At 39.7% G+C, this 60,948-nt stretch overlaps 2 protein-coding genes across 2 annotated transcripts; both read right to left on the bottom strand.

The window, feature by feature from the left end:
- Nucleotides 1-12,966: 12,966 nt before the first annotated feature.
- Nucleotides 12,967-25,777, bottom strand: alkbh3 (alkB homolog 3, alpha-ketoglutarate dependent dioxygenase). The gene is made up of 11 exons (XM_069163145.1): nucleotides 25,687-25,777; nucleotides 25,247-25,285; nucleotides 24,778-24,863; nucleotides 24,470-24,579; nucleotides 24,312-24,346; nucleotides 24,114-24,161; nucleotides 22,992-23,095; nucleotides 20,876-20,964; nucleotides 20,376-20,585; nucleotides 19,459-19,557; nucleotides 12,967-14,770 (listed from the first exon to the last, which is right to left on the bottom strand). Exons 2-11 carry the CDS (start codon nucleotides 25,249-25,251, stop codon nucleotides 14,645-14,647), a joined length of 912 nt encoding a protein of 303 aa, XP_069019246.1. The 5' UTR covers nucleotides 25,252-25,285; nucleotides 25,687-25,777; the 3' UTR covers nucleotides 12,967-14,644.
- Nucleotides 25,778-26,897: 1,120 nt separating this feature from the next.
- On the bottom strand, nucleotides 26,898-47,069 carry hsd17b12a (hydroxysteroid (17-beta) dehydrogenase 12a). Its single transcript, XM_069163258.1, has 11 exons — nucleotides 46,760-47,069; nucleotides 36,085-36,131; nucleotides 34,668-34,743; nucleotides 32,791-32,898; nucleotides 31,743-31,807; nucleotides 31,475-31,519; nucleotides 30,987-31,021; nucleotides 30,074-30,155; nucleotides 29,827-29,892; nucleotides 28,638-28,787; nucleotides 26,898-28,341 (listed from the first exon to the last, which is right to left on the bottom strand). The coding sequence occupies exons 1-11, from the start codon at nucleotides 46,935-46,937 to the stop codon at nucleotides 28,201-28,203; spliced, it is 993 nt and encodes a 330-aa protein (XP_069019359.1). The 5' UTR covers nucleotides 46,938-47,069; the 3' UTR covers nucleotides 26,898-28,200.
- Nucleotides 47,070-60,948: the final 13,879 nt, after the last annotated feature.

Genomic DNA, 60,948 nt, shown 5'->3' with positions numbered 1-60,948 from the left:
CCGATAGACTGCAGCCTGCACAGTACCAAACCAAGCCAGCTCAACTAGCACTATCAGAAAGATTTATCCTAGTTTTGACACCCACAAAACTATGCCACCATGTCACTGACGGGAGTAAAGTGATTGGAAATATGCTCATATTTAAATAGAATATACAAATTTACTGAATGTGATTCAAATGTATCTTCTTTAAGAGGTGCTTATTAAGCGCAAATTCAAAGGGAGATCTTATCGGTGACACAAAGTGTATGAATATCACAGTAGTGGTTATGAAACATGGCTCAACTTTAATTATAGTACACTTCATTGATGTGTAACTATGTGTGTGTGTGTGTGTGTGTGTGTGTGTGTGTGTGTGTGTGTGTGTGTGTGTGTGTGTGTGTGTGTGTGTGCGTGCAGGGGGTAGAATTTCAAGGCTAAATGTAAGGCGTTGGTTTAGACATGAGTAGTTCATTTCACATAGACAGTACACAAATAGAGATGGTGGAGATGCCATGGCAAGAATTTGCAACATACTTTTTGTCAGTACAAAACTGATTTTAAAGGTTGTAACTCAAAGTGCAATTGCATGGATTAAACTCTTAGTGCAATTTACTCATGAATCACTGATTGTATGTGTGAAACTACATACATAATAAAACATGAGAAACATAAGACTATGGAATAAGCATCAAACATTAAAGATATGTCTGATTAAGCAGCAAGTTTGAGGGAGTTGTTGCTAGAAAAATGCAAGTATGAAGAATGTTTGAAAAAGTGCTCTGGCCCTGACATAAGCAGTAGTTGTTGGACCAAAAAAACTGATATAAAAAGGCACTGGCTGGTATTTTAAATGTTGTCTAAGGCCGTGCTATAGGCAAGGTGGATGGCATTGTTGGTCTGTCTTTCTACCACTTTGGTCTTGACTGAAATATAGGGGAGCTAATGGATAGATTGCCATGACATTTTGTAAAGGTATTGATATTCCCTGGAGGATTAATGCATTTGACTTTTTAGGCCCATGATCAGGTGTAATTAGTAATTTATTCAATAGACTTAATGACATTCACATCAGTTCAGTTGTACTGTAGTTAAGTGCTAATCAGCTAGTTAGCATGTTAACATGGTAAACTATGTGTGTGATGACTGTAAATATTTAAACCAGCTTAATACCATCATTAGCATTATTATTGTATTAACAGTGTCATTGTTACTGAACGGCAGCTTGGTACCAGGTGAGACGATCGGACGGACTGACACAGGTGGAGAGCAGGACCAGGGTTCATATACTGTCAGGTGGTGATTACTGAAATGAGAACCAGCTGTGCCAGCTGAATGAGGTGTGGTAGTGGTAATTCCACACCCTCCAGACACACACCAAAGCATAGAACATATGACAGACAAAAACAAACAGGGGAAAAGACATGAAGAAAAGGGTGATCTGGGGAAACAGAGGGAACGACAAACAGGGACAGGCGGAGATCCTGACAGTTATCCTGCTGATGAACTACGCATTAGGCTCAATACACCACTGTGTGTAAGATCAGCCTCTCAGCATGGCATGTCTTGTTTATTTTTGTCTGCACTCTCTTCTTCTCAACCTGTATAAACAATTTTAAATATGTTGTAATATATTTTAGGTACTGACCCGTATCACTGAGTTATGTCACTGACTGACAAAACGTGTGTTTATTTGTGTACATTGCTAACAAATAGAGTGTGTTGTCATAGCAGGGACAGACTAAAAGAGATCATGAAAGAGGCAGAAAGCTAGGGAACCAGTCAAAAGCACAGAAAAGAGAACAACAATCAAAACTATGATTACCAGATCATTTTGGTTAAATGTGGAATAATCAGTGTTTGGAGAACATTTGAAGAGGTTTAGTGAATTTGACCTCCGATGTATTTTAAGTCTTGATACAGTCACACTTGATTTCAATCAATCAGGCCGGTGCAATGTCAGTTCGAGTGTCAACGTGGTCATTGTGGCGATGGAGACCCACAACAGACAACAGCTCTGTCTGTCTAAACATGATGTTTATAGAGAAGACGGGGGAACCAAGAATCCAGACGCCAAGACTCGGCATGATACCTCTCCACAGAAGGACCTGCACCAGCCAAACCATGGAACGCTTTGGTAACTCAGTTAACACGTCAAATTAGGGCATACAAATGCATAAAAACACCACAAAACCTGGTGTACACACCAATTCAACTAGTTAGTAATATCATGTTGATTTAGCGTTAGAAATATTCGGTCTTTGCTGTGATTATAGTCTGAAAACACTGTTGCGTTAAGGTTTGCATTGCCACTCTGAAGGGCAGATAAATCAGCGACCAGTGCGTGTGGCTAAATACGATGATGTTGAAGTGAAATATTTGCTCCCGAAATGTTATTGGTCATTTCACTCTGCTAACACCGGAGGAGGGTCTCTGTTCTTTACAGCTTGGAGAGTTTCAGCGCACAACACCCATCATATGATGGTAAATGCTGATTGGTTAAATGCTTAAATAGAGTGTTGTCAGACCCATATATTCAGGTAGTGAATTGGGAAACAGGGTATGGTTTAGTTTCTGGCATGTATCTGAAACACGCTAACAAAAATCATAAAAAATGTAATAGAAAATTCAAATGAACAGTATTTACTATTCGCATCCTATACAAATATTTAAACAAATTCATTCATGTGTATGCTGACATAAAATGTAGGCTCATCTAAAACAACTTACTTGCACTGAGTTTGCGCAGAAGAAAAGAATGAGAGAAGATGAGAAAGCGAGAGGGAGACAAGTAGGGAAAACCCATTATCCAGGTCTGCAGGGTCAAAAGGTGAGGAACACGCCACAGGCCACATTCCTGGACTGGCAAATCACCCTGCACTCACTGATGGGACGCCCCTGTTACCATAGCAACCTAAATGTCACGGGACTGCAGACAGAAGGGGAACCAAAGTTAAGTCACACAGGTACTGTACGTCTTCTCTCCCTCACAAAGAGAGCCATGAGTGCACACATTTACAATACTATACGAGGAAACATTATGTGCTGCAACTATTTTGTGAAACAAAAGATGGGCTGATCCAAAAGTCTTGTTGTCACCATAAAGTTATCAGATTTGGTACCATTATGCCTGCTCAGAGACCAGCATGATAAATGGTGTACGCTACTCTATCAGGCAAACTGTGCTATAGACACTGAACAGAAGTACAGGGAGGACAATAATATATTTGTAAAGAAATATAGTTGATTATTTTCTGGAAGGCACATTTTTGAACTTTGGACAAAGTTAGGCTCGCCATTTCCCCCTTCTTGCAGTCTTTATTCTAAGCTTGGCTAACCATCATCTCCTTTCAAACTTTATAAACTTGTGAATATTGAATGAATAAGTGTGTTTCCAAAGATGTATTGCCTTTCGCAACACCACAGCTACTATTTACCCAGCAGGGTTGTAATGTGTAGTTTATTTTGCGTTTTTTGCTTTCGTCCACGCCACTAAAAGTGTTCGAGATATCATATTTAATGCTTCTAAAAGGTTATGTTTGTTGCTAAGCTATTATTTGGATTTCTTTACATAGAAGATGCCTCTCTCAGTTTGCGCTGGATACGTCTGAAGCTGTATTCAAAAGACTAGAAGTCAAAAAAAGTATTGCAATTGCCGCATTGCTCAGTCACACTGAGAAGTTACCACGCAAAATACTCAATGCGGTCTTAGTGTAACTGTGGAGCAGTTTCATAATCTTGGCTTTAATACTGACTTGAAGAATTTCTGCAAGAATGGCTTATGTACAACAATTAACTTTTTCAGCAAATGCAGGTACCATTAAGCAAAATGAACAAATAATTGACAGTAGTATAATGTGGCTGTGAATGGCTACTTACTGTTAATTTTCTATCTTTATTAGTATCAGCTTACTGATTAAAAATCCAAAGGAACACATATTCCATTCCCATTAAATACAGTAGCTATGGTTAAAATAGTTTACATTTATACAACAACAGAAGTGCAATATATGGTAAGTATGACTGCACAGCTTTTGTGGGTTTATTTTTATGGAGAGAATGAAAAAGCTTTAGTTCTGCTTAGGAATATAAGGCGGACACAGAGGTAATGCCAGAATAAATACATAAACAAACATGTTTTGGGGGTTGCCCTGGCTCCCCTACCCACCCTCTCTTGAGAAGGAGTCAATAAGACACCATGGGGACAGTTATTTATAGACTGAGACTGGGAAGTATTCCCTTCCAGGAACAGTCTGTTTATGCTGCATGGCCACGTGAACCCACAGATAAATTAAACTCTCAAATAGAGAAAGTAATAACTTATTGTTGTTTCCTTTTGTTTCTCATTTTAAGTCAATGCACCTTCAACTTCGCAACATCAATAATTGAAATGCAATGCGTCTCAAACATGGAGTTTTATTGATTACTGATTTGAATTTGAATTGTTGGAACTTGCGGTCATACTATCTATCTTATTTCAGTCACACATAAATGGACAGACAGTGTACTCTACCGTCCAGATCAGAATAGATCAGGTCAAAGCAGCTGTCTGGGCATTTGGGGGGTGAAAGTTCCCACACAACACTGCAAAGTTCTTGGGCTTGATTCTTCGTAGCTGTACTTCACGACAAAATCAATCTGCCTTGTTCTCAAGCTCTTCAGAGGTCCTGTCTTTGTCTCTGCACTGCCGATTCGTCGGGTGAAGAGGGCTCTACATGCCTTCAAATAACAGACATATTTCTAGTGTACTGTGGCTAATGATCTGTTGATAAGAAGCTGCTTTCAATGGGGCTCATTCAGTAATATGCACGTAGAAATATTCTTACTTTGCGCACGCAAAATTACCAGGGGAACGTGCGTACCGGTCAATTTTGTTCTCACCACCTTGAGTATGTTAGTGAAACAGAATGAAAGAAGAATGACTTGAGCTGCGTAACGAAACGTTGTGGAGATATTCAAAGTTGAAGTTATGTTGTCGTGACACTCTGCATGAAGCGCTGCATCCATCTCCCAACTTTTAATTGATTGATTTCCAAAGTCCCGATCGCCTCATAACATACTGTAAGATCTAAATAAACAGCAGAACTTACCCTTTCTGATTATACCCGTCATTTCTCTTGACGTCAAAGTGTTTTCAGCCAGTCCAGTTTTAAAATCACACCTGACATCTGTATTGTCTCCAGCATAAGGCTGACATTACATCCCACTTTGTATGAAAAAAATTAAATAATAACATCGTATTTAAGTGCCTACACTACAACTGAGGTATTAGCCAATATCACTGAGGCCTATGCTGAATGATTAGCCCCAACAATGACCAATATATGATCTTAAAAGTGCAAAGTAGTGAAATTACCCTGAAAAAAGCCTATAGGGCCATAGGGTTAAAAATATGGTTCAATATTAAAGTTGACGCAAAGAAACGCACCACAGACTAAAATAAAAAGAAGGAAACAGTTTGAGGAGCGCCTGATCTGATGGGAAGGATGAGACACTGGCAGCAATTATTAACATTAGATTTACATCCAACATGAGCGGAATATGTCCTAGAAATGAGGGTGAAAGTGATGACATCCAAACAAGAGTAGCCATCTGTAATTTATTTCAAAACTAACATGGTATTTGCAGTTACAGTATATGTGAATATCTTAATCAAAACAATAATTAATATGGATTAAAGGGCATCAATTTAATGGTTAACCTATTTAATACATTTGGTCAATGCATTAGTAAATTAACAGTTTTCAATATTGTCGTTTATTAAATCTTTTTTTAAATGAATATAGTTTGTTTTAATATGCTATATGTGTTTATACTTCCAAAGACAGCCAGGCAGTCACCATTTGTTGGTACGCATGGTCTAAAGTCATCCTAAATTTGTTCGCAGAGTACGAATCCCAGATTTGTGCGTCAAATGTTCACACCCATGGTTTAAGCATAGAATTGTGCGTACGCACTGTTAGTGAATGACGCCCAATGATTCCACATTTGGGACCCTCTGGTTACAGGATTATCTCTGAAATACAAACCCTGTACACAACACAATTAAACAAATCATTCAGGATCAGACCGTGTGGGGTTATCACATCGGTGATGCATTACAATCAGTATTGATGCTCTCAAGATGCTCTAATGACGTGTCTGTTAACATGAGATTAGTGCCAGCCGCTAAAACTCACACAGGAAAGACGCAGTGTTACAGGGGAAGGGGGCGATACTGAGAACAGTGGGAGAGACATATTGAGACCGGCTCAGGTCATGTTTTCCATTATTCCAAATTCAGAAAAATGAAAAGTATGAAGGATTGACGCATGAAATATTATGCTGCCTTGAACCAAAAAGAAAGGCTGTTTATTTCTAATAATTATCATGAAACTCATGAGTTTTGTGTCTTTCTAAACAGTCTCTCAAGTATGTTTCATGTGAGAGAAGCAGGTCAAGTGCAAGTTTAGGTTCACCCGCCTCGTGTATTCCCAGAAATTTAACTTAAAGATGCTGTAAAGCAAATTCCAATATTTGCTTCTCAATACATTATATACGTGTGAAATGAGTTGGATGTCAGATGGACCGCTCAGTGGGGAAAAGAACTGCAGCCACAGGACTGTCATACAGAACACTGAACACCTTCCAGCGAGGGGGCGGAGCTTCAGCTCCTTCAAGCGAGGTCTCAGAGCAGAGAAGATTGATGGGTAGTTAACAACCCATACTTCTGTGGTGTGATGAACTTAAAACTCATTGTCATTTCTACTTTACAGCATCTTTATTACCCCGATTTACTACACCAGGATGGTCACAGGAGAGCATTTTAACCAAAGGAAAACAACAACAACAACAACAACAACAAAAATCAGACACCTTTTCACAGGTGCAACTATTTGGTGCAATATGAACCAAAATGATGAGTCACTGACACAATTCAAAGAAGGTCACCCCGCCGGCCTGTGGTGTCCCTGTTCCTCACCCTGATGTTCACACACCGCGTCATGTTAAATAGTCACATATATGGGAAAGCACAGACACACGCATTCGTTGTTGCATATTAGAAATACATACATACAATATTCATCTCCTCACCTTCACATTGCAAGAATGCCATTGTATTATTCAATTAAAAGGCACACATAATGTACAAAATAGACCCTTAATGTGGGTGATAAGACTGTAAGGGGAAAGGACACAATAATGGAAGACTGGAGGACGGCCTACTTGTCCTCATATAATCCACTACATATAGTAAAAAAAGATCCTTATATTTGTTTCAAGCGACTTTATGTAGGTCCTAACAAGCCATTTAATATCAGGACAGAGACTGATGTAATTTAAGTCTGGCAAAACAACCTCAGTGTTGGAGACACAAAACTATTTATCTCTCTTAGCGGTTGACCTTCAGCTGCAGTATGATGGGACCAACAAGACAAGCTGAACAAGCTGGATTAAAGAGAGACAAGAGAAGGTGAAGGAAGACAGGAGTGAAGGAGAGGTGCAGGATGAACAGGGTCATGGGTGAAGGGAGGGGACGCAGTAAAGAACAGCTAGCTGAAGCCATGGAGCCTCGGGGAGGGGAGGAGGGAGTGGAGGAGAAAAGGAGGCGGGAGGGAGAAGTGAATCGGTCAACGTGTTCCCAGAGCAGCTTCCCAGAAAATCACAGCAGGACTTAAGACTGCACTTGTGACTGCTGAAGACACACACACACACAGACGCACATACACACAACATGAGAAAACAAATACATGTGTTCTGGATGCAGGTCTGTTAAAGTTCCCCAGAAAACAGCAATAATGACTCCAGTGCTAAGTGGTTACTGACCTGCAAACATCCTGCATACGCTGCAGATCCTGGCCTGTTCTCTACTAAAGTGTCATTCTGCTTGATGGCAGTGTGTTTAACTTGGGGTTAGCGATACCAAAAATGGGTTTCCTGCACCGTGCAACCAGAATGCACTACTGTTTAAACACTTACAGTTTTCCCATAATAAAAACATGACAGCTTGGTCAAGGCTGGCGCTCACTGTACACTTATAGACTTCAGGGAAAAGCACCTTCCTGTAATCACCACTGTGGCATCACCACCATTTTAAGATCTAAACAAAGAATGAAAACTTGGAAATTTTGTTTTATTAGGGCAGCTGTGACAGTGAGACTTCACATCTAGGTTGTGACCTTTGACATCTGTAATTTATGTTCTTTCCTGCAGTATTTCCTGTTGTTGTCACTATAACAGAGTATAACAGAGAAAATCAGAAATGAAATTAAAGATGTCTCGACATCTAAGGTCAAGAAATGCATGCTGAATCGCAAGACTATTGACTCGACCCCTGGTGTTCATCATCTACAGCTATGAGCAGCTCTGTCTTCACAGGTTTTACTTTGGCACAGTGATTCAGGTTTACCTAAGATTTATGGTGCAAGTCTGTTTGTTAATTAATTATAACTTTATATAACAGTATTGCGTATGTACTTAGTACACATGGTTATATATTACCTACTGGATTTATTTCAGAGAGCTGATGGATCAGGACTTTCTATTCAAAGCTTTGTAATCAAACAAGATTCAACCCGTCTGCTCGTGTGAGACTGGCAGCTGGACTTTAAGTGGCCACAGTAAACAGTGGACAGGAACGTCTCTGGACCGAGGCCCAGTTGAGTGAGATCCACACAGTGGCTCCAGAGGCTAAAGAGAGCGATAAAAGGGGTTAGCGGAAACCGCAGCTCTGATACAGCTCCGGTAAACCCGAACGTTTCCAGCTCTGCACAACAGGTGTCGAGACCTGGAACAGGCAAACAGCGGCTCAAGCAGGAATGCCAAGCCGCTAGTTCGTTAGCTATTGTTTCACGTTCCAAGTTTCTTTCCGGGCAGCCTGAAAAACGGCAGCAGTAACAAGACAGCTGGAAAAGTACTGCAGATACAGGAAGAACCCAAGATGTCTGGTATGTCTAATAGTGGGAATTCATTCAATTAGATACAGCACAAAATTCTGTAATTTAGGTCATACTAAATGAGACATTCTGCAACTGCAACTAAATTAAACTAAAAAAAAAATTGTAATTCTCAACAACTTTCAAAGTAAAAATATTGATTAGTTCAGCTTTAAAGATATTTTAATTCAAATGCAAATTACAATAAAGAATGTCCATTAAATCATCTGGATTAAATTGATAGACAATGAAAAGAACAGTTATACAGTGGAAAATTGAACAACCTGATTTTTATAAAAGGTCTTTTTCTCTCTGTTTTAGCGATCATTATTATGATGGTGAATTTTAATTGCCACCAGAGCCAAAAGTAATCAGGGGGCAGGTGCAAGATTTGCCACAGGAAATGTAGTGGTCCCGTTGTCTGGAACATTAAGACGCTGTCCCTAAACTGAATTAAATGTTCGGCTCAAACCCATTTCATGTTCAGCGGAGTGATGTTCCCTTCTTGTGCAAAATGTGTCACTCTGTGCCTCTGGAGTGGCGCATTTCTCACCTGTGCTGCCGCAACAAAAGGTCGAGGACCTATTACATATACACTCTCTCACACACACACACACACACACACACACACACACACACACACACACACACACACACACACAGACTGAGCCTGTTACATGAGTGTATGGGTAGGCACAACAAATAATTCAGGGTTAGGGTTTGGGTCAAGACATGGAAAATGGAGTTAGGCAAGTGCTGCTGGGAATTTTGCGCCATATTACAGAGTAATTAACGCAAATGCTGTGTTGCAAATGACATACTTCCCTTAGCACACTAACAAACAGTGCTCTTACATGCTAGTGCTCTAACTTGTGTATTACTTGAATGTTGACCGGGTAGTGTTGTCTCAAACCGCACATTGCCCACATTTTGCACTGACCGAAAATAACTGTAGCATGTGAATGGATCTCCCGCCAGCAAATGTGCAGCTTTAATTATTTTACCCAGAAATGAACGTCTTTTGGTGAAAATTGTTTAACGCATACTATCAACATAGCCAACAGCAGCATAGCGGCACTTAGTGAAAAATAAATACACGGCAACAGCTGCAGCTTTAACATAATGAATAATTCGAAAATTCTTTATGTTGGTGGTGCCGCCCCTTCCTCTTCCTCGCCAAGATGGCGGACGTTTTGTTGTATGTAGTCTGCATATAATTAGGAGGTACTACTTTGTCATACACACACATCTTGAACTTTGACCCCCTCGGTCATATCCGTCACAATCTGTACCGCCACATTTAAAGGAAAAGGAAAAAGGAATGCGATTTGGAACGAGTGCTACACTTAACGTTACGCTTCCCTTTAATGCATCTTTTTCTTCTTCTTCTTTATTTTGCGAAGTCCAACCAGGAGGAGCATCAACTCTATTTGTGGCTCAGTCGATGTGACAAATCTTCTGCTGCGCAAAGGACCGTTGGAAAGAACAGCCAGAGAAGCATTCTGACCTGCATTCTGCAAAACATGACTGGATGCAGTAGGACAACATGGGATTTGTGGCATACTGCATTTCACATATTATGTATTGGGACATACTAAATATTTTTCTAACATACTAAATAATTTGGTTTTATGGTCATTTGAACGCACAGTAAATCATTTTTTGGAGTGAGTAAATGCTGTATGTTCCTGATCCTGGTCCCGGTCTAACGTGTTCAATGCAACTGTAATTATTTGCCTTCTTGTACGGTAATGCTGCCCTGCAGATAAAAAGACTTAGTAGTAGTACTATTGCTTGCCAATTACTAGTTTACAATGTTGATCAGTGTACGCTGGGGCATACATACTCCCCACCACTCATTCATTTCTCCCGTACATCACTATATCACCATCTTGGCCATCAGTAAAGATGAGCAATGACATCTGATTTTTTTCACAATAAAAGTTAGGATGTAACTATGACCTGCAATAATTCAGATCACTGCCAATTGTTCTGCAAATTCCAGAAAAAACGTTTTTGACATTTTTTGGTCCACAGCGATAAATCCAAATCTTTCTGTACACTAAATTCTACTTGAAGAGATGAAGACATCTTATCAGTCATGTAAGGCTTTATCAGTCCTGCTGACTGGTATGGACTTACACTCCACTTTCTGTGTGGCATGATTACATAACCATGGAGCAATGTTCAGTCTTTCATCCATTTGACTTTATCCACCTTTCTCAGTTCTTGTAAAGCAGCTCCTGGCTGTTCCAGCTCCATTTATACAAAAACCTTATTGGAGCAACAGGACAATTTGTTCCAGCCAGCTTTTCCTCTCTGAGAGATATCACTATTAAAACTGGTCCATGAAACTTCAGTATCTGAACATCCCTCCTGTTTTCAGGCAGTGGGTTACAGTTAATTCCCGCCTCTCATTTACCAGGGAGTCATTTTACTATGACCAACACTTAGACTGAAGCAATCCACCACACAAACAACTATTAATAAACTAGATGGAGAGGTTACATGTCCTGTGACCTAATATACTAACCTAAATATACTAACATATAATGTAACACTTGGAATTACCAAGAGTTGTGGGATCAGTGTCATAAATGTGTGTGACATAAATATTCAGAGAGACTGCACTCCTGAGTTAGTTCTTAACACCCTCAAATAACCTTCGAGATGACGGTCATAATTTTAAGCCAATTGTTTCATTATACAACCTATACATTGAATTTGAGCCAAAATGAAAAGAAATAAAATGCCCCTAATATATATTTTTTTAATACAACCAGACTATAAACTGTTTAAGAACGTTTCATCAAACAACACTATCACATCTTTTGGGTGTAATTACAACACAGGTTACGTAATTTTTTTTGACTCTCAGAGAGCCTGGAGCCAACTTTTTCCTGTTCGCAGTATTTTGCAAACAGTATGCTCAGATTTCTGTATATTTACATGACAAACATCTCATTACATCTAGGTTTATGTTTGAACCTGTATGTCCCAAATACAGTTTTGACCCTTGATGCACAACATGGCCAGAAATTTATCATTTAAATTCCACATTTTGTATCAGATAAGATATATAATGCTTATTGAGAAAATACCATTTTTGGAACATACATTCAGTATAATAATTTCAGAACCACAGCATCAAAAACATGTCTTCTGCATCTTTAGTGTTAGAAAATAATCAGAATAGTCCATCATGTGGGTGGTTAAAATAGTCTGTATGACATGATCATCTCACAATTTTAGACATCAATGTCATTTTTGAAAAGAATTCTGAGTCGTTTCCTGATCAAACTTGCTCTAGTAATCTGCTCACGTGTTTAAAGCAATGCATTTCTCAACAAAACCATTGTGGAACTTTTCCCGACGTTTCCCTACCTAAGCATGTGTAGATTTATTGCTTTAAATCTACAGCAGGAAACTCAGTATCTTTGATTTATGATTACATAACAGGTTCATTAGCTTGATAGCTTTGCTAATGGCTCCTAGAAGTGACATCAGCAGCAGCTTACCATTTCCCTGCCGAGTAGTAAGTTTAACCATCTTTATTTAAGGTTATTAAAGCTTCTCTGTCTCAAGCTTCTTAATCAAATTGTTTATGTCCGTAGGATCTTTCTATTATCTTCACTGCAGTTTACCATGGTTAACGTGTTGCTATGGCGACCTTGCCTGGCTACTTTTTTTTAAGATGTCTGCATTACTTGCATGACCTTCTTTGCATTGTTTGCATTGATCTCATGGCCAAAATTGAATATTTTTAGATATAATCCACTAGTTGCATCAAAAAGGGTTTTGTGATATTAAAAAAAACATTAGGTGAATTTTCTGATTGATAATGTGGACATGTTCCAGAGATATAAATAGGAAACCAAATGAATCAGACCGAATGTGGTAGGTTGAACTGTTTCAAAAATATTCTTACCATTTATCTATTCACCAAACAAAGGTACGGATGCAAGTTTTTGAACGAGTGTTCACTGAAACACCCGCTGCTTCTGATATCAGTGTCTTCAAGTAACAGCTTGTACACACAAACAACTGTGATGCTGAACAACAACACACAACGTATAATTAAATAGCTCAGGTTTCCAACAACAATATCTTATTTAATATTTATGAACTGAACATTCATTCTTTTCAAATAAAACAAAAGCAATATGTTCGGAACTGCTACAGAATCAGAAAGTTTTCCATCAACAAAGTATTCACAAATTATGAGTATTCCATCTAATTCAATTTGGATAGTTGCTGGTGACACTGTACTGTTTTACTGTCTAAGAACTATATCTGTCACAGTTTATAGCAACTATGTTCTCTCCAAAAAGGTCCCCGAGGTGGATATTTCCATTTTACCAAAAGACATTAAATCCAGCCCGATATCACACCAAAGAGTGCAATACACCCATTAGTCCACTAAAGGATTCCATGTCAGCATTGCGTTTTGCCCCATCCATGTGTGACGAGTACACATGTATGACCAGGGCGGAAGAAGGAGCGCATGTGACGGAGGTCATGTGACAAAGAGTGATTAGTTCCGTGTACAGAGGAGTTGAGAGTGGTTGGATAAAACAAATACAGAACTTCTCCCCGGGAGATCGATATATGAGTCCGTGGGAAAACAAAAGTCAACGTGGATTTTCTTTTAAGTAACGTAACTCGGGTAACCTAAAATATTTACCTTTTGTAACATACGTTTGGTAACTAATGTGATGTACATAATGTTACTTACAGCAAATGAAAACCATGATCTTTTCCTAACCTCAACCAGGTGGTTAAGGTGCCTAAACAGAACACACTGTCACACCTTGACGAGGCAATACATGACACTAACAAGGTATCCTCTAGTGGACTGACGGGTGTACTACACATTTTGGCGTGATATCAGGCTGTTCTGTACACAAAGTACTCAGATGATCGTCCTTCTTTCTCTTTCATAAGGAAATCTTCCAATGACGTAATTATTAATATGCACGCATACAGACAAAATGGTTAATTGCCAACCTAAAACAATTCTAGTTTAAATGAAAGGTTGCCAATTAAACCAAATAAATCGAATCCGAGACAATGTTCAAAATAAAGACGCGCATGTTGTTTCTTATATCATAACTGACATTATCACCTGGGAGCTTCGCAATACAAATCGGACGACAACTAAAGCAAGTGCCTTGGCTGTACCTCAGTGCAGATAGGCAAGGAGAGGAGGGGCATTTCTTACAAACATCCCCCAACCAGGATTCTGTTCCAGGCTTAATATCATAAACGACTGTCAGCGCTGAACAAATAAATAAAATCAATGTAACCATTATGATGTACCGCCCCTTACAGCCCACAACATGACTCATTCTTCTGCTCAGCTTCTCTGACAACACTGATATCTGATCATCATGACTGCTCGCAACTGCATTATTATCATGGTTCACTTATGAAGTCAGTGAATATGAGCAGAGTAGCAAATCTCCCTGTTTAAGTTGGAAACCGCTGTTAGTCACACTGTAGTCTGTGACTCACTGATATGTTTGTTAGGCTCATTTCAAACAGTTGAAATTGTTTACAACCTCAATGAGAACGATAAAGATGTTCACACCACTGTGCCTTTTTTTTTTTTTTTTTTTTTTTTGGGGTGGGGGGTGGGGGATTAGCTTGTCTTTTTCCCACCTCAACCTCTTCAGCTGTAGCATTGCGAGTTTAAAAAGTAAAACAAGCGGACAGAGTTTCCTCAATCTTAAATACTGGGCTCTAAGATTTTACGGTTGCTTGGCCACGAATCGCATCTTGGTGCCCGGTCTGTGCCTGTCCGGCTCGGGGAAGGTAGTTCTGAAGGTCAGGTTGATGCGTGGGCCCTTGTCATGGTATTCTTTAGCCACTTGATGCTGGGGGAGACAGAGAGACTGATAAGCAATGTATTTTACATTTACATGTCAAATATTTACACTTTGATCTTTGATTCAAGAAGATTTTCATAAAGTTAGAAGGTAGAGGCTTTGAGTCGAGGTCAAATATTGTTCTCATGGAAAAGTGGTTAATAATGGGCAACATTAACGACGACAAATTTTCAACTCAGGATAAGAAATTAAATAATGATAAAAAAAATAATAATCTAAGAGCACCAAAAAGATCTGTGGTATATTGTCATGAGTTTCCCAACCACGGGTATTTTTGCTTTGCAGCTGACCTCTGCTCTACATACAAAAGTCAGACAGAAGCTGGGACAACAGAAAACAAACACCATTTTCTTACCATTTAACATTTGGGGTAAAAGTCAAATTTATTGACATATGCTAAAGCAGTGAAAAATTACAAACACAGAGGTTTTTCGCAATCATTTTCAGCTTCACTTATGTTTGACCTTTTGCACTGAAAATTATTGCTTTGATATATTTGTGAATCTTGCATCATCAAAACACACAAACCAACATGTACATACTCCTCCTTCACCTACATCTGAATAAGAGGTGAGAGGTTTCCGTATCTATAACAGTGTCAAAATAAAGGGCCTGAAAAAAGCTGAAAAAAAATATTTTCAAACAAATGTAGTAATTTAGCTGGACTGTCAGGTTTAGTAAATATTTAGTGCTCAGTTCCAAACCTCTCCATCTGAGCCAGATGGTTTTGTTAGGCTGACTCTGACTGCAATAACAGAGAGAGGATTAATGACTGGAATGATCTTCTTTCTCTAGAAAAGTCTTTAAAGGAGCAGTGAAACCTTTGTTGAGAGACCGAGGGAGATGTCGCCATAAAACACCTGTGACCTTCTCCTTTTTTTTTTTTAAAGCTCAAACCTCTTTTACTACCTCTGCAGTTCTCCCAGACTTTATTCCTCACTTCTCTCACTTTACTAAATTTTTTTGTGAGTGAGTGAAAATTGCGGAGTGGAGGGTCGCTCTGACAAATCATATGGAGGCACTTCTTGCAACAGTAGCAACATTGTTATGGATTTTGTGATATCGACTAGTGGACATAAAATTTATATATCCATGTTAAATGTTATTCATTGATGTTTATTGCTTTGAGAACAACACATGGAGTTACACAAGAGTCCATTTGTGGATCATTATTATGACACTGAAAGGCACAGACATTCACTGCCCACTGGCCTTTATGAAGTAGTGCAGCTTGTCCACATAAGAGTGTCTTCAGGGTGGAGGTGGCCCATTTGCCGTTCTATACCAATGATAATGTTTTTTTTTTTTTTAACTCTTTTCAATGCAAACTTTAATATGGTACAGAGACATTAGCAACGATTATAACTAAGGATAAAAGCCTGTTACATCACTGACTTCATGCTTCTATACTTGATGGAACATACTGTACATATTTACATTGATATTTCTTAAGTAGTTTTTATTCTTCATGACTTTTGTTTTTTATTTTGACTTTAAGTGTTTACCGTACTCGGGTCCTCTCCTCCACAGCTGTTTTGTTATGCAGCCTTGACCCTTCTTTGGTCTGTACAAACTTGGTTAAGGTAGACGTGTATAGTATGATCTGCAGTGCATCCGGAAAGTATTCACAGCGCTTCACTTTTTCCACATTTTGTTATGTTACAGCCTTATTCCAAAATGGATTAAATTCATTTTTTTCCTCAAAGTTCTACACACAATATCCCATAATGACAAAGTGAAAAAAGTTTGTTTCAAATTTTTGCAAATCTATTAAAAATAAAGAACGAAAATATAACACGTACATAAGTATTCACAGCCTTTGCTCAATACTTTGTTGAAGCACTTTTGGCAGCAATTACAGCCTCAAGTCTTTTTGAGTATGATGCTACAAGCTTAGCACACCTATTTTTGGGCAGTTTCTCCCATTCTTCTTTGCAGGACCTCTCAAGCTCCATCAGGTTGGATGGGGAGCGTCGGTGCACAGCCATTTTCAGATCTCTCCAGAGATGTTTAATCGGGTTCAAGTCTGGGCTCTGGCTGGGCCTCTCAAAGACATTCACCGAGTTGTCCCGAAGTCACTCCTTTGTTATCTTGGCTGTGTGCTTCGGGTCGTTGTCCTGTTGGAAGATGAACCTTCGCCCCAGTCTGAGATCCAGAGCGCTCTGGAGCAGGTTTTTTTTTTTATCAAGGATGTCTCTGTACATTGCTGCATTCATCTTTCCCTCCATCCTGACTAGTCTCCCAGTTCCTGCCGCTGAAAATCATCCCCACAGCATGATGCTGCCACCACCATGCTTCACCGTAGAGATGGTATTGGCCAGGTGATGAGCGGTGCCTGGTTTCCTCCAAACATGACGCTTGGCATTCAGACCAAAGAGTTCAATCTTTGTTTCATCAGACCAGAGAATTTTGTTTGTCATGGTCTGAGTCCTTCAGGTGCCTTTTGGTAAACTCCAGCTGGGCTGTCATGAGCCTTTTACTGAGGAGTGTCTTCCGTCTGGTCACTCTACCATACAGGCCTGCTTGGTGGAGTGCTGCAGAGATGGTTGTCCTTCTGGAAGGTTCTCCTCTCTTCACAGAGCAACGTTGGATCTCTGTCAGAGTGACCATCGGGTTCTTGGTCACCTCCCTGACTAAGGCCCTTCTCCCCCGATCGCTCAGTTTGGCCGGGCGGCCGACTCTAGGAAGAGTCCTGATGGTTCCAAACTTCTTCCATTTACAGATGATGGAGGCCACTGTGCTCATTGGGACCTTCAATGGTGCAGAAATCTTTCTGTACTCTTCCCCAGATCTGTGCCTTGATACAATCCTGTCTCAGAGGTCTACAGACAATTCCTTGGACTTCATGGCTTGGTTTGTGCTCTGACAACTGTGGGACCTTATATAGGCAGATGTGTGTCTTTCCAAATCATGTCCAATCAACTGAATTTACCACAGGTGGACTCCAATCAAGTTGTAGAAACATCTCAAGGATGATCAGTGGAAACAGGATGGAGGAAAAACTTTTTTCATGTTATCGTTATGAGGTCTTGTGTGTTGAATTTTGAGGAATAAAATGAATTTAATCCATTTTGGAATAAGACTAACATAACAAATTTGGAAAAAGTGAAGCGTTGTGAATACTTTCCGGAAAACCGTACTGTAGTTTAGACACAAGTGAAGCTTTGATCTGCTCTTCCAACAACGGAGATTTAGTCATAATGAAATTCAAAGAATTGTGATAAACATATTCTCAATGTAGAGTGTGACCCAATTATCTTCAACAGAAACCCACAAAACACAGTCACACTCTCTATTTCCTCCACTAAGACCCTCCACTCATATAAACCCGCTTCCTGTCCCTGACTCTGAAATAAATGCATCTTCTTCTCTCAGTGCTACTACGTCTGTCCTCACTGCTGACGTGTGTTCAGTCACAAGTACGAACACCCCCATATATGGTACCAACAGGTAAGGGCAGGCGAGGTTTTTCAGTGGAGGAGTCCTTAGTAGTAATGGTAACAAAAACCCAAGTAACAAGACATAAAGTATTGCTCAAGCTGTTTTAATGACAAGTAAATGTAATGATGGAGGAAGGGTTCAAATCACTTCACTTACAGTAAAAAAAAATTACCAGTAAAGCCATGTCAAAATACTCCATTACAATTAAAAGTCCTGCATGAAAAATCCTAGTTAAAGGTCCCATATTGTAAAAGTTTAGACTTCTATTTCTGTTTTGATTATTAGCAGGTTGAGGTGCCATATAAACACTGTGTGTCAAAACACTCAGTCTATGGAGAAATGCACAAAGTCCGTATCCAACTGTATCGTTTGGACTTGTGCAATTTTGTGATGTCACAAACTCAAATTGACACCCATGGCAACTGGCTAAAGGGAATGACACTCTGATTAGTGTATTTCATGTTAAACCCAAAACCACGCGTATGATTAAATAAGAGACTACGTACAACCCCTTAGAACCATGCGCCCTTTTGTGCGCTCAGTTTGTCTGCCTTTAAACAAAAGTGGACATGGATATGCCCTAAATGCACTTGTTTCAGGTATTTTAGACTAAAATTAACAAAAATATAGCCTGAAGATTGGAGATGTAAAGCTAAATTATGTTATTTCGTACAAAATATCTTCTTATTGACGATAAAAACTGTAAATAAAACACCAGAAAAGCTTCAAATATGGGAAGTAAAAGTACTAAATGTTAAAAGCAAAACGGAGGGGTTGTTTTTTTGTTTTGTTTTTTAAGTAAAAATACTGGTTTGGTCCCTCTGACTGACATATTATTATATATACATATATATATATGACATCATTAGGTTATTAATACTGAAGCATCAGTGTGTAAGCAGCATGTTGTAGCTGCTTTAGGTGGCGCTAGCTTGAACTACTTTATATACGGTTTTTTAGCAAGTTTCGTAGCCACCACAGATTATACGCTTGGAGGTGGAGAGTGAAGCCATGGGTATACAATCAGTTGCAATTTGCAACTTCACTGTTAAATGACACTAAATCCTACAAACTGCTTTAAGGAAATTGTTTTCAAAATTAAAAAAAAAAAACCCACAAAAAACACAAACAAACAAAAGAAAAAATATTGTTATATCTACAACTGGATTTCTGTCTGGTTCTCATTGGTCAGCAACTATTATTTATTTAAATGGCTTTTGATTGGTGCAGCCTACCTGCCAGTCGTCTTGTGTGGCTCCTTCCATCAGCAGAAGTGTCCCGTGACTCAGAGGAACCCGAATACGCTCCACGTAAGTGTAGTCGCCATTATCCTCCTAGCACATAAACACACAGTAGAGCACATTGCATAATCCTCTAACACACATACATACATACGTGCACACGTACGCACGTACGCACGCACGCACGCACGCACGCACGCACACACACACACCAGGCACATTGTACTGTCACATTAGGAAGTTTGATGGACAATTTAATGGACACAGAGATGGAAAGAAAAAACCCTAAACTATACTGAAGACCAATTCTGTTACGAGATCACCAGTACAACTCATCTACACTGTGACTAATCTGCCTCCTAAGAAGTGTATACTTTAGCATTTGCAATAACCCACAACCATTAAACACAGGCCTCTAAAATACAATGCTGAGAGTAAACGCAACAAGTGAAATAAGCCTTCTCTCCATGTCCAGTTTTCAGTAACTCACCCTGGCAGCTGTTCTGTGCTCCACTACACTAACCCTCCTTTTTGTATTAACATTTGCACAGCAGTTTTGCCTTTCTGAAGAAGCAGAGGCAGGAAATGACCTCCTTGAAAAGGGTCAAAAAGAGTATCTGCAGGTTTCAGGGGGCCAAATCACATTACTTTGAGACCACTTTAATAAATTCTGGATTTAAAGCCCAAACAAGAAAAACATAAAGGAGCTGAGCTTATTTCTAAATGAACACAACAAGCAAAGGTTCTCCAACTATAAAGTATGAGCAGTAACAATGGTGTTCAGACATTCAGTGTACAGCAGCTTTAAATAAGTATTTAAACAATATGTTTGTTATGCTGTATCTACTTCTACTTTAACAAGTATTGTATTTGGAGCCCAGTAAACAAACGTTCATGCTCTATCATCTCACCGGTGGTGGCTGCTTGCGGAGGCTGAACACTCTAGTGTCTCCCAGACTGAAGGAGGCAATGGTGGGCTTGGCACCCAAGGAGGCCTCATCGTCACTGTGCCAGCCGATGCTGTCATGGCCATCGCGATACAAGTTACACAGCAGGGAGTTGAAGCTGGACGCACTCACCTGCTCCACTGCTTGACGAAGGGTTACCAGCAACGGATGCCACTGGGAGGAAATAGCAAGAGTAAGAAAGACAGTTCAGATAATAATATAAAGGAAGAGAGAAGAAATGGAAGATATAATTGGATGAGGAAAAAGGAAAAAGTAACAACGCAATGTTAAAAATATAAGACTACAAAATGAAACGTCACCGTTTAGACTGATCTGTGTTCTCCCCTCGTATATTAATGATGGCAGAAAAAAAACACAATAATTTAAATATATTTATAGTTCAAGACTGAATAATATGCTGTGTGACAATGTGTTTCTTTGAATCTTTGTTGCAGTTTTCTCACCTGTGTGTTGGCAGCCATGGTGGAGTGAGCATACGTGTACGGCAACTCTCCATACCAGCAGGTCAGCCTGGGCTCCCCGTATGCCTCACCTACACCAAAACACACACACACACACACACACACACACACACACACACACACACACACACACACACACACACACACACACACACACACATCACAGAGAACTTTACCGCTGTGTACTTATCAGGGCTGTGTGTTCAATTAAATAACAGACACACATCAGACATCTTCCCTGATTTTTGGGTGAAAAGACTAAAACAATGTGTTTAGTGAGACCTCAGTTTAGGGAATATCAACAGATTTCAACCTTTTTCTATTTCACAAAATATGAGTGACTGCTCAATACAGCAATCTTAAATATCGTCAGTAAAATTTCGTCAGGCAAAGCTTTCATATTGTCAGGAAATGTCAGAGTTAAAAAAGCACTATTTACACATTTCTTTTGGCATTCAAAAAGTGTTATGGTTTGATATGCAGCTTTGGTGCTAATATCAAAAAAATTCCTGTACCAGTTATTAATTGATTGACAAATTAAAAAAGGCAACACTAGCTCGCAGCTCCAGATATTACAGCGTTTTCAGGTGACACTCAAAGTATTAAACACTCAACCCATGCAAGCCCTTTAAATGCATTGTAATTATTTGTTTCTTTTCATACATCGGCTGTGGACAGTGACATCCATCTCTATGTTTGTTTGTTTGTTTGTTTGTAGATAGATAGATAGATAGATAGATAGATAGATAGATAGATAGATAGATAGATAGATAGATAGATAGATAGATAGATAGATAGATAGATCGATAGATCGATAGATACTTTATTAATCCCCAAGGGGAAATTCTTTCACTACAGCAGCATTTATAGATACAGGAAAGAATAAAATAACAGTAAAAAAATATTAAATATAAAAATGCACAGTATATGCAATAAAATAGAATAATTAAATTAAAACTAACTAAACAATAGTGCAAAGTTTTTTTTTAATATATATATATTTAAACAACCAAGAAAAACAGACAACAGACAACGGTGTTATTGTTGTGTGATGTGTTGTCTATATGTTGCATACTGTGGGTAATGGTGGGTGGGTTATGATTTGTACTCCTTTCCAGTGTTAACACACATGTACGATAATCGTCTTATCACTTTGAATCTGTTCTGGCAGATAGTAACGTAAACATCCAAATCTAATTTCCCCCAGTCTGTCTTCTTTTGCGTGTCTGGGTGCATCTTTCCATCTCTGGAAACACCCAGCTCTCTTCCAAGAACCAATTGTCTGCCATTAGTGTATTTTGGCCGGTCCTCTGGTAAAGAACACGGTGAAAGCAAAACAAACTGCTCGAGCAGTGATCACTTTTTATGGCACTGAATTATTCAAGGCCTGTGGATATATATTTATAAATATATATATATTTATAAATATATGTAATCATATGTAATCATTTATCAACTCTCAAAAGCTTCCATTAAAAGATGTTATCAGGGGGAAAAGATTAAGCATAACCCGTTCATCGTGTGCTGTTCAGAGTCCAAATGGTTGGAAAAAATGAGTCACTGTTTTAAAGGGTGTCTTAAAGCATTGCTGACGTAGGAGAGGGGACACGTTGAAGAGTTAACATCTGTTTTCCACTTCTTCCTCATCTCATCCTTAACCCCAACGTCACATGAACCTTGTTGACAAAGTCTGAGGAAAGATAGACTGAGGATTACACAACCTCTCGCTGGGGCCAGCGTTTAGAAATCGAAGCCTCTTGTCTTCATCATGCCGTTTGTCTGTGACGGAGCGATCGCCGAACAGCACACGAGATGGACGAGAGCCAGCTGAGAGAAAAGGCTGATTCTGAGGCAAAGTCTGGCTTCATCTCAACATGCTCGCCGTATCAAGTCTGAGTACAATGCGTGAATTTCCTTTCCTTTTAATTGATAATGCCAACTGTTCTGCAAAAATAAAAAAAAATAAAGCCCAAATTAAACTTGAACTCAACAGCAAACCAGCTGTAGAAGGGAATCCCTCTCCGCCCTCCCGTCTACACACCACGTGCTCACAGTTCACATGTTTCACACTGCTCGTTCTTGAGACCCGGGTGCTCACCCTGTCTGTAGTTGGTCTTCTGGGACCAGGGAAGCTCTGCTAGCAGCTTACTGAACATCCAGTCGGCCTCTTCTGGGGGAAGAAACCCAGGCAGCAGCCGCAGTCTGGACAGATGGACAGACAAAACATACACATAGACTGTGTCTCAATAAAAGTATGGTGGATGTATACTCATGTACATGGTAGTCAAGAATAGGATATAAATTCCTGTCTTGATATGGATCGGTTCCTTTTATTTTTTCAATTAAAGGTATTAAAATCACCCAAAATAACAGAAACCTCTCCCCCCCAACAAACAAACTAGAATTGCTGTTTTTTCACCATCTACAATATTTGATTAAACTGGCCTAAAACCATTACCAAAACTTATTGTGGTAGGTGGGTTTTGTTAGTGCCCCTTTATGCTTACACATTGCACATGTTCTGTGCCAGCGATGGGCTAAACCTGAAAATCTGATCAGTGCCTCAGCTGCAGAGTAGAATAAAAAGATACATTTTATGACTATAAACACTTAACATTAGCAAAAGAGCAGCATGTGCCGATTGTAGAGGAATGAGACATTTGTTGCTTTATTCCAGAGCTTTTTGGTGCTAAAAGAAGAAGAAGCCTTAGATGTAATCAGAACTGAAATATCAAGGTTTTCCTGTTCCTCTTACTCCAGTTCCACTTCTATTACAGTAACATAAATTCAGTATCACAGTCGCAGAATCAAAATCAGTCACAAAATACAAACTAAGACAATAGTCTGTTTGTCTGTAAATTTGGTAGCTCTTGGTATTTTAGTATCAACGAATGCATCTTTTACACGCTTAACAACTACATGGAAATATTCTTGTTGTACATCAGGTTATATTTACAGCACATATTATGACACTCCTTTACTGTATGTGGGAACCTTAAGCCAACTAAGAGCCATACATTGTCAGGCATTGCTTGTGTGATCACTGCCACCCAGTGGTCTTAAAACTCAATCACAGATTTGCTCCACCTCTGGTGAACACACTGGTTTGGTACCGTTACAGCACTATCACTGCTCGTTCTTCTCTTTTCCTTTAGATTGGATTTTCTTTCATCTACACTTCCCATGAAGGGAGATTCCTTCTTAATGAAGCTGTACTCACCTGGACACCCCCGATGGGCCATGGCTGATCTCATAATCACCTGCCTGCCTGTCCGGAGCAAAAAGATGTGCATTAATCAACCTGTGTAGTATACAAGCAGGTAACAAGCCAAAATGCCATGTGATAAAACTGAAACAAAAAGAGTTTGGAAAAAAAAAACCTGAGGATGTGAAGAGAAGATGAAACTGCATAACTTACTCTATCACCTTCTCTGTTGGAACTTCTCGAATAGGCTGTGGTAAAAATTGACAAAAAAAAAAGAAAAGAGAAAGAATTAGTTCTATCCTGAAATAAATTTTTAACTTGCTGTAAAAGACAAATGTCTTCAGAATGTCTCTTTGGTGTCCACAGTCTACCTTGGTGGGCTGGTAAAACTCAAAAGTCTTTGATGTTTTCTGGGGCCCAGATCCCCAAGAACCTGAGGCTGCGTTGGCATTGTTAGGCTGATAGTTGTTTGAAGCTGCGCCTGTTTAAAAACCAAAATAAGAAGCGGTTATCCACATATCAGGACGGTTTGTAGGGCTCAGAAAAATGTGTTTTTCAAGTTGATGTATTTTTGCATCTGGGGCTATGAATGAATAAAGATATAAATTATGATCTAATTAGGTAAAAAACATGCAAAAGGAGTCACGTATTTCACAGCAACCATTACACCTTAAATTACCTGTTGGGCCTGAGCGTTTGGGCAGTTGTTTGGCCCAGGAGCCCTGGATTCTGGCACGCTGACGCTTGTCCGACATCACATCACAGCTGCGGTGTGAGAAAGAAGAAGCAGGAGCTCATTAACAAATAGTCCACATTCGGACAGAAATAAAGAAAAGTTTATATGATATTCTTTGCTCCGTAACAATAGATTATGAAGGACCATGAATGTTAAACCACCATGTAACGCCTTCCTTTAATATGTTAAGAAGGACAGAACTGACACCGTGTTCTTCTCTGATATATTAATTTCTACACCGAATAAATAACATGTCTTGCTAATGTGAGATTTTTTTAAAAATATTTTTACACTCAGCTATTAATTCTAATGCTTAGAAAGTAGGAGTGTTGGTTTTGCGTAATTCACAGTAGCAAGTGTTATTCATGAGTCAGTCAGTGGTCATCAGTGACATGTCAGGAGATCTCCTCACCTCATAAGACCTGTTGTGTCAGCACCAGGGCGGCAGCAGCTGATGGGGGACAGCATGCATTTTATTTATAGTGACTAGGACGAGGAAGCCCGACAGGAACATTGCATCTCTCATAAGAACACTCGGTTTAGTGAGACTTAGCATTGAGGTACTAAATGTGCCGAGTTTAAATTCCTTTTCGATGGCAGGTTGAAGACCTTTTGACTAATTATTCACAAACTGAAATGGATCATTTCTGCAGCTTTTAGTCAAAGCTGACTAAACTAATATTCGAGCTAGTTAAAGGAGCAAGTCGAACTGAAAATGCTACCTAGGTCAAGTAACGTTACGAGAAGCTGCTAAGTAACTTAAAGTTAAATCAATGAACACTTTGTAAATGTCTGAATTGATGTAAAAATACCAAAGTGACTATTGTTGAAACAAAGCTTTGCGTGACTTACCTGAATTACAGCTGAAACGCAACGACAGAGCAAAAAGAAAAGAGGCAACTTTACTTAAACTGGGGACGGGCATGGTTTAACAGCCATGGCAAGTGTGTCACACAATAATAAATCCTACCCAAAACTGAGACGAGAAACATATGGTTCCGCCCCGTATTTTTGCCACGAATATGAAGTTCAAGCACAAATTTGATGTTTATCAAGCTCAGCTTTGATGTGCACGTGCACTTCAAAGCTAAGTTATTTGATGTAACTCTACTTCTCTAACCCACAACAATTCAGGGTGAGATAATGCACTTAATAATATTTTGACGGCTGTAGTATGTGAGCAATTGATGTTTAATTCATAATCTGTCTGAGACATTAAACTGCACAACTGTACATATTTACAGTATATAGTTACAACCAGCTCCAAACTGACAGATTTCAACATCAAAATGCTGAAGTGCAAACAAAAGGAGCCTGATAGAAATCACATGAATGGTTAGGACACAATTTTTATATTTGTATAGTTTTCTGACATTACTTTTACTTGAGCAAATTTTTAATGCCAGACTTAAGAGATATTAAAACAGTAAGAACTTAGCAGTATCGGTCTTATTTATATTTCTTTGAGTTATTTTCGAACCAACTACATTTTCAAATCTGACAAATCTGTTAATTATAAATATACAGTATCTATCTATCTAGCTATCTATCCAGTACATCCGGAAAGTATTCACAGTGCTTCACTTTTTCCACATTTTGTTATGTTACGCCTTATTCCAAAATGGATTAAATTCATTTTTTTCCTCAAAGTTCTACACACAATACCCCATAATGACAAAGTGAAAAAAGTTTGTTTCAAATTTTTGCAGATCTATTAAAAATAAAGAATGAAAATATAACACGTACATAAGTATTCACAGCCTTTGCAACTTTTTTCACATTAGCATTATGGGGTATTACGTGTAGAATTTTGAGGGAAAAAATGTATTTAATCAATTTTGGAATAAAGCTGTAACAACAAAATGTGGAAAAAGTGAAGCGCTGTGAATACTTTCCGGATGCACTGTAGATAGATAGATAGAGATAGAGAGCTAGAGAGATAGAGAGCTAGAGAGCTAGATAGATAGATAGATATATACATACCAGCTTGGTAGTCACCCAACCCTGTGATCAAAGACACAATGGATGCATTTACAGTAAATTAAAACAAACAAACAACAAAATGTCAGACCATTTGCCAAAGCTTTTATTTACAAATAGTAGAAAACATAAGTTGCCATCAGCAGGATAAATGTAAACAGTACATTTTACCTGTAAAAATTCAATTCTTAATTTCCAAGCATAAAAAAGACTCAAGAAACTATGCATATTCACAAAGGCACTGAGCTGAGGCACAGGTCAGACCACAGCATATTGTGTAGCATAAGGACATGGGAACTAAGTATAAAGAGGTGCCATTCCCCTGTTTTGGGAGCATATATTTGGTCGTATGTAAATGATTCTTTAAGTAATGTGAAACCACAGCTGATGATGTAAAACCAAAGAAAAAATATATTTTAGCTGCAGCTGGAGGGACATTTGCCCCAAGTGAACCAATATTATTCTGTATCCCTGTGAAATCCACTCAAAACCCTAAAGAAAAAAATGGAAAGGTTGACATTGTGATCAAGGGAGGCGGGAAATACTGAGTAGTTCACATGGACATAGCACTAGTTAATAACCTCCTTTCATAATAAATGAAACACCAAGTGCCCTTTCACTGAATCTGACCACTTCCAGCATTAATGCATGGATAAATGCACCTTACTGTGCCAAACTTGGCTTAAAACAAGTGATACATTTGCAAAACAACCCACCACAAAGAGTTATTTTAAACATATGGTAAACATGGAATATCATAGAAAAAAAGAGGAGGAAAGAGCAAACACATGACGAGTTCAGTGATGCAAGTAAACTGGCACTATAAAAAGCAGATATTGCCATCTTTAAATGTCTCGGCGATTTGTAAACAGTTGGTTGAAAGCTAGTTTTGAAAGTCAGGGTTTGGCTCGTGTGTTCATACAAATATAAAATAAATAATTATACATATATAATTATATATATATATATATATATGTATATATAAAAAAAAAGTTATCCACCACCATTTTCCACTGCTTACAACAGCAGGGTTAACAAATCACTTTTTTTTTGGGGGGGGGGGGGGGGGGGGGGGGGCTGTATTATTTCCACCGGTGTCACTAACAAAAAATAGTAATGTCCATTGCCAAGAGCAGCATTTTATTATAATTTCACCTCCTGACTTCTTTGGCAATATCTCCCCAGACAAATAACATCAGGGTAGAACGCTGCAGTTTTAAACAGAGTCAACACACATGCTCTGATGTACACATTTACTGAAGGCACAAAGGTGAAATCTCAGATAGCCATGCAGGATCTATCGCACACACACACACTTTGTCTCTTCCTTAAATGCTGCAGTGGGTCATAACAGGGTGGCAGCCTGCGTCATTGTCAACAATCTTTCTAGTCACTCTTCAGAATCTCTCCGTTCCTCTGCTCCCGCAGCTTCCTCCTATGCAGGTACCCCGTACGCTGCACACGGTTCATGCTGGCCCCCAGGAAGATAACAAGGTTGTTCGGCACCATCTTGGTGGTCACCCAACCCTGTGATCAAAGACACAATGCATGTATTCACAGTGAATTAAAACTGTAGCTTTCAGGGTATTAATGCAAAAGCAAATTGTTTGGTCCAAAACATTTACGAAGGTTTTACATCACGTACATTAAGACAAAATACCGCCTGGATATGGATTGTAACTGAATACAGATTTCATTAAAGGTCCTCAAGGAATATTAATATAAAAATCCTACATCTGACTTGTTATAACCAAGAGCAACATTCAAGTAAATTTTGTATTCCTGCATAGATTTGCATTTATAGTAAGATTTCCATTTCTTACCATGACAGCATGGGGGAAGTAGCCATTGGTCTGGCTCTGCAGACCCACAGTGTTGAGCTCAGCTGCCACATAGCGCTCTGGGGTGGGCTTATCCAGGGTGGGCTTCCTGATACGAGTCATTTTAGTGGCCACAAAGAAGGGAAGAACGCTCTGCAGGGAGACAAAAGATGAACGTATGAGATGAGCTTAAAAAGAAAAAAAAAAAATATCCAGGCCAAACAATAACTGAAACAGAGTCTAATAAAATACATTTCTTGTTCCTCTTCAGGTTAGCATATGGGTCAAGTTTCTTGATTTAGATAACCTTGGAATTAGTTAAATTTAAATGGCGGCAAGTCGTGTCCTCCTGTGACACTGACCAATGTGCACTGTAAATTACTCTTCAGCTTAAAGCACAGAACATCTCATCTGTACACTGCTGTGATGTCTGGGGCTTTGGGTTTGTGAAGTTGAATCGCCTGTACACACTCCAACCACAAGGTGGCACATGAGTGAAAACTACAGGGGGTGCTTTAAAAAAACCAACAGAACCAACCAGCCTGATGTGGAACATGGTTGTTTTTTGTTTTTGTTTTTTTTTCCAAAAAGCCACTGCTTAAAGGGCTAAAATGCCGTATTGTCAACAGCATGCATTCATTTCATTGCCCTTAAATTCAGACCGGTTAAGATCAACAAGCTCCATTTTGTTTTATCTGAAAGTGTGGTAAAAAGCTTCAGAGGAGCAGCTTTTACTTTCCTTTGTCACAGAGCCAATAGCAAAAGTTTCAGCAAAACCAACAAAACATAATAAAATCTTGGTCCAACAGCCACCCCAGTTCCCACGGTGCAAATGACCTGTGGATCATGTCCTCTCACACGAGGAGTGAGTTACAGAGGCAGCTGTGCACCATCTAAATACAGACTTTTAGGAAATTCACATTTTCTGCTGAGATTGGGATAATTTAACACATTATCTAGAAACAAATGAAACCCTGATCGAGGCCAACAGATATATATAGTTCGTGGTACTATCTCTCAAAGTTAGAGTAGGGAAACAATGTTGTACTGCTGTTCGCTCCACCTGGCATCCACCTGGTTTCATTTATCATATATAATCATCATGATGCAGTCATCTGGGAAAAAAAAAAAAAAAATCCTATGCAGGGTGGAGAAGAGAGGTTAATTCCTATCAGACAAGTTGCAAACTCACCTGGATGATGATACCCTGACGTCTGTATTCCTCCTGAAGGCCACGAGAGAAGAAATCCACAAAGGCCTGCACACAGAAGGATGAAAGATGGTCAAGACGTGTGTCTATAACAAGTTGTTCTGTTCTCCCCATTTTCACATGGGGCAAAACAGTAGCAGATACTGATCAATAGCATTACAAAATAATCCGTTTCTAGAAAGAAGTCTTGTTTGTTTATAATGGACACATGCCAAGGTGTCATACATACCTTGGTTGAAGAGTAGACTGTGAGCAGAGGGACGGGGTACATGCCGCTGGCAGAGGAGATGTTGAGGATGACACCTTTGGACCTGAGAAAAACACAACAATGTAAATGTAGATTGTAGTCTGTAAAGTAAAGATGACAAAAGACACATCCAGAGAATTTTCAGTGAATTCATGAAATTCAAGGACCATCATTAAAATTACACAAGAGGCTTCACATTCACATTGCCACATAAAAAAATAAAAAAACACTGGTGAAATCCTCAGTTTCACCTTTGCTGCCATAACAACATAATTCTTTATCACAAGGCTTTCCTCAAGCACTGATCCCAGAACAGCAAATAGATAAACTTTCAGAAGTGTTTTAAAGTCCTTATGCTTTCAATCACATCCCCAAACTTTCAATGATATTCCAGGCCAGTGGGAACCCTGTGTCTATACACATTTAGCACACTGACAAATACACACAAAGCAATAAAGCACACACACACTAAAACAGTGTGGTAGTGGTCGTGTGGGTTGCCATGGCAGCCTGTTGCTGCAGTGATGTAGTGGAGATGCTCCAGCCTCACAAGGCACCAAATGTGCCTGTGCTGCTATTGGCCAGCAGCAATCACATGGGAGAAGAGCAGCCAATCGGGTAGGAAGAGTACTTTGTGTGAATTGAAAGCTTGTCAGCATTGCGAACAAAGGAGGAGAGGGAAAGAGAAATGCAGTGATGGAAAAGGCTCGGTGAGGATTTCTTGTCCCACTTCCCAATAAAAGAGTCACCTTTATAAAGTGTCATCTCCCAAATACTGTTTTTCATATTAATTTTGCGATTCCTTTCCAAGATCTGTGCCACAATCCATCATCCACTACACTGATATTTGACTGCAGTCATGTCGCAAAACATGGAAGCCGATCATTTAACTCACCTTTCAGCCATTCTGGGCAGCACAAGACGGGTCATCTAAAAGAACAACAACACAAGCTCTGTTAACATAAATCACACAAAGATGATGACAAGTCATGAAGGGGAATGAGGGGAAAGGGGAACAGAGGACAAAGTTTTATTTAAAAAAAAAACAACAACCTAAAAGTAGGAGGGAAAGGGAGCAAGAGACAAGCAAAGACCAGCAAAGAGAGAGAGAGAGAGAGAGAGAGAGAGAGAGAGAGAGAGAGTTGCGTGGGTGATGAGCACAGACAGCGTTGGTGTAGTCCACCGTTGCTTTGGGAACAACTGAGACACTGCAGGTACCATGGTAGGAACAGAAGAAGGAAAAAGAAGGGGAGAACAACAGAAGGGGGGGGGGGGGTGATGGCCATGGCTCAGCTTTAAACAAACACTTGGGGCATAATATGGTTTGCAACCATTTGGAAGAGAGCTGAAGTGTGCAGAGTCATTCTGGATAGAGACACTCACCTGGCACACTGAGGTCATGTTGACGTTGATCATATTTGTGATGAACTGAAACACAAAAAGCACAAGTCAGTTAAACACTCGTGTATAAGAGGATATGTTTATACAGAACAGACCTATCACCTCAAATAAGAGGAAGCAGAGATGATATAGAGGCAGTATAGACTCAATATTTCATTGTTATTTTGCTTTTCTTTCTGTTTGAGGTTTTACTTTATAGTCCCAGAAAACTAGCAGCAACTTTACATGATACTTTTACAAGATTACTCACGTTGTCCAGATCAGGGATGTGGAGGTAGTACTCAGGGTAGCGGTAAGACACACCAACATTGTTAACTGGGGGAGGAAAAAGCAATGATTCTACTGTTTTCATTAAATAACCTGGAGCTAAGAAACTCAAACTATCTAAAATATCTACCACAAGGTGGCGGCAAAAGCAAACAAGCTAGTAATGGCCATTTCCTCCACAGTAGACACAGCCACACCTTGCAACCAGTAGAGCACAACTGGTATCATAAAAAAGGAACAAAGAGTTCCTTAAATGTTCAGCTGCAAGGTACGTGAACTCTCAAATCTAAACGTCTGAAAATTTCACCAAACAGCTGAAACTTTGGCGCAACTGTAAACATACAACATAACTCGAGGTATCAGTCACAAAAGGATGTTTTCTGAAATGTCTCTCAAGCTCAAATTTAAGTGAATGAAATAGCACATGCCTCCAAAAGGGTCCTTTGATAAAATTGTCATGTCACTGTCATGAAGAAGACACTACCACAACAGACCTTATATATGACAAGTAATGAGTGCACGTTGTTAACTTTGTAGTGAAATCATATAGATGTCAACTTTAGTATTTAAACAAGTATTAAATTGAATCAAATTACTCTATTTTTCAGAAGAATCAGGAGGTCAGACCACCTTGAATTTCTACAACTTGTGCTGTGCAATTCAGACACCACACAGCATGGCTGATGTATACAGCAAAACCACAAAATGAAGCCTGCCAGCAGTTTCACAAACACCCTTCAACTGTATGAATAAAGTTTAACTTCTATAAATGCTCATGACTCTATGAACATTTTCCAAACACAATGAGTCTCATGATGTATAAATGCACATGGTAAGGGAATGTCAAGTGTCTTATAGCTTTGTTTTGTATTTTTGAAAGAGGTCTTTATTCTATACGTCTCTATGGAATACACCCATTTAGGACAAGAGGACATAGTTGTAAGTGATCACTGGAGAGAGCAGTAGGATACTTGTGTTGCCCTGTCAACACAAGCAAAGAAGATAGAAAAGTTGCAGCAATTAGGGCTTACCAAGAACACCGATCTCCAGACCGGCCAGCCCCGCCTCGATCTTGGAATAGATGTCTGCATTTCCAAAATCAACAGCAATGGTCTTGGTCTTCACTTTATACTGATCCTCTGCAAACAAAGTGTCAATTAATTATAAAGTTACAATGACATATTGGCAACAAAAAGTGTTTTAAACTGTAGAAATGAAATTTACATTGTAGTATTTGTGTTGTTGCGATAACAAAGCGAGGAGTAGTGCATGTTTAAGATCATTCATCTTCATAGGTGATGACTTTACAGCACACATTTATAACGTGTCACAAATCTGCCAGCACTTTCATGTAAAGAGATCATTACATGGCCCAACACCAGAGCAATCCTGTTTCACAACCTTGATTCCATTCAAATGAATGGTGCATGAAACCAGTCCCTGTCAGACTAGAACTGAAGAGGGCACTGCGTACCAACAAACCAGCCGAGTGGTGTCTCCCGCCCCTATCCCCCCACTCCCTCGTCATGTTTGACACGCCTGCTGCAATTAGAATTTATTGTCCAAAGACTCGTTTAGCTGATAGGTGGCCGAGGGAGTTATAAGAGGAAAATTCCTGGGATGTGCCTCGGCAAAGAGCAGTTGTGTGTCAGTGTGTTCAGGCAGACTTGAGACAAGATCAAAAAGGGGAACCTGGAAGGGATGTGGGGTGGGCACAGTAAATTAAAAAGGGGGCTTATGGGTTGAAGCCCCCCTGAAATCTATACCTCAGATTATTGTTTGTCATAATAACAATTGAGAGTCCATGTTAAAGAAAATGATAAAAAGCAGCTGGTGACACGGTGGCAAAGAAGCAGATATATGAAGTCTGAGGTTGCCAAATTGGAGGAGTAATTTGGGGTTGGCGACAGGTGCAATCAAAAGTCAAATGAGAGTGCATAAGAGAGGACAAACATGTAGAGCAATAAAATGGTAGGTGGGACAGGGTGGGTTGCTCAGTTACATGTTAAGGAGGGCAGTTTTGTCAGATTAATCGTGAGGGAGGAGTGCTGGAGTTTGGCACGCCGCACCCTGCTCGTGACTACCCATCAGCCCCCTCTGTGGACTTGAAGCACGACAGGGGAAATTGCGCTGTGGGAGACATCAGAGACAGATGGAAAGAGAGCGAGTTGGGGAGAGGGCACCATTAACGGGAGAGGGGGGCACTCACTATTCAGCCTCTGTTAAAATCTGGAGACAGGCCAACATGGAGGAAGAAAAAAGTTTATTCCTTTCATATGGACAATCACTTACAACTTGTTGGAAGATTTGAATGAGGAAAGCCTGGTCTGTTTCTTACAAATATCTCAAAAGGAACAGATTCCTTAATCAGGCCAGAAATATAATCAGGTTTTTTTTCATTCAAACAGTGAGGAAGTAAAACACAGCCTGCTTTGTTGGCAGCATGTTTCCAATTCTCAAGCATTTCTAACACAGTAAATGCTTGTCCTGGTAGGCTGCACAACAGCATGAAAAAGGGGATTTACAGGACAAATCTAAACAGTCAAACTACTGCCAAAATGACATATTCTATAAAACAAATACATTGTGTTCATGGAACGGTGAACTAGAAGACCTACAACTTTGTATAGATTCAAACATTTATGATGAACGTAGGAAAACAAGTGTTTCTCCCCAAGACACATTTCTTTCCACTTCTCTTTTGACTCAATGCTAACTCCTCATGCCGAATATGTGCCCTTTTATCGAGGCCCGGGAAACCCTGTAGCCGACAGGCAGGGAGGTTGCACGTCACTGCCTGCCCATACACACATCCTCATCAGCCCACTCACCGTGCTCTCATCCCCGAACAGGTTTCCATGATGTTGTGGAGACAAACACACTTAAAAAAAAAAAAAAAAAAACTCACCAAGTGACCTGGCCACGTCATCCAGCTTGTCCTGGGAGCGACTGATCAGCATCATGGCAAATCCTCGACGAGCCAACTAGAAAGCAAAAGCCAGTGAGTAACAGATGCACAAGTTGGACCATAATCTCTAAGGTATCATTGTTTTCAACTGATCGATGATGACACAACGTCTTCTTTCTAAAAGAGAGCTCACTGCTGTCATACATGCAGAGGAAGGCAGCAGATTTGTCAGCCAAATGATGGTAAATTAATTAAAGTCACATACAGTGTTGGCAACTACGGATGGTAACACAAAGAGATTGGTGTCTAGAAAGCACACCAATAATACAAAAAGGATTTGACCAGAAACGGATCAAACTTTTTGTCAGAAGCACCAACACTCTAAAGTGTTAAGGTTGTTTCCCTCAATTTTCTGTAACATATAATTTGAAAAATTAGGGTAAAACATGCCAAATAGATCCAGGAGCCATAGATTGATCCCTTCTCTTGATTTGCATGTATAAACACTTGTTCTGCTCACAACATGCTTCCAGAAGAGAGACATTTGATTAAAGACGTCAGAACAGGAACGGTTTCCCCCGTCAGACTTCCTTAGGATTGTGGTGATACAGATAAAGTTAGAAGTCACAGTGGGGAAAGCACAGTTGTATTAATGGCATCTTCATTCCATTCAGGGGGTTCTGCTTTTGTCTATGCTGGTTTACCATTATAACTTAATGGAACACTTAAAGAAACGGAGCCATCATTAATTCCACCTGTGCTTTCCTTACCGACAAGTCAAATTTCTGCCGTGCAAAAAGATTCATCCCATTTTCCTACAATTTTTGTCCCATTCTCACCAGCTACTTCCTTTTGTTGCTTCTACAGGACACTGAAACAAGTTTGACCATGTTAAGCCTCGGCTGTGTGGGCTTTTCATGAGCATCTGAAGCAATGTGTGTTTGACTTGACTGTTTCTGCATAAAAATGAACATGCTTAAAAATCCAGCATGGATTAGCTGGGTAACATGATGACCTACTGTTGCGTGACAAGCAGCGAGCCCCACTGTAGCACAAACAGCAACAGTATGAGTCAAAGGCCCTACATGACTATATTATACAGCCAGCACGCCCACACTGGTATGGGCCAAAAACGTGGCAGGGTAGCCCCTCTTCAACATGCGCTTGTTACCTCTGTACGAGCTCCTCTTGGTAAGCCTGTGTTCAATTGTGTGTGTGTGTGTGTGTGTGTGTGTGTGTGTGTGTGCGTACGTACACACACACACACACACACACGTGTGAGGCCTCTCGTACACGTTAATAGGACTGTAAGAGCTCTTCCCTACCGTGGCCTATAAGTGAGCATGGCGTGTGTATGTGCATGAGTCATAGCTTTTCCGTGAAAGAAATTAAATAAATAAGGGTCCAGGAGCCTCACCTCCTCCGCATAGGATTTCCCGATTCCATCCGTGGCTCCTGTCACAACTGGAGAGAAACAGAAATAAAGAAGTAAAAAAGGTCATTATATTGTACAATCTCTTGAAGCACTGTCACAGTAGGTCAAGGGTCAATTCAAATTCTGTTCAAAGAATCCAGAAGTAGATATTCCTTAAAGTCTCAAAGACAAAAAAAAAAAAAAAAAAAAAGATCGGTTCGGAAGAATGATCTGATTGAAATCATGGCCTCACTTTTATTCTCCTTACTCTCACCCTGCCAAATGGCCTCAGCCATGCTACATCAGCCCCACCACCAACTCACTGTAGACCGACTTATTACTGTGGCACTATGTTATGGCAGCAATTCTTTTATCTTTGCATCTTGTGACAGTCACACATTAACACACATGCAAATCTGATCTTTGTTCAGAAGCTTATGACAAATGTTCACATCAGGTTTGGCCACTGGCAGCTGTCATCGATGCGTCTCAAAGCCCCAATATGGAGGTAAGACAGGCCTCTCTCTAAGCTCTACAATGACAGTCATCTTTTTGGACGAGATGCTCACCGCGTGTTGATTCTCAAAGTGCACGTGCTGTTCGAGTACAATTCAAGATGGTATAGATATGAGACAAATCACCAGGACTGAGCTACAAAGACAACAAAGAGATGAAATGATGTCGATTAAAGCAAAACAAAGACAGAAGACTGTATAGGATTCACAAAGCCCTCAACACCCACCGATACCTCACTGGGAGCAGCTCCAGGGATGTAAAACAATATGAATTTCTGCACATCAACGCAGCCTTGAATCACTTCTCACTTTCACTAAATTTGACCAGCAAGGTTAAATGAGGTGTTTCTAGTTTAGAAAAAAGATGGAGAAAGGAAAATGCTGGCAAATCAGTGCAGAACAGTTTGGTAAAAGCAGAGGAAAGATTTCTTCAAAGCACAACAAAAGATGGTAAAGAGGCTGAATGTTCCTCTTGTGTTCAGAGTTCTCTTCACCTTGTCAAGCAAGCAGTGCTATTTTTAAACCTTCACTGCCCATCAACCCCAGCCTCTACTTGACTGACGGAGGATGGTGGGGAGAAAGGATGGAGGGAAGGACGGAAGAGAGAGAGGGGAGGTAGAGAAATGAACATAGGACAAACAAAAAAGAAGGGTGCGGTGGTGGTGGGGTGGGGGGGGGTTAGGGGTACTCACGAATACACACGCATACACATAGTTGTGAATCATGAATATATTAGGGAGGCTTGATGAAAGATTAATAGAGGTAGAGGACATTCTCTGGCAAAGAGCTGGAAAAAGAGACAAAATGAGAGAGGGGATGCAGAGAGGAGGGAGTGATGACGAACATGGAGCAGGAGAAAGGAGGGTGAAGTGGGGGAGGGAGGGTGGTGGGAGATGGGAGGGGGGGTGGAGGGGTGAGGAGGGATCCTAGGGGCGGCTAAAAATAGAACTGGAGCAAAGCAAGAGAGCGAATGAGTGAAGGAGAAAGGCAGAGAATAGAGATCTCGGTGGAGGTGAGGGGGAGAGAGAAGAACAAGTGAGTGAATGAGAGGCGAGGAGTGAGAGCGAGTAGCACAAAGTCAAAAGTGAAAAGAGAGCAGAATCCCTGGTTATTTTTAAACCTCCCCCATGTTAAGAATGAAACGCTCCGTGGCAGAAAAGCCTCAATGGGCACGGGCTGTACCAAATCAGGCTCTGGTTGCAGATGCAGGTGGGGGCAGAGAGAACCAGGGAGAGGCTAAAGCCGCTGCTAAGTAAAATGGCAGAATGATGGAGCGGATACAATTTATTTGTTTTATACGCTAGAGTTTGTATTAAACACAACACCACAATAGGTCAAATATCCCTAGAAATACTGCAAATGATGGATAACATATTTCCAAAAATATCCGCTTGTGAAAAACTGCAAAAATCAGGCTCTGTTGCGTGAATATCACGGCAGGTTTCTAGCTTATTTCAAGAGTGTTTAAGATTTCAAATGAACACTATGCAGAGATGAGGAGCATGAAACAACTTAGATCATGAAAATTAGCAAAACTGAAATTACAAGCTTGCTGGAGGTAACAGCAATACAGCCTTTCGAAACCAACTTGTATCAACATGTTAGGAAAAGTCCTGACTGATAAGGTTTACCTTCTACTAACTAGGACTATGGGAACCTCGATGAAACAAGACAAGCAATACCAGCTGAACAAAGAACTTGAAAAAACAATAAAATACAAGGAGAGGCCTCAGTGCACCGACTACATTCCTGTCACATTGAACAAAGTTACCCCACAGAAAGGTGTTTCGCTCACATGACGGAGTTTGAGGTGCACAGAATTGCACCTGTGTTTAGGAATGTATCAAGAATGCAACAAAATGCACGTACAGCATCACTGTTTGAACTTCAGTCTGAAAGAGGAGAGTGTGCAAGAATGTATTATGTACTTAAAATGGACTTGCAGCATTACCTTTTGAACTTGGATATTACAGTCCTCATCTGTGCTACGTGTCAAACAATATGTACAGGTTAAACACGTTATGCTTTTTAAGAATGCAAAAGTAGTATCACTCTTCTAGCTTTTGAGTTGAATTTTTCCATTTCAAACTGAAAATCCCCTCTGCAGGTGTGTGTCATTTAAAATAGTGAACATTTTGCTGTAAACTAATCAGAGTCCAGTTTTGTCTGTGTGGACATAATCTTTAAATTCATTCAACAAGTATAGTTTAAGCAAAACGGTATCGCAGAGCGTTACAGTCACGGTGCATTTGAAAATTTATGTCACACCCCCCACAAAAAAACATACCGTAATTCAAGGACTACATGAAACCACCCATTTTAAACTTTTAAAATATTCTCTTGCTGTCCTCTCACTTATTTTAACTGAAATGAGCATTCAAAAAAATAAAAATAAATTCTACTCAGTCTACAATTAAGGAAGAGTGTAAAACTGATGTACTGTATAGAGGGGATTTTCTATCAAAAAGTGGGAAGCAAGATATACATGAGTGTATGAATAATTCCTGCATCTACCTCAGAAAAACAAATAGTGAGACCATCAGAGATCATTTTATCACCACTGACTTCTTTTAAGTACTTTGAATTGTGATTTTCCACTGTGCATGAGGCAACCAAACCCCCCCTCAGGCCTAATGCCCCCTCCCCACTCTCCAAATCTTCGTGCTGTACTTATGAATGAGTACACTCCTCCCACCCATTATATAATAGTACCATTTTCTCAATAAACGTTGTCTGGGGACTGAGTGAGAGTGAAGTGTGTGTGTGTGTGTGTGGGGGGGGGGCAAGTACAGTGGGATGAGGACACAGCTAAAGTCTTGCTTTTTGCCTTCGAGTTGGTATCAGCCATCACGAGTGCAGCAGAAACAAGAAACAAGAAAAAAAGAACAATTTCTGGGTTGTAATCCCCGTAACTTCGAACGATTTATGGATTTATGAGCAAGCAATCAGACACACACACACACACACATATATATATATATATATATATATATATATATATATATATATCCCAGTGCTCAAAGCAGGACATGATTTCCCTCACGTGAGCAACGCATGACATCAGTGATACACAGATATAACGTAACAAAGATGGGTCTACGCAAGCAAGCGAGTGACAGCAGCACTGCTGACGCTCACACGCTGACGGCAGAGGGTGTATGTGTTTTGATGGGGCAACCACGTATGAAAGTTCTGTGTGCAATGAAAAAAAAAAAAAAAAAAAAGCAGATTTGGGAGAGACCGTTGAAAAGCAGTGTGAATCCATGAATGCATGCATGCGTGTGTGCCGGCAGAAACGATGTGTGCTCCACTGCGTCTCATTTACTCCTAGCAACACGGCTCTCAACCCCAGTTTCCCCCCCTCCATCCCATCACCTCTGAAGAAACTGGTCCACGGTTCAGTCTTCGAGGCGCCCTGACGGGGGCGCATTTGCACCGCAGCTCTGCTGTGCTTAGAGCTGCACATCACGTCCAGAGGTATTGACATCCCCCAGCCTTTTCTGTCTCCCTCCCCTCCCTCCTCAGCAGTGGAGCAGCCCCTGCCGCTGCCTGCTCACTATTCCGAGGGTCTAAAAAAAGAGCAGGAGGAGTAAAAATAGCAGCGCCTGCACTGCCTCGTCTGGGAGCTGCCTGCTCGCCTGCCTGCCGCAACACCTGAATACCAACAAGATCCCCCACCATCGTCGCCACGACAGCCAGGCTGCTGCTGCATCCTGAGCCCTCCACCTAAAGCCCCGACGCCAGCATGAGCAGTGCACACCAGAAATTCCTCATCCGCTGATATCTTTGCTTTAGATTAATGTGGACCGCATGAGAAGGCACGTGTGTGGGGATGAGCTGCTCATATTAGAAGACGGATCATTCACATACACACAATATGGAGGTGTGCCGATTAGTATGAATACGTTTATCTGGCGTTTAGTTGTAGACTTACACAAAGACAGGGGGACAGAACTAAAATAAGTGCTAAAACTCCCCACAGCCCTCCCCACCACCACCAAACCCCCATTAAGATTCTCAGTGAGGAGAGACTGCGGTCCTTGTGTGCCCCACTCTCGTTACGTACCGTTATGTAATCTGTCGCACCCCAAACTCGCCTATCAACGAGCAGCCCCTCCTGCCTCAGAGGGAGAAAAAAAGATGGAGGGAGGGACGCAGCAGAAGATCCAAAGACAGCCCCCCCCCCCCCACACACACACCCTACACACACCCTACACACACACACAGACAGACACCCTCCCTCCATCCCTCACCCAAAACACACACACACAACTCTCCATCCACCCACCCTCCACATTCAAACACACACATGCTGCATTAATAGCAAGGGAGGCAAGTCACATGGTTAATATAAAAGTCTACAAAAATAAAGCTTGATCAGGCCGGGGGAGAGGGAGCGATGAGGGGAGGGAGGGTGGGAGACAGAGGGAGAGAGAAAAAGAGAACATGTACTTCAGAGCTGCCCAAGATAGAACCAGCATCTATATTTGGGTACAGAGCAAAAAATAGTCCTGTCCCCCTCCTTTCTCTACAGTCACATTTAAAAATCAATTTCTTTCACCACAACTATACTTGGTTTGAGACAAGGAGATTTTTGAGAAAAAAAACTAACTTTGTTATTTGACCGTGTGCTGTTGAGGACAGACTGTACTGTGCAGACGTTTTCTTTTCAAACAAAGCCGACAACTGGTTGCACTTTATTAGTCCGTCCTTTGGCTGAAAGGGTGTTAATCAGTGAAATCACCTGCTGGAGTCTTTGGTGGTAGGCATGACAACCTGCATGCACGCAGACCTCGATGGTGCATGACTGAAATTGGCCTGTATGTAATTCACAGTGGTGGATACAAATAACATGGAGTTCCTCTACAAATGTAATGATAGCTTGTGTTTAAAAGACACGAGTATGAGGAGGATGATACAACACACATGCCATCCATCACATTTTCCTGCTCGATCATCTTACAGCCAAATAACCTTGAAATTGAGGCCAGCCCACACTGACATTATCTTTTCAGTCCTATCAAACCTCATGTGCCTTTTGTTCTTTGTTTCTTAAACTGTGAACTCCTTGTGCAACAGTTTCATCTCCTACACTCCCTGTATTTGTCAGGTGATGTGTGTGTGTGTGTGTGTGGGGGGGGGGGGGGGGTGCTTTATTTGCACTGAGGTTAGATAATGGAAATAAATCAGAACATGACTTCATACAATACCAGCTTCGCCTTAGGCTTGTCCCTGAAAGTCTGACGTCCAAAGACCTCAAAAAATATTTCAACAGATATTCGCAACTGAACAAACTACCTTCCATGACATGTTGGACTGCAACCAAACTCTTGTAATGTTTGGTGTCACTTTACAGAACGCTATAACTTCACTAACTCTAAATATGCTGACAGTCCTGTATTGTGTGTCTAAACAACATGTCTAACAACTTCATTATTACACTTGATGCCCTTCCTATCTTGGTTATGATATAGTTCAGCTGAAAACTTGGTTAAAGTTGGAGTAGCAGTGCACGGCTTAAAACGACTCAATGTTTAAATAAGGTGTATTTTGGGAATTGCTGTTCAATAGTTGTACTATTCAGCTGTATGTACAAGCTAATGTGTCTGGATGTGCTTCATTACTCTGTTTTTTTCAACAAAACAAAAAAAATGGACTTCCTTTTTAAGTACAAGGTCTATTTTAGCACAGAAATATTTATTTGATGAATATGAAGTTAATTTTAGCCACTTTATTCTCCAAATAATAAAATGTCTCTCATTCCAGCTTCTTGTAAAGATTTGCTTCTTTAATCGTATATCTTAAAGTAAATCTGGGTTTCAGACTATTGGTTTCAAATTGGGGAGGTCACTTTGGACTTTAGGAAACTGTATAGACATTATTAGTTAACTTGTGAAATTTCATACATACAGCAAAAAAATTATTCAGGCAAATAATTTACAGATCAATTGATAATGAAAATAAGCAGTGAAAACTGGACCATTTAATCAGTTGTTTGTAAAAGTGTCTAATAAAATAAAGATTTGTGGAGCACAAGTTACTAGAAGAAGACAGACATAACATACAACACAACAGGCAATAATTTAAAAGTGATTACAGCATTACCAGTTCATGTTTGAATAAATTAACATTGATAATTATCAGTACTGCTAATGATAGACTTAAATTAAATGCTCGCTAAGAAACCATAAACTGAATGGAGGGGGATTCTGTGGTGAGACTTTGTGAGAAGAGGTTTGTGGGCAAACAAATACATGAGATGGATTTCTTTGTCCTTTGTTTGCTCAGAGCAAAATGGTACTGTAGCCACAAAGAAAGTGCAAATAGATAGAGAAACACACACAGGCAGGGCTTGAGACGGGCTTGAAATGAGGGAGATGCTGAGGATTTTTTTTTCCACTTTTTTTTACCCAGCATCCCTGGCTCCGGCACGTGTCACAGAGCGTGTTCATCACATGAACAGCAGTGTTCTCTTTCGCTCCAACCCCCCCCCCCCCTCCCTCTCTCACACACACACACACACACACAAAACACTAGGGGGAAGCACATTCACAAGACGTGGAGACTCTGCCTCAGTTGAAACACACGCAGTGATACATTTCATTCACATATGTGCATGTTCCTCACCATGAATGAAGCCTAATGCCTAGTCATACAAAAAAAAAAAAAAAAATTGAAAATGAATCTCTCACAATAATTAACATCAGCCTGCAATTCTGATTTGCCTGCAGCCTGCATTGATAAACTGGCATGCCCCAAATGTTTATTCCTGGAGCCACATCCAACTCAACTAAATTCTTGCATAAGTGCTGACCCAAGTCTTTGTCACTTATGTGCTGTACTGTACTGATAAATGGCTGTATCCTGCTTATATAATAGGACCATTTTCTCAATAAACTCTAATGTCAAAGAGGGCAGGGGGTCACTTCTAAGGCACATGTCACATCACTATCCCCCACTCCTTCCCCCCAGAAAAAGCTCCCTTTGGTCTAATTTACATCTCTATAAAGCAGTTTTACACACACACGCACACACACGTGCACACACACGCGCACACACACACGCGCACGCAACAGGACAGACACTGGCTCCCTTATATAATACAGGATGCTGGGGGCCAAGACTGGAGGAGGGAGTGGAGAGGAGAAAATGGAGAACTACACGTTAGATTGAAAAGCTGCTCTACAGGAAATAAAATAATACATATTGAAGAACGCATCATAAAAAAAATAAAATCTGCTTTTTAAAATTTCTTTCAAAATGTTACGATTAAATGTCTGTTTGAAAGCCAGATTCCTGCAAACCGCTAAAAAAAAATATGCAGGCATTTTGCCACTCTTTTGATGCACACGTGGCTTTTTTGTTTTTTACAAATATGCAAAAAAATAAAAGGATTTCTTGACCGGTAAAACTGTGTTTTTATCTAGAGTGCCATTCCTTTACAAAAAAGAAAAAGAAAAACTGGGCTGCAGACATGGTTTGGGCTGGCAGGAGGTGGGGAGGGCGAGTGTGTGGAAGAGACAGTGCAGCAGAGAGGCTGGGGAAGCCGCTTTGACTCATGTTGCAGTGCCCCTGTTCAACCACTAGAAGTCCCATTCACCTTCTGAGGGGAAGACCAGTCATTGGCAGAGGAACTCCAGAGAAATCCCTGCTCTGCTCTGCATGAGAGCTGCACAGCTCCAGCCCAACACAGACAGAGATGCGCTGTGATAGCAGGAAAAACTCCAACCTAACCTACTTTACCTCGCAGAAAAGGGAAGGTGTTCGACTTTTGTCAGATCTAGTTTTAGTGTTACAGTCCAAACTTTACCTCAACCACCAGCACACTCAAACCTGTCCAACCAGGAAATACTAGCTGCCTCCTGTGTTGTGGTAGCAGCCACGTGTGTTGCAAAAAGCATGTTTAAAGGATGACATAAGTCCTCCAACGTGGCACATTTTTCTAGAAAGTATGTCAATCTAAGACTTGTTCTTTGGCTGAAATAGAAAAAAAAAAGCATCTTCCCTTATTATTTTAAATATTATTTACAGTAGCCAGTATTATCATCTCACATTATCACTCAGTACCATTAGTCTAAATAGCATTAAATTGAAGGGCTGCTGGATTAAAAGTTATTTTCCACAACTATAGTCTTAAAAAAAAAAGAGAGAGAAATGTGATGAAGCTTTAAATGCTTTTGAAAATTTAAAAAAAGTAAATATGTTGCACAGTGAATGTTTACTGTCATGGCACACATATTTAAGGTTTGATAGGACTTCACATGTTACACTCTGGTTGCTTAATGTGCATTCGGATGAAACTCACAATTTGAAGATTTCTCAATAAAACTTGTTGCAACAGGTGGGGACAGCGAGTCTTACCACTTGACGTTTGTGCTAAACAATAAACCACACCACTGCCTAAACTGGCCAGACCTGCACATCTGGTAGAACCAGCTGAGAACACCTCATCCCTATTGCACACATCTACATTCCCACCTCTCCTCCCATCTCTCACACACTCACACACCCACACACCCACATACCCACACACATACACACTTCCTGCCATCTCCAACCCACTTGTCTGGTGGCAGCAATTGGTTTCAGGGAGTGGCATGCAAGTTCTACTGCATCAGAGATTACATTAGATCCATAATTAATGCACCAAAAAATTGCCTCTGCTAGAGTATAATTTTAAAAATATATTTAAAAAAAAAAAATCAAATTAAAAAAAACAAAAAACGTTTTTGGTCACTAAGAATACAAGAAAGAAACCTCTAGTGCCAAGTCAGTGCTATATCTGACAAGATATGGGGGTGGAGGAGGAGAAGTGATGGTGGTGATCATTTCACTTTCTATATGACCAATGGATGACGAGGCAATGAACAAGCGCATGACTCATCGGTGTGCACCGGTATTCCTCCGCATACTTCTTTAAAATCACCAAAAAAATTGGGTATTAGTCATTCTTAAAAGCACCCTACCTTCGCGTCCTGCATTTCATTCCATCTTATGGCGCACATAGTATCAATTAAACATCCCTTTTAATAACACAAAAATAATAATATTGATTAAAAAAAACGATGGTTTGAAGGTGAAGTGCGTTACGTTGCAAAGACAAACATAGCTGCTATTTAAATTTTAAAAAAGAAAAAAAAACAAGACGACAACAAGCCTTCACATCATCCGTTTGTTTTTTGGATGACAGAAAGGGGGAGAATATCGACCTATCCCGATGCGAAGGAGAGCGCCTGGCAAATTGCGCAGCAAGAGGCTCCAGACGCAGCAGTCTTCTCCAAATAAGAGACTGGAGAAGTGGGTCAAGCCATGGCAGGGCGATTCCTATGAGACTAGTCTCTACCAAAACCAAAATACACTTCGTTTTGAACGCCATATCACTTTAAGCACGTTTAAAAAGTACATTATATTGCCAAATCCAATTAATGATATTCTAATCTTAAACTATATGTAGTGCAAACGGAATGGGACAAGGGTAATGTGACAAGAAAGACTAATTAGAAAGAGACCGACGATACAAAAGACTGACTAACACCACCCGGATATATAAACATACAAAGTAAAGTAAAGAAATATTAGCACACGTGTCTATATGACAGACAAGCTACTCTAATGTGACACATAGATCAAAAGCTATGAGAATGATCTAGATGTAGGTCACGTTTTAATTAAGCATACGAGTTTGTCCTACATCATGCGGATGGGCTAATGTGGTTCAGTAGTGCTCTGGCTGAGAACTCACCCACATAAAACAGCTCTCTAAAAAGTGCGCATAGCCTGCGCAATTTGGCTCCTGGCTCACCATTGTGGGGCATCCCCCTACCGCTCCAAATGTGGGTGAAAACGCTGATTGGAGCCCCTGGCAGCACACGGTGCTGTGTTTGACGCGAGGAAAAAAAACCCCAATTGAGCTAATAAGGACCATTATCTTGTCAGTCAATCATCTGCTTACCTGCGCCTGTTACGCAACACCGAGCTCCCCTTGAATTAAGCCACAAAACTCGCACCAGAATGCAGCTTTCCTTTGTGCCAAAGTGAAGTTTGAGCTCAATAACCTCATTCTGGTGCTTGCACGTCGAGTCCACCTGTCTACTTCTGAGCTGCCCTCTTCGTGACCGTGATCCTACTGTAGGTGGCGTGGAAATTGATGTGACCCTACTCACCTGCCCATTTGCCCAGCTTCGGAGAGAGCAGCTTCCCATTTCCCAAGACCCAGATCCTAAAGCCTGAGAACAGCCTGTAGAGCAGCCACAGCACCAGGGAGGCCACAGTGAACGCACCGACCCAGAAGAGAGGCGTCTCGGCCCTGCGGATCATCTCCTCAACGTTCATCCAGTTCATGACAGCGGCTCTCGGTGACTCGGCGTGTGAGAGAGTGTGTATGTGGAGACCTCAATTTTAGGCAATGTGCTCTAATTTCCAAGCCACAACGTGAGAGAGAGTCCCTTTTTAAAGAGGTTGTAGCATCACACACACTCCCCCAACACTTGTCTAGCCTGATTTAAAGTGCACCGCCCACCTCCTACTCTGCACCGCCCTCCTCTGCTCTTTATTGGCTGCAGCAGCTGTCTGTCGGCTGATCCACTCCGCCGGTTGGCGCATTTGCATGTCAGTCAACTGCAGAGCTTCACCCATTCATTCGATTTTCTGTATGAAGCAGGGTGGGTCAAAGGCAGACCGGGATGAGGAGCGATTGGGCAAACATTACGGCAGCTCCCATCCAGAGTCTGTCATTGGTCCTTCACAGAACAGGTTTGACGGTTTCAGTCAGGATTATGAAACCCTCCAAACCCACGCTTTCGGAAAAAAAACTGCCCACACCACTTTATGAATGAAAGGAAGCTCTCATTGGTGAAAAATGTGCGCGTCCTCCCGCCCTATGGAGAGCATTTGGAGACAGCTGATTGGCTAAAGTGCTGTAAGTCTATGAGGTCAGCCTGCTCCGAACTAGACATGAGTCACTCGTCTATTTTAGGTATTCTGTCTGCATCATACTGCTGATAAGCTCTGAAAAATGTAAAAGCTGGTGCAGTGAGGCATCCTGGCGCTTGGATTCGCTTATTTTGAGCCAGATAACTCTTCCACATTCGCCTCTGCCTCAACATGCTAGTGTGAGCGCCCCAAATAAAACAAAAAAACTACAATCCCCTACCCAACTTTCGCTTTTCACGCTCTCGCGAGATTGCTCCATCGTAGTAAGTTCCCCATCCAAAACAGATGACATGTGATGTGTGTGTGTGTGCGTGTGTTACATAAACATTGAGACAGGCATGTGAATTTCCATCGCTTTATTTCACTGTTTCTTCACATTTCAATGCAAACGAATAAGTCAGTCATGCTAACAGACGCTGGATGTTTCACCACAGCCGACTGTCATGATTTTGTCCTCAGCAGCATGCGCTCTCTGCTCCCCACTCCGACCCAGAAACGCTGTTTGCAAGCAGCATTTTTAGACTCCAGCCCACCCCACCTGCCGCCATGCTCCCTGTCTCTCTCGGACACGCGCAAACTAAACATAAAATTCAGACAAACTAAGAGTCTGTGGCACAAAGCAAACATTGCCATGTACTCAGCAGAGGGACAAGAGTATAAAAATGTGTCTACGTGCTGACAGTCATCAAGTAGCTGCGCGCATTTTTTGACACAAGTGCAGGGATCGATGTCAACGTGACATCGGGAAGAGGGAGCAGCAAGTTGTGTAACACTATCAAACGGGATGAAATTAAATGTATTATTGAGCAGCTGTTTCAGTCATCGTTACAAAGTGGAGTAAAATATATTTACAAAAAAATGCCATCTTTTAGAAAATAATCGATACAAAAATACTTTTATAACACTGATTTTAATCTGACATCATTGCACAGCCAATATTACACAATTTAAGTTATTAATCTTTGAAAATATTTATTGACTGAAAGGCTCCAACATGGATCTAGATTTGGACACAAATACTTGCTGATAGATTTCAGATTAAAAGCAGGAGACACAGCGTTTAAGTGTCGTGCAACACAGCCAGCACCATGACTTTTCTAAGAGTCACAAAAGGAGCGTAATTTTTTTTTTAAAACAAATATTAAATATCCACAAAAAAGGGGGGAAAAATTACACATGATACAAACACCTATCAGACGTTTTGAGAGTCGAACTTCAGGTGACGGACGTGTCCTCGCAGCCCAACAGCTGAAAATAAGAGAGAAAATTAGTATTTAGTTGTGCACAATTCCCTGTGAAAATCTCTACGTGCGTCTGTGCCATCAAGACCTTAAACACGCCGAGAAAGTGCACAAACATCAGCTTTTCCACCGCATCTTCACACGCACGATGTTGCATTGTAGGGTAGCTTTTTATTTCAAATTAAATTTAGGCATATTCTTGTTTGTCTATTTCGTACCACTTGTGGCATAATAATAAACAAAATTACAGCTTTGAATATTTTATAATTTCAGGTTTATAGGACAAGTATATCTACCACTCCTAGTATCGGTAGCCCTGAGCACACACACACTCATACACACACTCACACACCACCTTTCTTATGCCCTGCAACACACAGCTTTCCTCACTCAACACACACGCACACACTCATTCTCTCACTTTATTACAGCCTATGCTAACCTTCTTTTTTTCTTCTTTTTTTTTAAACTATACACACCGTCCACTTCGGCACACAACATAAATCAGTTGTTCCACTCACCGTGTTGGTATCTTCACGGTTTATACTTTCACCTTTTAGGGAGTCCAATATTAATCTGTAATTTTCTTAATTTAAGTATTAATAAATGTTTTTTAAGATGAGCAAAAATTAACCGATTTAAAGATATAAGAAGAGTCAGATAAGTGCAACGTTTAGAACAAATGTTTCCTCCGGTGCTGATAATTTCTCACGTTGACAAAATCATGAGAACTGTGACGACTAATTTCAACCACCTTTCTTTCCCGAAATTAACATAATATATGATGCCATTTTGTTGGCATGACTGGAGTTCACACACAGACTTTGTCACAGTTCAGAGGAAAGCGATTTAATGTGTCGACGTCTTCTTTTTTTAAATTCTCAGTCCTTGATGCGTCGCTGTCCACTTATGCTGTGCTGAAATGCGCGTTTCAGCACAGCACAAGTGGACAGCGACACACTGAAACCTTTAACACGAATAAAGCTTTACAAAAGTAACTTCAGCCCTTCTTAGGGATTTCAATAACTGTCTCAGTATCAGACACACAGCTGACAGAGACTAGTGAACAGATCACTCCTGCCATCTCCTTTACGCACACCTGTCCACCCCACTCCTTTTCAAATTCTTACCTTTTTAGCTGATGATTTCCCCTGTTTAAGGTCCGTGATAAAGCACGATTCTTTTCAGCCAAAGTAACTTTTCAGTAGAAGCATCCCAGCAACATAACACAGCAACGTAAAACTGCATAATGCGTAATCTTCCCTCTACGCATCCCAACATATGCGCCATGATATTCGCAATAATCAGGAGTCACAGAGAACCACTACTTCCCTCTCTGAACTCTACAAACTGACAGCTCTTTTCACAAACATCTGCCCAGTGAGTCATATTCACAGCCTTAAAAATATCTGACAACTGACGCAGATGCAATGCACCCTCTCAACAATATTACAGCCACCGTTTACAATTAACGTCACATGTTTTGATTTTCTATGTACTTACAGTCCTGTTTCATCTGACGACGATTACGACAGCAACCTCACAGCAGCTCCATCTGAGAACACACACAACTGAAAAGAGTTTATTTTATCTTCAGCAAAATTAAAAAAAAAAAGGCACAGCAGCCTAACATTTGATGTCTTTTATGATATTACTGAAACATTACAGCAAATGTCAGTTGTCGAAGTCAGTTTTGACAGCCACAGTAGAAGCGTGATGTTGGAGGTTTTATTGGGAAGAAAAATCACACTTTAAAATATATAAGATGCTATAAATCTCTCTCTTTTTACACTGTGACAACTTCTAAATATGTTTTAGAAAACTGAGAACAGAGCTTTCTTTTTCTCATTTGCACTATGTTGGAACTTCCCAGATCAGTTTTTCATTAGGTCACAAACCTTTAAAAAAAGAAGTCCTCAAACAATTGTTTTATAATCAAATTATTATTTAGACATGTTCTTAGTGTTAAAAATAGAATTTTAGTTTTTAGTTGGACACATGTTATATGTCATGCAATTTGTTTTTGTGACATAACATGAAATACAACAAATCATTTACCTGTTATGTGTTAGTGTTAATTCTAGCTGAGGAGACAGTGTTGAGTTTTGCATGTTGGCTGCTCTCACTAAGTCCTGTGTTTATATGATCACATTATAACCTACTGCATCACAATACAGTAGACTTTTTATATCACAATCATGCAGACACACACACACACACGCACACGCACACGCGCACACACACACACACGCACGCACGCACGCACACACGCACACACACACACACACACGGTGAATAAAAGACACACACACTCGTACTGCTTTGGAGACATAAGGGCCACCACACACACTTGTGTACTAACAAACAAACAAACAAACAAACACACACACACACACACACACACACACACACACACACACACACACACACACACACACACACACACTGGCAAGCAAATCTTTTTTTTCAAAGAACCCCAAACACCTGCACATTTAATGTTTCCTCATGTGCAGTCTGTTGAACGTTTCAACATCACACTCAAAAAATGTAAAGAATTCTAGCTCCATGTTAAAATCCAACACACAACTCTGAATCATGCATATGTGAGGTGTGGAGACACAATGATGTACATGCACACACGTATATTCATACATACACACAAACACACACACAGCGCCACATGTATCACTCAAGCCTCAATCTACTCCCTCTGCAATGTATCTGTAACATATTACAACTTGACGAGAACTACATCAAAAAGCACCCTTCAACCTTTAAACTGCAAATTTCCCCCCCAAAAATCCTCTCATAAAATAATGAGTTAAATATCTGCTTTGTAAAAGCCACATTAAAATGAACAGGATAAAAATTAAAATGTTAAACTATGGGGTCATTTTGTCTGAGTCTGAGTCAAAAAGCATGTAGGGAAAATGTATTCATTATAAATTTTCTCCATAATATCAAACAAGAAAGGCAGAAAATAAGTTTTATATTTATGCATCATGCGTGTCTCCATTAGTGTAACACAGCTAAAGTTAGTGGCTCCTAAATTATACAGTTAATTATTATCAACTACAATGTATTCAAATATAAATGTTTCAGACGCAGATAGCTGTTGTATTTTTAAATATTTATCTCTGTCAGCTTCATCTGTTGTGATAACACACATGCACGCACACACGCACGCACGCACACACACACACACACACACACACACACACACACACACACACACAGGCAAGCAAATCTTTTTTTTCAAAGAACCCCAAACACCTGCACATTTAATGTTTCCTCATGTGCAGTCTGATGAACGTTTCAACATCACACTCAAAAAATGTAAAGAAATCTAGATCCATGTTAAAATCCAACACACAACTCTGAATCATGCATATGTGAGGCGTGGAGACACAATGATGTACATGCACACGCGTATATTCATACATACACACAAACACACACACAGCGCCACATGTATCACTCAAGCCTCAATCTACTCCCTCTGCAATGTATCTGTAACATATTACAACTTGACGAGAACTACATCAAAAAGCACCCTTCAACCTTTAAACTGCAAATTTCCCCCCCAAAAATCCTCTCATAAAATAATGAGTTAAATATCTGCTTTGTAAAAGCCACATTAAAATGAACAGGATAATAATTAAAATGTTAAGCTATGGGGTCATTTTCTCTGAGTCTGAGTCAAAAAGCATGTAGGGAAAATGTATTCATTATAAATTTTCTCCATAATATCAAACAAGAAAGGCAGAAAATAAGTTTTATATTTATGCATCATGCGTGTCTCCGTTAGTGTAACACAGCTAAAGTTAGTGGCTCCTAAATTATACAGTTAATTATTATCAACTACAATGTATTCAAATATAAATGTTTCAGACGCAGATAGCTGTTGTATTTTTAAATATTTATCTCTGTCAGCTTCATCTGTTGTGATAACACACATGCACGCACGCACGCACGCACGCACGCACACACACACACACACACACACTTTGGCCATTACGAGTATGTCTGAGTCTTAGGAGGTGTGTGACTGTGTGTGTTAGCATGAGTGTGTGTTTGTAAGAGATATTTTCCTGAAGTTTCACATTTTATTTTGGATCAATCCAAATGTTGCATACAACTCACAGGGAACATGTTTGTCGATGTGTGTCACGTCACACTCATCATTTACCCTGTATGTCTTTAAATGTAACAACAGACATGTTAAAGGCACTTAATACAACACCATACACCCCCACCCCAAATCAGACACCTCTAAAATCAGCCCTGCATTGTGCCACATTTTTCATATAGAGTATATATACGTAAATGCTTAAAAACACAGTTAAACCCCTCCACATACATATATATATATATATACACACACACACACACACACACACACACACACACACACACACACACACACACACACACACACACACACACACGAACTCAACATTGACCTTGTATGCCTTTAAATGTATGATGCATTCATGTTGATGACTCCTAATAACACTGTCCACACTTTTTCATTTAGAACATAATGTAGATAACCAGAAACAAATTTATAACCACACCCACCCACACACACACACACACACACACACACACACACACTTATGATGATAAAAGTGGTAAATTATAAATTAAGACCACCACATGAGCTACTCAAAGAGAAAGAAATTGTCTTGTTTGAAATAGTTTCAACTGAACATTGTGATAAAAAAATGTTTTACAGTAGAGTTAAATCCTGTGTCAATTTAACACATTGTTCAACGTTCTACATTTAATCTGCAGCTTGATATTTCATGTAAAGAAGTGTATATAGCGTCAGTGAGAGCCTGAAGTGTCAACACGCTGTGTCGCCTCCTCTCACTGTGGTCACTGTAGGGAATTTTCAAAATGATGCACATTCCAGTTAAGGCGCCTGCCGTGGTCGACTCCTCACCTTCGAGAAGGCTGGAATGTTCAGTTTTGTTTAAAGGAGGGTTTCGGAGAGACGCAACTTTAACCTGATGATCACTTTGGAGGCAACAGTTTGTGGTGCTGAAGTTTTTACCTGTTGGTGTGTGTTTACCTCATTTTTATCAACGAGGGCAAGCTAAACAACAAAAACTCCTGTCAGTATAACACTACGCAATTCTACAGCACCACAAACTCAATTATGCAAAAGATTTATGGTTCTCGGATTTTTATTTGACAAAGACCGAACTTTACAGCCTTCATGAGGTATTTTTCAGGAAGGGGTTCACATAACACTAGAGTGCATCCAGAAATACTACAATTGGTACTGACTGTCAGAAAACCCTATCAAACCACCTCTATGCAAGACATTTTTACAAATTTAGTTGAGAATAATTAATATCCTGGGGTAAGGGCTAACTGATGATTTTAGGTCAGGGGGCTTTAGTGCTGTTTTTCTAAGAAAGCTGAGGCTCTCCAATCTTTACGAACCTGACATTTTATGTCCCAAGCCCACATATGATTGAGAATCCCACATATATATGAATGTGTTATTGTTGTTGAAAGAAGATGACCCAGGAAATCAATATTTAGGAAACAAAACTCTTCCCTGATTCAGCGGGGGACCTCCTGGATTCCTTTAAAGTCCCCTGATGATTCGTTTTGAGAACTACTGAACTAGCTTCAGTTTCAGCACGTACTACTCTACACTACTGTTAAACCGTGATCTGACAAGATGTCTTCATTCAGCAAAGTTTTAGTGACAAAAAAAAAAAATCAGGAACTGCCCCAGAATCTGCCAAAATATGCCACCTCAGGTCAGATCAGGTGGATGTGGTGTTTGCACTGAATGCTCCTCCAAACGACTTCACAGCTGAAATTGGAATTAAACTACCTGCACTGTTTAATTCTGACAGTGAAAATGCACAAAAATCATTTGCTATACTGCTTACGAGGTCAGACAGAGTCTAAAAGGTGGTTTAAAACTGGTTCATGTATGTTTTAAGACAGCTGCTTGGTTTATTGTTGGAGGTTTTGAAATGATTCGCACTGTGCTTGTTGGAACTTGAAAAGCCTTTCTCTTTTCCTTGCTCCACCTTTCTGATTGTCTTTCCAATTAGTTTCCTTCTTTCCACCAGCAGGCACACACTGTTTGTGTATGCAAATTAACGATCAATGTAAAGTTGGACAGATTAGGTAATGTTGATCCTAGTTTAGGATGTTTTAAGGTACATTTGTTTAGTTTTTCAGGAACTTACAATTTTTTTTATATTCATATTTAAAAGACTCTTTAATAAAGTCCTTTGATTGAGAAAAAGGTGTGAAGATTCAAATGTTTCCAGGTTTAGATACTTTTTGTTTTCTTCTGAAATGATACTCTGAACTCATTCATCCTGAAGCAATCAAAACTCACACCCATTTACCTTCTCAGACTGGTATTAGACAACTCTCAGTGGCTCTGAGTGCAGGGAGGGAGGATGTGTCCCACTCAAACCGGCTTGACTTTCACGGTTTCGGGTGGTGCTAATGGAAACAAAGGTGTCGGTTGATTTGAGCTCACTCGCTGCCCATCCAGCCGCCTCCTCCCTCCCTGCTGGGCCCAACAGCCTTCATTGTTTCTTTTTATCATCTTCTCCTGCTTCCGTTTCATTCATAGTTTCCATTTTCTTTCTTCTTACAGTCATCGTCTTGGTCCTTAAAATACACACACACAAAAAGTTTCAGGCAAAACGTAGATTAAACACTTTTTGTAGCATGCATACACCGTAATCAAAAATTGTGTGCAACAAATGACATGGTAAACACTAAGATGTCATTAAAAACAAACGAAGAGGTGGAACATATATATGATACTAACATAAAACAAAATACAGTGTGAGGCTTTTGTATTGAAGAATGAATGGAGCTTGGAGTGTAATTAATAGAGAAACACACTGTCTGAGTGCAGGTTACAGGGTACAACTCCTTTTTGGGGCGGGACACAAACAGTTGGTGTCCTGCCTTTTTCAACCCTTCCGGCTTACAGGACAGACTGCTCATAGTTCCCCTATTTGGTAAGACTGACTCTGCTTCTGCTGCAAGATGTAACGGTAAGACAAACACACACACACACACACACACACACACACACACACACACACACACACACACACACACACACACACACACACACACACATGTAACTTTATGAGAATATATGATACCGTATTGCAGGCAGTAATTACAACAGCTGATTCATGACACACTATGAATATGTGCACTTTGTATCAATCCAAACTCCTGATTGCACTGAACTCACCTGACAACATTACTGGTATCTTTGTACATTATGTACATATGAGGCATCACACAAAATCTTACTGACTATAATGCTTGTGTGTATTTGTATTATTATTGTATAAGTATATGGAGCTCTTTTGCCTTTCTTGTTGCCTTCTCCACCCATCGTATTTTTCAATCTAATCCCTCTATTTTGTTTTGTGACACCTTTACCAAAACACATTACTTGCATGTACTTGTTAATTAAGTTTGATTCTAGTATTTTAAATATTAACTTGTAACATTTTCTTATAAAACTCTAATTTCATGAATCAGTTTATGTTCTCTAATATAAACCAATAAATGATAAGGAGATTTATATCAGCCCAAGAATAGAACGCTATGTGTGAACGAGTGAGTGTAAATGCCATCTATACAGTGTTACTGTGTATATATGGTATTTACAATAAATTTGTTGTAGTCTTCTGTATATGCTACTTGTTGTTCTGTGCATTTTAATTGATAAATATAATTGCCTTGCAAAATAAAAATACTACGGAGATGTAATTATACAAATGAAAAAATCTGTGTTGGATGACTGTTTCTTGTATAAATTCTCCTCTTGTATAACATTAATTATCAAAAAAGCAATCACTTTTCATTTCTGGGAGTTTGACCTCTTCATTACAAGCTTTGCAAACAAACAGCCTGTGAGGTGCAAGAGTGCTTGCTGCTCTGCCTCTCTGGAGCTCCGTGCCTTCAGCTGTACAGTCAGCCATTTTCTCTCAGACATGAGGAAGCTTTACTGAGGCAGCACTGCTTATGAAAGGCTTTTATAACCAGCACTGCCAAGATAAACACACTCCTACAACTGGTCATGGAAAACTACACATGTAGATGTGGTAAACAAAAAAACCTAATGACACCAAAGGAGGCCTTTATCTTTCAATTACTCCTCAGGAGAAGCTCTGACATGACTGACGGCCAACCCATTGAGTAGTCTCAACAAAATGGCTGACCAGAATCTTAATGGATGTCTACTGTATGCATGTAAGTTTAATATAGGGAGGTAAAATTAAAATTCAGAAAAATATTTAAAATGTAAAACTTGTCTCTGTCATATTAGGTGTGAAATAAGATTTCAAACAGCTGTCATTACATTTCAACTCTTCCTCTCTTTATTTTCATCCAGGATGAAACATATTTGTTGCACCTATAAATAGTAGACTAACAGTTTTGCTTTATCTCTGTGTTCAAGACAGAAATGTTCAGATTTGTCTTTATTTGAGAGCCTCAATTTAAAGATGATTTAAGTCCATTAAACCTGGTTTGTGCGAGCAGAACATGCAGACACAGTTCAAGATGGTATTGAGTTTGTGATTGAAAGGCAGACATGTTTGGTGTGTTTGATTGAACCTAAATAAGTATGAGAAGTATATTTGCACTTTTGCATGATATTTTCTATACTTTATTTATAATGTATTCATTTCTTTCATTCTTTTTATTTAATTGTTATGATCTAAATGTTTGTTTCGATGAATACATTTGCTTAATATGACTGAGTGCTTCCATCTGTATACAGATATACTGGATAAAAGGGGGGGTGTTATCACTAATTCTACAAGAATATTTCTATGTAGCACTGGTAGGACATCATGCCTGTTGGTGCATTGATTATCAAGTGAGATGGAAGGATATAGAGATGAAAGTTCAGGACCTTAAAATTCCAGTTTTGACAGAGAACAAAGAACTGTGTGGAACTGTGAAGTACATCATGACCCAAAATTCAAACCAGGGATGCACAACCAAAAAGTTCAAAGGATGGACAAAGAAAGGTGTCTCTGCATTAGGTACCATAATTGGTGAAATTTGGCCAGGAAAATCTAGTTTTAATATACACTTACAGCTCCAGGCTTTTTCATAAAAGAGGCAGAGATTGGCCCTAACATGGATATGAATAATATCATTTAAATCCTAGAAGATGCAGCTCACCACAACACAATTCAACACAGCCTTCCACCAAAACCTGGGAGAGAACTGACAAAACAGCACTATAAATACAATAAAATGTGAGTGTAAGAGTGTCAGAGTTCACAAAGTACCAACACTATCTCATAAGCATGGAGAGTTTGGATGGTAACTTATGCTGCAAATTTAACCTGGTCCGGAGCAGGTTATGTTGCAGATATCGGATCAAAACATAAGAAAGTACCATGTACTGACCAATCAATTATCTTGGAAAAATATCATCACCAATCGGAGAAGATCGTGTGGAGCTCGGTCTGCACAGTGAGACAGTCCTCTGAGGGGGCAGAGTGTTCAGAGACCGACAAACCTCTGTGACTTTTCCCGGTTGATTTTTATGAGTTATACATTCATTTCAAGGGCAAAACTCGCGATTGTTTTGCCCATCCTTCCATCATTTAGCAGCTGAAGCTTCGCTGCTTTCAGGTGGATTATGTGTTTAACTTCATACGTTTTTTAAATTATAGCTTGCTCCTCATTTTAAAAATATGTGACTCTGCTGTCAGAACACTCCATGTTTTTGATTGGCCAGATGCTGCAAACACCTCCTCTTTTATGTCAACGCGCTCAGCCAAAAGCAGAAAGCCTGAGTTAACAGAGAAAGCTGATAACCACCGTCGTAGTACCGATTATCTCTGATTGACAGTTCTCCTCTTTGTTGAGGCAGCTCAGACAAAGAAAGCCCGGGTATGTTGAACCTACTTCATAGCACACCTCTCAGGGAAAAAGTAAAAGTTTTGAAATTTTCTGAAATATATTTCTTCAATTAAAACGTTTACCTGCTCAATATTTTTTGACAAGAACTGGGAAAAGTAGATAATTTACATGAAACACGACAGTAAAGTGGGCAAGTGAATGTATATTCATGTCTGAGCTGCCTTCGGCAAGAATGAGAACTCATTTCAAGGTTGTATTTTTGTTATTTTGTTTTGTTTTCAAGTTTGGTTACACTGTCTTTTTTTTTTTTCAAACTTTCTGACTCCTTCTCAAACTGCAAATGAAAGTGTATTTAAGGAAGCCTGAGATTATTTGACTTTAGTTGGGAGATGAAATATATTTCTACACTTCTAACAATTAGTGAAGTGTTCACAAGCAGGTGGAGTTTGAAGCAACTTATGTGAAGAAGCCTGTTAATAAATGCTCCCATTAATATGTGTTGATCAAGATTACCCCCTCTGTCTTTATAAAGCTTCTTCTCGGGTCCAAAAGTTATGAATAAGAAGAAAATCCTGAAGATGTATACAAATAAAATTAATACATTTCAAATGAACCATATGAATCTGAGACAGTGAGAAAAGCTGGTAAATTTGGGTCAATCAAATCAAAAAACAATCAAACAAGAGAAATTTAAATTGTTCTCATCCAGTTAAAATGTGAAACTAATTTAATTTCATACCCCCCCCCCCAAAAAAAAAAAAAAAAAATTAAAGCATGTCCTGGAAATGTGGCATGTCTCAGAAAAGCAAAGAACTTTGTTTACAAGTTGACCCAATGTTGCCCTGGCCACAAAAGCAAGAAAAAATCTGGACCACATCTGCACCAAACCACACACAAGCAGCCAGTAGTCTTTATGTGCAGGAACAGTCCATTAAAACTATTTACTCAAGTAATTCAGCTGAAATCTCTTAAAACAAGAATATTAGACAGAAAGAGGTCTTAGAGCAGCCGCAGGTCAGGAAGTAATTTCTACATTAGTGAAGAACAGTCGCATATGAGTTTGTGATTGTTGGAAATCAAGAGAGAAAAAAAAAAGTTCTTTGTGTGTCTTAAGAGGATGTAAGATTATAGGCACTAACATTATTTGTAGGGTTATTTGTATATTTGCAAAATATTTTGTGTATTTTCTTTAAATTTGTAGAATTGTGTTGTTTTTTTTATCTCATCATTATGTTTGTGGGATGAACTTTTGTCTGTTAACCTGCATGTAGATTTACAAATTTTAAGGTTTTGTTTTATTAGTTTTTGTCTGAATTTATCTGACTTCTGTCCAAGCTGGAAATAAAGTATCATTTTAAATCGCAGCTAAAATACATTAAAGCAGCTGTAAGTGTGGACTGTTGAAGTTACTGCAGCATTGTATTGCTGGTACTCATCAGAGAGGAGCAAACATGAGAAGAGAGTTGATCTGTCAAAATCCAACCTCAACAAAATGAAGTCAGAATGGCCTTTGTTTGTCAAAGATTTTAATTAATATTTGTAAAAATTTAAATATGACCATTGAAATTTGTGAAACTAAAAGATCTTCAAACTTGTATTGCCTTTACACGTGTTTCAGTTAGTTGAAACACAAATAACCCACAGTGCTCCCTTTAAAAGTAAAAATCATTGCTTTTCTTCTGTATTTCTGTCAGCATGATCAAACTCACAGAAATTGCAAATTAAGGCAGACAAATTTCACATTGTGTGTAGATCATCTAATAATAGGCTACTCAAATATATTTTAACTGTCAAATCATTTTGTAACATGGTGGCATCAATATTACACGTGTTTGGACTGCAGTTAAAATCACACTGCTCTCACTGTGATCCTGTTATTGTGGGAAGATGACAGAAGAGCCAACATGCTGAAAAAAGAAAATAGAAGTGATTAATGAGCTTATTATTTGAAATCACTCACTTTAATTAATACATGTAAAAATTAAATTGAGACTTTAACTTATAATGTTAATAATTTGCTTTTTCAGGGATTTTGAGACAGCGATTGTTCAGTTTGGTTTTGGTAAAGATCACACTTACACACACACTACATACCCACACTACTCACACAGTGAACTGTCAGGGATCAAACACTTAATATCTTGTGTTTGCAGTTTGTGGAATAAAACCTAAGTTTACTGTGATTTTTTTTTTTTTGCTATATTATTATTGTATTATTTTTAGATAATATGCAGCAGACAGTATTTTTATGCATTAGTCAATTAACTGTAACAACA

The sequence above is a fragment of the Embiotoca jacksoni genome, unplaced genomic scaffold (genome assembly GCF_022577435.1).
Source record: "Embiotoca jacksoni isolate LCO1_2020_lvr unplaced genomic scaffold, fEmbJac1.0.p SCAF_3, whole genome shotgun sequence".
In the NCBI taxonomy this organism is placed as follows: domain Eukaryota; kingdom Metazoa; phylum Chordata; class Actinopteri; family Embiotocidae; genus Embiotoca; species Embiotoca jacksoni.
Note: the sequence above shows the minus strand (reverse complement) of the source record. Positions and strands in the feature narration are given on the sequence as shown.

What these genes read in the sequence shown, in the direction of transcription:
- alkbh3 (XM_069163145.1), bottom strand. An exon ending in AGTTTTACCAGCCCACCAAG is followed by an intron (nt 24,347 to 24,469) that starts GTAGACTGTGGA and finishes TTTTTACCACAG; the next exon opens with CCTATTCGAGAAGTTCCAAC. An exon ending in GGCCCATCGGGGGTGTCCAG is followed by an intron (nt 23,096 to 24,113) that starts GTGAGTACAGCT and finishes CCATCTGTCCAG; the next exon opens with ACTGCGGCTGCTGCCTGGGT.
- hsd17b12a (XM_069163258.1), bottom strand. Translation starts at nt 46,937, where the DNA reads ATGAACTGGATGAACGTTGAGGAGATGATCCGCAGGGCCGAGACGCCT. An exon ending in GTCAGGGTATCATCATCCAG is followed by an intron (nt 28,788 to 29,826) that starts GTGAGTTTGCAA and finishes GTCTCCCTGCAG; the next exon opens with AGCGTTCTTCCCTTCTTTGT. An exon ending in ACTTCCCCCATGCTGTCATG is followed by an intron (nt 28,342 to 28,637) that starts GTAAGAAATGGA and finishes CTTTGATCACAG; the next exon opens with GGTTGGGTGACCACCAAGAT.